The sequence below is a fragment of the Struthio camelus genome, chromosome 12, assembly GCF_040807025.1.
Source record: "Struthio camelus isolate bStrCam1 chromosome 12, bStrCam1.hap1, whole genome shotgun sequence".
Lineage (NCBI taxonomy): Eukaryota > Metazoa > Chordata > Aves > Struthioniformes > Struthionidae > Struthio > Struthio camelus.
In genome coordinates, this window is record NC_090953.1 from 26,829,929 (window position 1) to 26,897,644 (window position 67,716).

General features: G+C 57.7%; 14 non-coding genes across 14 annotated transcripts; 10 read left to right on the forward strand and 4 right to left on the reverse strand.

The window, feature by feature from the left end:
* Positions 1-9,193: 9,193 nt before the first annotated feature.
* Positions 9,194-9,265, forward strand: TRNAG-UCC (transfer RNA glycine (anticodon UCC)). The gene has a single exon. It is a non-coding gene; the product is annotated as a tRNA-Gly (tRNA).
* A 501-nt stretch (positions 9,266-9,766) lies between these two features.
* TRNAQ-CUG (transfer RNA glutamine (anticodon CUG)) lies at positions 9,767-9,838 on the forward strand. The gene has a single exon. It is a non-coding gene; the product is annotated as a tRNA-Gln (tRNA).
* A 5,740-nt stretch (positions 9,839-15,578) lies between these two features.
* Positions 15,579-15,650, forward strand: TRNAC-GCA (transfer RNA cysteine (anticodon GCA)). The gene has a single exon. It is a non-coding gene; the product is annotated as a tRNA-Cys (tRNA).
* A 666-nt stretch (positions 15,651-16,316) lies between these two features.
* Positions 16,317-16,398, reverse strand: TRNAS-AGA (transfer RNA serine (anticodon AGA)). Its single transcript has one exon. It is a non-coding gene; the product is annotated as a tRNA-Ser (tRNA).
* A 9,394-nt stretch (positions 16,399-25,792) lies between these two features.
* TRNAG-UCC (transfer RNA glycine (anticodon UCC)) lies at positions 25,793-25,864 on the forward strand. The gene has a single exon. It is a non-coding gene; the product is annotated as a tRNA-Gly (tRNA).
* A 501-nt stretch (positions 25,865-26,365) lies between these two features.
* Positions 26,366-26,437, forward strand: TRNAQ-CUG (transfer RNA glutamine (anticodon CUG)). The gene has a single exon. It is a non-coding gene; the product is annotated as a tRNA-Gln (tRNA).
* A 2,828-nt stretch (positions 26,438-29,265) lies between these two features.
* On the forward strand, positions 29,266-29,337 carry TRNAC-GCA (transfer RNA cysteine (anticodon GCA)). Its single transcript has one exon. It is a non-coding gene; the product is annotated as a tRNA-Cys (tRNA).
* A 3,023-nt stretch (positions 29,338-32,360) lies between these two features.
* On the reverse strand, positions 32,361-32,443 carry TRNAL-CAG (transfer RNA leucine (anticodon CAG)). The gene has a single exon. It is a non-coding gene; the product is annotated as a tRNA-Leu (tRNA).
* Positions 32,444-40,939: 8,496 nt separating this feature from the next.
* On the forward strand, positions 40,940-41,011 carry TRNAG-UCC (transfer RNA glycine (anticodon UCC)). Its single transcript has one exon. It is a non-coding gene; the product is annotated as a tRNA-Gly (tRNA).
* Positions 41,012-43,335: 2,324 nt separating this feature from the next.
* On the forward strand, positions 43,336-43,407 carry TRNAC-GCA (transfer RNA cysteine (anticodon GCA)). The gene has a single exon. It is a non-coding gene; the product is annotated as a tRNA-Cys (tRNA).
* Positions 43,408-46,430: 3,023 nt separating this feature from the next.
* TRNAL-CAG (transfer RNA leucine (anticodon CAG)) lies at positions 46,431-46,513 on the reverse strand. Its single transcript has one exon. It is a non-coding gene; the product is annotated as a tRNA-Leu (tRNA).
* An 8,496-nt stretch (positions 46,514-55,009) lies between these two features.
* On the forward strand, positions 55,010-55,081 carry TRNAG-UCC (transfer RNA glycine (anticodon UCC)). The gene has a single exon. It is a non-coding gene; the product is annotated as a tRNA-Gly (tRNA).
* Positions 55,082-57,405: 2,324 nt separating this feature from the next.
* Positions 57,406-57,477, forward strand: TRNAC-GCA (transfer RNA cysteine (anticodon GCA)). The gene has a single exon. It is a non-coding gene; the product is annotated as a tRNA-Cys (tRNA).
* Positions 57,478-60,500: 3,023 nt separating this feature from the next.
* Positions 60,501-60,583, reverse strand: TRNAL-CAG (transfer RNA leucine (anticodon CAG)). The gene has a single exon. It is a non-coding gene; the product is annotated as a tRNA-Leu (tRNA).
* Between the last annotated feature and the right edge of the window lie 7,133 nt (positions 60,584-67,716).

Sequence of the window (67,716 nt, forward strand, 5' to 3'; positions counted from 1 at the left end):
TGCAGCTCCCAGTGCCTGGTTGTCAGGCTGGCCTCTGGGATATGCTGATGCTGGAGGATGGTTTCACTCTCCCTCCGGCATCCCCATGGCGGGAGGGGAGAAAAGGAAGGGAGCAGTGTGAGGCATCCAGTGATGGTGGAGAGGAAATGTGTCAGGTGTATAAGAAGGAAGAGAAAGCAGAGAGCCCAGGAGTAGGAGTGGAAGGGGAAAGACTGCAAGGAAGCCATGGCCCAGCTGCGGCCTCCCCCCCCACCCCAGGTGTGAGGGTTTTGAGGTGATGAGGAAGAGCCTGGAGAGACTGTGAGAGGAGGAAATGTGTGTGCAGGGGGGCTGGAAGGAGGAGGCAGAGCCAGTTCATGAGCTGTGGGGAGCAGGAGGCACGCCTGGGTCCGCATGTGCTGGTGGTGCAATGGTGAGCGTAGCTGCCTTCCAAGCAGTGCAGGACAGGTTTTGTTCCCAGACAACACGGACAAAACGTTCTTCTTCCAGGTGCCTGCAGAGGCCCTTCCACCTCCTTCAGGGAAGTTCCTGCTGGAACACAGCTCAGCTTTCTCCAGCAAGCTCTCATCCCCTGAGGGGAGCCACTCCCCTTGTTGCAGCCTCCCTGCATGCACAGCCACGGTGGGGCACCCCACAGAGCCCAGGAGAGACAGGCCCCCTCCTCCTTCAGCAATGCCTGCCTTGGCAAAAGCACATGGAAGGCACTGAAGTGGCAGAGCTGCTGAGGGTGGAGGTTATCATGGCCAGGAGTCAAGCGCAGACCAGCTGCTTGGCAGGCAGCTGTGCTCATCTCAGGCACAGAAGTGCCCGCTGCCCCACAGCCTTCCTGCTGGCCCCAGTTCTGCCCCTGCTCTCCTCTTCCTGCCCGCCTCCAAAGCCAGCCTGGCTGGGGGCTGGGGAAGGGCAAGCTGGGCAGAACCTGGTGGGTCAGGAAGCACCACCTCCCCAGCTCCGCTGCCAGCAGGACGGCGTCCTGCGGTGGGCTCAGACCACCAGCCTTGGGGTGCCCTCTCTGCTGGTGCCACAGAGCTGCCCATGCGGGGCCTCTCAGGGCCACCTTTTCCTGCCTCAGAAATGTCCCAGCCCCCTGGATGCTCTGGGTGGGCGGGGGCAGTGTGTTAGGGCTGGGAGTGTAGATTAGGCACCATGGACAGCCCCCCCGCCTGGCTCTGGGTTTTCCTGTGTGGCCATCCCCTCCCCACACAGCTTGGGGTGCAAATGGAGCCTGTGGGCACATCTCCCTTCTTGCACTGTAAAGGAACACTGCCAAGGCCCCCTCCCCACCTCCTGCCCCCGCCCACCCATGCGCGCGCGCACACACACACGCACACGCTTGCAGAGACTGTACAGGCAAGCTTGGCTCAACGAGAGCGATTATCACTAGCGACTCCTGAAACGGTGAGCCCTGCTATTACGGGATAAGGCCATGCTACGGCTGTGCCAGTCCCACAAGTAGCTGCTGCTGAAAGGGATGGCCACATGCCCCTCTGTCCCAATCCCACCTTGTCCCTCACGCTGGCTCTGACACTCTCCTGACAGGGAGCTGGTGTAGAGGGTGATGCTGGTTGGGAACCATTGATTTACGTGGGGAGTTACTTTCTCCCGGTGCAGCTCCGTGAAGCTGCACTCATCATGGGCCCACATAAGCACCGGAGAAAGCACGAGGGAAGCAGAGAGAGGACATGGCCAGAAACAGAGCGGCTTTCGCCTCTGCAGGGCGCTTTCCTGTCCAGCTGGCTTTTCTGCAGGGCCAAACACCGTGCGCTGGGTGAGCAAGCGAGTGAGCCACGCTTTCAGACAAGCCCTGACTTGCGCATGCACAAAATATGCTCTGCTAGCCTCAAACATCTCCGCAAGCCGACAGGAAACTGCGGGCTTACTGACCTCCTGCTGCCTCAGGATGTGGGTCTGGGTGCCCCCCTGGTTATGCAAGTGGGAGGCCACCGGACCCCTTGACACAGGCACCATGGTGGCAGGTCAGGGGCCAGCTCCGTTAGGCTCTCTGCAGCTGAATTTACAACAGCTGGAGCACTGCAGGCCACTCTGCAGAACCAAGAAATGGAGGGGAACAGCTTCCAAGAAGTGGCTTTTTGTGCGGTATCTGTCACTGTTTTCCTGTACTGTAGACAAAACCAAGGTGGAAAGAGAGGGGCACCTTCAGAGCTTCTTTAAAAGCTTTTCACCATTCAGACCCCGTGCTGCTCCAGCCTCTTAGAGGAGGAGCCTGAGTGTCCGGGAGCAGCAAGCGCCGGCTGATCCCTAAGGGATGGGGAGCCGGGTGCGATAACACGACTGGCTGGGCAAGGACCTTGCCTGCCAGGGTCCCTTCCCACCGCCACCAAGCCAGGCAAACAGGGCAGGCCTGGAGATGCTAGCGAGGCTCAGCAAAGAGTACAGATCACCAGGGAAGTTCACCTGGTGATGAGGCAGGTCCGAGGTCAAGCTGGGAAGTAAATCTGCAGCTCAGGGTCAGGGTCAGAATCGGGTCTGGCAAGGGTGGTGAGGGTCAGACGCAGTCCAGTGATCACCAGGCAGGTCCATGGTGAAAAGGCAGGTCTGAGGTCAGGCTGGGACGTCAGACCGCGGGTCAGTGTCCAGATCAATGGGGTCCATGGCTAGGCAGGGACATGGCCGTGACAGAGCCAGAGACTAGTACTCCCACAACATAGCGCAGCCAGAGGAAAGGCCTAGGGCTGAGCTTAAATGGGGCTCCTGGGCCCACAGGAAGAGGGTGCATGGTGGTGGGGGGGGGAGGTCCGAGCTGAGGCTGGTCAGGGCACTGAAGCCTATCAGTGCCCTCAGGGCTGTGACAGAGGGGGTCCCTCTCTCTGCTCAGCAGTGCCAGGAGCAGGCAGAAAGAGGGCCCAGCATAGCCCCGTGGTCTCATTGAACAGTCTCCCAAGGCCACCCTCCCACTGCTCTCCAAGAACCCAGAAACTCAGCGCAGTGACTCAGAAAAATCCAGCTCTGCCCTTGGAGAATATAGGTGTCTTTCTCTCCCTGGGAATGGAGAGAAAAGTGTGACTTGGAGCTGTGATTTGATTTCAGCACACCTGAGCTCTGTATTCTTGCTCTGGACAAGCCAACATGCTGTCACGGTGCTCCTGAGTCATGGCAAGAGTACGCATGTCTTTCCCACCGGCAGGCGCCACACAGGCAAGTGTGGGACTCCGGATGGTGTAGCCCATAGAAGAGGGGTTTGCTCTGGGGTGCTCCCCAGGAGTTAGCGAACCCCAGGTGCACCATGGCTGTGGGGTTGCTGCACCCTGGGGGCACACCCTCTAACCACCCCATGATTGACAAGACCACATGAAGGAGAAGTGACACCGCAGACCCACACCACAAACATCTAGGGGCTGTGGAGCCATCCCCCACAGAACGACCTGTTACTGGGCGTACCGTTACCAACAATTGCTACCCATGCTGGGTACGAGGGCTGGGCTGGGCACGAGGTTACCTGTTGGTATGCACTCTGCTATTGACTAGAGCCATACAGCTTTTGTATACCTGTGGGCTGGCGTTGTTTCGACTGGGTGTAAAAGAGAGGAAGCCCCATGGGTTTGTTGCGGACTTGGACCCATGGTCCGCTGGCCTGCAGACCCGAGGACCCACCCGTCAGTGGGGATGCCCCTAATGTCAACAGCGTGGTGAGGAGAATCCGGGGAAAACTGTACCGGAGGGGTGGCCCGTGAGGGGCGAGAGCGGTCACCGTACCACCGTGCACCCGTGATTTAACCGTACAGCTCTGATAAGTATATGTACTTTCAGTTCTGTTATATTTCTCGCTATACTACACTGCACTTTTAGCTTTGTTATAACCTCCCATCTCTAATAAATTCTCACCCTTGACAAATGACAATCTCCCCGGTTCAGCGCAGCTAACTCGGGAATCCGAAAGAATCCCAGACACCCCTCTAGTGGCGCGTCACACCCACGCGCTTTGAAGGCTGATGAACTGAGAAGCCAAAGACTTTGCCCGCAATGCCGCCCCATGGCCAGTTCCTGGGGAAGCAAGAGGGCTTCCTTCTGCCTTGGTTGGGGACTGGAGGGCTGCGTAGGGAGGGCTCTACCACAGTAACCCCCGGAGGGAGGCTGTGGCAGTCTGAAGGAGTGTGTGTGGGGGGGGAAGGGGCTGGGGAGTCAAAGAGAAAGGACAGGACATGAGCCAAGCGCTGAGCAACGACTGAGCTCCAGTTCCTGTGGGGAAGAGGCTCACTTGCTGCCGTGGTGCAGAGGAGGGAGGAGAGTGCAGCGCTCTCTGGGAGCTGGGAATTCGTGGAACGAGACAGACTGGAAGGGATCTCCGGAGGCCTCTAATTCAACTGCCCGCTCAAAGCAGGACTAGTGCCAAAGCTGGAGCCGGTCGCTCAGTGCCTGGCCCTGACACATTTTGAATTTGCTCTCCACGGAAGGAGAGTCCAAACTTCTCTGGGCACCTGCTCCACACGGCTTCAATGCTCACTGAGTTAACGCTGCAGTTAACAACTGGCTGCACCGCTGGTGTTGGCAGCAGGGTTTTGGTTTCTATGACCGTGGGACCCTGTTTGAAGATCTGATGGAGAGAGCTGATGGAGAGAGCTGATGGAGAGAGCTGGGATCCACCTCACCAAGTGGGGCATGCGTGTCTTTGCCAACAGGTTGACCAGCCTGGCAAGGAGGGCTTTAAACTAGGCAAGATGGGGGAAGGGGAGTGTTATAGAGACAGGATAGTCAGTAAAACACTGCTCAAGTCAGGATGCCTCCAGCGGGTGCATGCAGCCAGGGGCACAGCGCGGGACATGGCTATGGAGCATCCTCTTGCACCTCTCCTGAGAAGCCTGCATGCCCCATTTGGCTCTCTGAAATGCCTGTACACCAATGCACGCGGCATGGGGAATCAGCAGGAAGAATTAGAGATCTGTGTGCGGTTGCAGGGCCAGGATCTCGTTGCAGTTACAGAGACGTGGTGCGATAGCTCACGTGACTGGAATGCTGTCATGGATGGCTATGCACTTTTTAGGAAAGATGGCTATGCACTTTTTAGGAAAGACAGGCTAGGAAGGCGAGGTGCTGTGGAGTTACTCTTTATGTGAGGGAGCAACTAGAATGTCTGGAGCTCTGCCTCGGGGTGGATGAAGAGCAAGCTGAGAGCTTATGGGTAAGGATTAAAGGGCAGGCTAACATGGGTGACACTGTTGTGGGGGTTTACTACAGGCCACCTGATCAGGAAGAAGTAGTCAATGGGGCCTTCTACAGACAGCTGGAAGTAACCTCACGATCAGAGGCCCTGGTTCTCCCGGGAGACTTCAACCACCCTGACATCTGCTGGGAAGAGAGCACAGCTAGGCACAAACAGTCGAGGAGGGTCCTGCAGAGCACTGATGATAACTTCTTGACACAGGTGGTGGAGACGCCAACAAGGAGAGGTGTGCTGCTTGACCTTGTGCTAACAAACAAAGGAGGCCTGGTTGGATCTGTGAAGGCTGGGGGCAGCCTTGGCTGTAGTGGAGTTCAGGCTCCTACGAGGAGGAAGCAGGGCAATAAGTAATATAAGTCAGATCACAACCCTGGACTTCAGGAGAGCTAACTTTGGCCTCTTCAGGGACCTCCTCAGGGGAATCTCATGGGGTAGGGCCCTAGCAGGAAGAGGGGTCCAGGAGAGCCGGTTAATATTCAAGCATCGTTTCCTCCAGGCTCAAGACGGGTGCATCCCTCTTGAGTAGGAAGTCCAGCAAAGTGGGCAGGAGACCTGCATGGATGAGCAAGGAGCTCCTGGCAGAACTCCAACAGAAGAAGGAAGTCTACAGAATGTGGAAAAGGGGACAGGCCACTTGGGAGGAATACAGGGACGTTGTCAGAGTGTGCAGGGATGCGACGAGGAAGGCTAAGGCCCAGTTGGAATGAAATCTGGCAAGGGATGCCAAGGACAACCAGAAGGGCTTCTTCAACTACATCCTGGAGGTCCTCACTGAGCATGTGGAGGACAAGGAGGTGATCAGGAGTAGTCAGCACGGGTTCACCAAAGGGAAATCATGCTTGACCTTCTCTGATGGCCTGACTGGCTGGGTAGATGAGGGCAGAGCAGTGGATGCTGTCTCCCTGCACTTCAGCAAGGCTTCTGACACTGTCTCCCATCACTTTCTCATAGGTAAACTCAGCAAGTGTGGATTGGATGAGTGGACAGTGAGGTGGCCTGAGGACCGGCTGGATGGCCGAGCTCAGAGGGTTGTGGTCAGTGGCACAGAGGCCTGTAGCTCGCACTGTCCCGCAGGGGTCAGTCCTGGGTCCAGTCCTGTTCAACGTATTCATCGATGACCTGGACGAAGGCACAGAGTGCACCCGCAGCAAGTTTGCTGAGGATACTAAACTGTGGGGGAGTGGCTGACACACCAGAAGGCAGTGCTGCCGTTCCGAGGGACCAGGACAGGCTGGAGAGCTGGGCGGAGAGGAACCTCCTGAAGTTCAACAAAGGCAAGGGCAGGGTCCTGCCATCAGGAAGCTGTGGATTTAGCTCCCTGAAGGGAAGGGAGAAACAGCTTTGTGCCCAGGACACCCACACTCTTGTGGGGGGACCTCTCTGTGGTCCACTGCCTGTGAACCACAGCAGTCTCTGCCCCTCGGGGGCACTTTTGGAGGCCTGGATGCTAAGAAAGCAAAGGAGAAGGTGGGAGAAGATGCTGAGAAAGCAAAGGAGAACGCAGGAGGAGCACAGACAAGGGGCTGAGGAGTGGCACAGCCACCAACCAGCCCTGGCCAGAGACCTGGAGCGCAGCACTGCGGGGAGTGCTGGTGCACGTGCCCAAAGTGAGAGGCCCCACCTCTCAGGGGGGCGGGGTGGGGCAAAAGGGCCATAGCAGAGGATGGTTTCGATCCATCGACCTCTGGGTTATGGGCCCAGCACACTTCCGCTGCGCCACTCTGCTCCCCCCAGCAGCTTTGTGGGGAGATGGCAGGGCCCTCCCTGCCACTCCCAGGCACTGACCGTGCCAGCTCTTGGGCTCGGGGGGTTGCCGTTCCTCCTGCCTGGGCCTGGTCCCACGGAGGAAAAAAGTCTCCCCCGGGAAGCCCCAAGGCCGTGGGCCCGGGCTGAAGCCGCCTTGGTTTGCCCTTATGACGCCATCTCCTGCCTGGCACAGACCCAGGGGAAAGCGGGGAGTTTGTGTTTGCCCAACTGAGCTGCCTCTGCAGGGGAGGACAGAAACCCCAGAGCCAGGGGGCAGCCTGCCTGCCTGCATTGTGCTGGGAGCGCTTGCTTCCCAACGAGTGGATGAGTGTCTGATGCTCTCCTAGCCAGGAAAAGGCTCCCCTCCACCTGGAGTCACGTGCCTCTCCTGCACACAGTGCTTTCCTTGTGCAGGCTTGGTGAGCCCTGGGAGCCCCCGGTGGCTTTCTGCCCTGGAGAGGCAGGTTCCACCTCTGCTGGTGACCTGCTGCTGACACACTTCCTCAGAGCCGCTGCCCAGGCCAAGCCTGAAGAGCTGCGCTAGAGTGACCCCTGAGCCCAATGGATGCTCTCTTGCTGCCATCCCAAGGACGTTTTGGGCACCTCCATTTCAGTCCGCAGCAAGGGAAGGAGGAAGCCCCAAACCAAGTCAACCCTGCTGGCCCCTTGCTGCCCCACATGACTGAGTTGTGGCAGGGCACCCTGCCAAGGGGGAAAGCCCCATCACCTGGAAGGACTCAGGGACTGGCTCTGTCTCTTGCAAACTGCCCTGTGCTCACCAAAGACAGCAGCTGCGGTGCTTTAGTGCAAACCAGTGCTGGAGGAAGTAGGAGCAGGGAGGGCAGAGGAAGGCAGGAGTTAAGTGATGTTAGGAAGGAACTGGTGCAGGCTAGAGCAACGATTCCCAGGTGCTTTCCTGGCAGTGCCCTCTTTCCCAGGGCCCTGGACTTCTCTGCCTTGACAAAGCTCTGCTTCAGATGTGCCTTCCAGGCCCACCTGCCGTGCAGGCGTGTCAGGGCTCCTTGGCCTTGCTGGTGAGCTGACTGGCAGCTGTGTCCAACGCGGTGTCCCCACAGCTGTGTTCAACACGGTGTCCAGGCTCTCTGGCCTGGGGCCCAGAGGTGCGCCCCCTCCCCACGGAGCCCATAGTCTTCCTGGGTGGGAAGGAAACCCAGGCCTCCTGCATGTGCAGGAACCAGAGGAGCGCAGAGCTGGGCACTGCTTCCTCTCAGGCTGACGCAAGGGGAAGGAAAAATATCACTGTGGATGCCTGTTCCTGCATAGCAGCAGGGAAATAAGACTGTAAGGAGTATAATTACCCCAGAATGTCTTTGTCCAGGATTTCCCCAGCTCTGCTTCCTCCCCAGGGCTGGGCATCTGGTGGCACCTTCTGTCCAGTCCGCCTCACTCCACAGCAGGCACTGGGAGGTAAGTGAGACACTTCCCCTGGAGTCCCAGGTGTGGTGCCTCTGTTGGGGTGTATTGCAGCCCTCATGTTCCTGCCTGCTGTCCACGTCTGAATGCGCTCGTCTGTGGGTCTGTGCGTGCCCAGCTGTGGTGTGTCCAAAGAGTGCAAAGGAGAACTCCCCCCCCCCCCATCCCCCTAGTGCAGCCTGGCCCTGGAACTCGCAGCAGGCCGGACGAGTTGCACAGGGCACGTGATCACTGCTGCTGAGAGGTTTGGGGCAGGAAGCTGTGGCCGAGTGGGGAAGGCGATGGACGTGAAACGCATGGGGGTTTCCCTGCGCAGGTTCGAATCCTGCCAACTATGGGGCACCTGTCCCCTTTTGGGCTGCCTGGAGCGACCAGGCTCCAGCCCTGGACAAAGCCTCACAGCCACAGTCCCTCCAGCTGAACAGCGTGCCCGGTGAACCCTCCATCCCTCTAGTCACCCTCAGCTTCCCCCCAGAGTCGCCAGGGCGCGTGCAAACCCCCTCTCTCCTTTCCCAGCCACACAGGCTCACACCTTTCCTGACAGAGACATGCTCTCCTCTGGGGACGGATGGATTTTCTTCTCAGGGGCATGTTTTTCCCACGGGGCCAGAGCTGAGATGCACGTGCTTCTGTGATGGGAAGGGAGGCATCCTTTGTGGAAACTTCTGCAAGTTTTTGCAGCATCAGGAGAAGAGGCAGGGGCAGGGCAATGCTGCTTCCTATTCTTTTTCCTTCTGCTGCATCTTTCTCCCCTCTCAGACTCCCGGGATAGTCTTGAAAGCTCAGCGAGGGTCAGAGAGTGCCTGGGACGAGCAGGAGGCAGGCATAGGTCTGCGTGCGTTGGTGGTATAGTGGTGAGCATAGCTGCCTTCCAAGCAGTTGACCCGGGTTCGATTCCTGGCCAACGCACATGCACTTTTCTTCTCCCAGGCGCCTGCAGAGGCCCTTCCACCTCCTGCCAGAAAAAAGCCCAGGTTTCCCCAACAGGTTCATGTTCCCTCGGGGAGCCACTCCCCTTGCTGCATGCACAGGCAGGGTGAGGCACCCCACAGAGCCCAGGAGAGACAGGGGCCCCCTCCTCCTTCAGCAATGCCTGCCTTGGCCAAAGCAGCAGGTCTGTCGCCGAGCACAGCTTCCAGGCTGCTTGCCCTGCCCCCCGAGGCATAGCCCTGCAGAAGGAAGCGCCCCAGAATGAAGGTGCTACCTCCTTTGCTAGAAGCATGACAGGCTTCTGCAAAGGGCTCTGCTGCTCTCCTGAAGGGCCCGCTTCTGACTGCATGGTGCCTCAAGGGCCTGCAGAAAGGCTGTGCATGGGCGTTGCTGGGGAGATGCAGAAAGCCCCTGGCTCAGCCAGGACCATGTGGCTCAGCCCTGCTATAGCGACAGAGCGGCAAGAAGAGGTGTCCAGGCGGTCCCATGGTGTAATGGTGAGCACTCTGGACTCTGAATCCAGCGATCTGAGTTCAAGTCTCAGTGGGACCTCAGGCTTCTGCTTCACTGAGGGCCTGCCTCAGCTGACTGCATTTTACACCCTTGCGTTGCTCTTGGGTAGACTGCTTTACGCACTCCGGTCTTCCTTCCCTCTTCTCGTGCCCCTGGCACTGGGTTTGGGCAGAGGGTCACAGGATCACTGAACAGCTGAGGTGGGAAGGAACTTCTGCAGACTATCTAGTCCAACCCCTCCTCAAAGCAGGGTCAAGAAAAGGAGTCTGTTCAGGGCCCTGTGATGTCAAGTTTTGAAAAATCTCCATGGATGGAGACTCCACAGCTTCTCTGGGCAAGCTGTTCCCATGTTTGACAGCCCCGCACAGTAAAACAGGGGGGGGTTCTGTGTGTTTAAGTGGAATGTCATGTACTTCATGGCTTGTGCCCACTGCCTCTTGCCCTGTCCCTGGGCACCGCCAAGAAGCGGCTGGCTCTCTCTTCTCTACTCCCTCTTCCCCCTCTTCGTCCACCACCTCAGGTACTTATACACATTGATAAGATTCCCCCCCACCCCCACCCCAACCTTAGCCTTCTCTTCCCCAGGCTAGACAATCCCAGCTCTGTTAGCCTCTCCTGGTATGACAGATGGCGCAAGCCCTTGACCTTCTCTGTGGCCTTTTGCTGTGCTCACTCCAGTGTGGCCTTGTCTCTCTCGTACCGGGAAGCCCAGAAATGGACACAGCACTCCAGATGTGCTCTCACCAGTGCTGAGCAGAGGGGAAGGATCACACCTCCCTCAGCCTGCTGGCAACGCTCTTCCTAACGCAGCCCAGGATGCTGCCAGCCGCCTTTGCTGCAAGGGCACGTTGCTGCCTCAAGTGCTGAAGGCCTTCCGGGACACAACAGCTCTGCTCTGAAATAAGTGCCCGTGAGATACCAAGCTCCTGGGGAGCTGACAGAGCCCCTAACTGCTGGAACCAGAAACATGACGGCACCAGTGGAGTCCCTGCAAGGGCAGCTGGCATGCAGATGCCCAGGGGCTCCTGCAGAGGGAGGAAGGACACTTTGAAGAGCCCTGTTCACTTGCTGCCAGGTGCGGACTGGCCCGAGAGGGAAGGCAGAGGCAACAGCCCTGAGTCCGCAGAAGAGCTCCACCTACTGCAAAGATGGTGTAACTCGAGCAGCAGTCCCTGCTGGGAGATGTGGGTGGTACAGCTTTGGGAAGAGTAATGCATGAACTGGGGGACTGAACAGTGACACGGGATGTGGCTTGGTGTTTGGCTGCATGCTTGTAAGTACGAGGCCTTGGTTTGCTCCTGAGCAGCCCCGGTGCTTCTTGCCTCCAGTGCCTCCTGTAAGTAACCACCTGTCTTAGCAAAAAGAGACAAGGCCCGGACTGTCGGCTCGGCAGGCTGGAGAAACGGGCAGACAGGAGCCGCAGGAAGTTCAGCAAGGCAAAGTGCAACGCCCTGCACCCGGCGAGGAATAACCCCAGGCACCCGGGGAGGAATAACCCCAGGCGCCAGTACATGGTGGGGGCCGACCTGCTGGAAAGCAGCTTTGCAGAAAAGACCTGGGGGTCCTGGCACCCTACAAGCTGACCACAAGCCAGCAACGTGCCTTTGTGGCAAAGGCGGCCCACGGTAGGCTGGGCTGCGTGAGGAAGAGTGTTGCCACCAGGTCAAGGGAAGTGGTGCTTTCCCCTCTACTCAGCGCTCCAGAGGCCACATCTGGAGCGCGGTCTCCAGTTCTGGGCTCCGCAGTGGAAGAAAGAGAGGGCCCTACCGGCACGAGTCCAGCAAAGAGGCACAAGGATGATTAGGGGCCTGGAGAACCTCTCATATGAGGAGAGGCTGAGAGAGTCGGGACTGTTGAGCCCGGAGAAGAGAAGGCTCACGGGGCATCTTACCAGTGCGTATAACTATCCAACGGGAGGGTCGAACGAAGACAGACCAAGGGAGTGGTGCCCCTCTTCTCGGTGGTGCCCACTGACAGGGCAAGAGTCATCGCACACAAACTGAACACGGGAAATTCAGCTTGAACGTGAGAAAATGCTTCTTTAGCGTGAGGCTGGCTGAACATTGGAACAGGTGGCCCAGAGAGGTTGTGGATTCTCCATCCTTGGTTTTCCCTCCTCAGGTTCTGGCAGAGAGAGGTAAGCTCAGGACAGGGGGGAATGCTTTCCTGTGCAGAGCGGGTGGCTAACGGAGGCTGGCGGAGAAAGAAACACCACCACGAGTCTCCAGCTATGCTGCACAACATCTTTAATGAGCAGGAAGGAAAAAAGGAAAAAAAGCAGCACAGAGACCAAGACACATGTTTCCTGGGTTGAGTGAGGCACAGAGAATTGCCCGTTTCCCCAGGACAAGCGGCATGCAAAGCGTTTGCCTTTTCCCATTCCAGCTCTACCTTGTGGCAATCACATCCTACCTACAGCAATTCCTAACCCCCAAACCGTCCTGCCGTCAGCAGGAGACTCAGCAGAGCGGACGAGCACGAGCTCTTTCTCGAGGAGCTCAGAGTGCAGCAGAGCCAGAGGCAGCATGGCGAGGCCTGGCTCTGTGAGGTGGAGCTGGGAACTCAGTGCGCTCAGGCCTCCAGCCCTTTCAAGACCCCCACCAGATCAGCCTTTCTTTTCTTTCCTCATCTTTCTCTGTGCCCTCCAAAATCCAGTTCTAGCTGCGTGTCCCCGAGGGGCCTGCGGCTGGTTTTCTTAAAATGCACAACAAGCGTTACATCTCACCTTAAGGCTGGATTTGAGGGCCTGGCAGCAAAGATTTGCCTAACCCACTGCTTATTGCCCCAGGTCCGGGTGCAGTTCTGGGTGAAGCAGCAAGGATGGAAACTGATCAGATTGTCACAGCAGAAAAAGATTGGGCTGAACAGAAGTCACAGCAATCACCTCTTAACAACACACTGCGCGCATACAAGCTCCCACGCCCTCCGAGTAACACAGCACAGGGACGCTGACCCACTTTTGGAATACGACCCATTACGGTGGGTTTCAAGCACCGGTGGACAGGCTGGTCGTACCAGATTGCCAAAACAAACAGTTCAAGCTGCGTTCAAGGTGGCAGAGGATGCACTTGGCTATTTGGTTAGGGACGATCCGCTGGAGGCGCAGATTCTTGTGTGCAGGCATCCCTGCAGCTGAACACAGATCTCCCCCTTCTGCCTGAAAGAACCCTCGCCTTCCCAACTGCGCACAACTACCCCCTTGAAACGGGAAAGAGGTAAAGTCCCTAAACATTTCCATTCACCTGCCAAGCTGAGGCAGCCCGCGTATCAAAGTTGTGTCACCACCATGACAGCAATCCAGCCCACAGGAAGAGGAGAAGTGGGGTGTGGCTGACCTCGTTCCCCAGGGAAACTTGGGGAACATTCCCAGTATTCAGAGTTGAGGACATTGCTGGCGCTAGTCAGGCCACACCAGAGCCAGATTCCACTGCCTAGGGCCCAGGGAACGATAGCAGGTTCTGGACGAGGAAGAGGAGGGCAGAGAGCAAGGCAGGTCCCTGCAAGGGAGGAAGGGCAGACAGTCACTCCTGGGGATCTCCATGGGTATGTCCTTAGAGAACTTGACGGGGGCTTCATGCTTTGCCAGCCCGGGGCTCTGACTGGGGAGTGCAGAACCGAGGCGTGGGACAGTGACCAAAGAGGTTCCTGTGCCCTTCCCTGAAAGGGACTCCACACCCAAATTGACCCGTTTTCCTTAGCAAGTTCATCCCAGGGCCAAAAGCCTGGATGGCCTGCTTTTTTAGGAGTGGGTCAGAGCAGTGAGGCAAAAGCTCACAGATGTTTTTCCTGGGCCGTGGATGGAGTGGCCCACTCAAGGCATTTTAATTCCAAATAGGCTTTGACTCAGCCTCCCGGAACACATGGGAGCCCTCGTAACGTGGAAGAGCGGGGAAAACCCCCAAACTCCAGGGAAACGTGCGTCGGTGTGCTGCTGACTTGGGTGGAGACGGTGTCCTGGCTTCAGGCGTGCCAGCGATACCAGGGTTTTTGGCCTCGCTCCTCCACAACTGCCTCCTTCCTGAGGGACGTTTCCTGAAACAACTGGTGCCACTATGCAATCTCCTGCTCCTGCCTTTAAAGCTGTTGCCTTTCTGCTGCTGGTCCAGGGCCTGCGTGACTCAGTGCAGCCCAAACTGTTTCAGGTTGCAAGGGATCTCTGGCGGCCCTCTGGGCCAACGCCCCGTTCCAATCAGGCCAAACTTCCCAGCGACATCAGGAGGCTCAGGGCCTTGCCCGGCCAGCTTCTGAACGCTGCAATGAAGGGAGACGCCACTCTCCCATGGGCAGCCTCTTCCAGGGCTGTGCCGTGCTCCCTGTGACTTGTTCTTCCAAAGAGACAGTTGACATCTCCCTGGTTGCACCTGGAACTGTGCCCCTTGCTGTTTTGCTGTGCACCTCTGAGGAGAGCTTGGCTCTGCCTTTTCCATAACCCGCTGTAGCTGGTGGGAGATGGCAGTGTGATCCCCTCCTCCCCTCCTTGCCTTCTCCCCTCCAGGCGCCACAAAAACAATGCCTTCAACCTTCCTCATATGGCCTGTGCTGCAGGCCTGACCCTCAGCCTCTTCCTCTGCCACTAGCTCTCTCCAGGTTGTTGCCATTGCACTTGTCCTGAGGGAACAGAACCCAGTCTGGCCTGCTGTACAAACCTGCTGAAAGGCCCCTCTGTCCCACTGTCCAGGTCGCCCATAAAAAGCCTAAAGCTTTTTGGCATCTGGACTGATCCCTGAGGGAGGCCACTAGGAAGCAGTCGCCAGATGGCCCTTTTTCCCACTGAGTAAAGGCCTTTGAGCCCAACGGTCCACCCCATTTTCCCCTCACATTAGCGTCGTCAGGCTCCAGGCTGTAACTCACCGGTCTGGCTCGAAGGATGCTGTGAGAGACAAGGCCTTGACAAAGGCCTTGCTAGGCTCAAGGTGAACAGCGGTAGCAACAGCATTTGCAGCGGTAAAAGCTCTTCTTTATGTCCTTGATGTGCCCTGCCAGTTCCAACGCAGGCCAAGCTTTGCCTTTCCTACCACCATTGCGGTATGCCTGGACAGTGAGGCTCTATTTGTGCTTTCTCGCCTGTCCCTGTTTTCACCTCCTGTGCTAAGCAGTCATCCCTGACTCCCTCCACAAGCCCCCAGGGGTTACCTGAGTCCCAGCATGTTGCCCTCGTGGCAGAGGCTGGGGAGCTGGACGTCCCCATGAGGAAAGGGAGTCTGTGACCTGGAAACCTCCTTGGGCTGCTACAGAAGATTTTGTCCACTTCTCATCATGAGCGGGTTGTCTCTACCACAGCGTCACTTCCCGCTGCACTGAGGAGGAGGGGGACAAGGGCTCACAGGGCAGACATGCAGGAGGGTCAGAGGCCTTGAGCCAGCGATGGCTGGGAGAACAGGGCCCAGCCTGCATTTGCTACAGGGGCTCGCAGGGCCGGCCAGGAATATGGCAAAGCTACAGCAAAGCCAGGAACTGTGGAGCCTGTTTGGAGACTGTGGGACGGGGCCTGGTTGCCAAGGGCCCTGCCCTTGCCTGGGCTGTGCTTGCTCGCAGCTCCCAGCAGGGAAGCCGTGGCTTGCGTGCAGGCTGAGGTGGTAGAGCCTGTTGGTGAGGGCGAAGGAAGAGGTAGCTGGTGTGTGGGCCAGCTGTTTGTGGCTGTGGCTGCTGGCTGCCTGTCCCATGCACACGCCAGAGCGGGGAGCAGCCAGGAAGAGGAGGCAAAAAGCAAAAGCAAGAGGGACAAGGCTGGGCGTGCAGACGTGAGCATGGGGAGTCCAGCAGTGGTGTGCATGATGCAGGGGGTGTAGCTCAGTGGGAGAGCATTTGACTGCAGATCAAGAGGTCCCTGGTTCAACTCCAGGTGCCCCCTCCACTGCTGCTTTTCTTCCTGGAGCTTCTCCTGTGCCTTGGCGGCCTGCTTCCCCATCCCTCAGTGGGAAGGCTGTGGGGGACAAACAGCCCAGCATGGACCTGGCTCGGCTTCTCGTTCTCTGGGCTCTCGCCTCATGACACCCTTGGGGTTTCCCCTTTCCTTAAGGTGCTGCACCTCCCAGGGAGGGCAAGAGCAGCCCCTCTTCCTTCCCAGGGGCTGTGCTGCCACTGCTCTGTCGGGAGCTGGAGGGCATGAGCTGAGAGAAACCCACCGGGAAACCTCCTGCCCTTGTCTAGCACACAGGTCAGGGTCTGTGACACAAGAGGGAAGGTCTCCCAACGTCACCAGTTAACGCTGAGTCTGGCTTCCACCGGCTTTTTTCCCATAAAGTGGAGCTTAAAGGCTAAACAGGCTAAACGCACCCTTTGTCATCTCATCCTTTCGCACCTGGGAAAGGTGTGTTGTGCCTGCCAGGACTGCAGGAAGTTGGGGGGGGGGGAGGAGCGAGCAGAGCCGTAGAGGGAGGGTGGGTGTTTTGCTGTGTGACCGGGCTTGACATGCTGCTGTGCTGCTGTGCAGCTGCGCAGCTGGAGGGACCCTCCGTACCCGCAGGGCTGGTCTGGAGCGTGGCCTTTCCAGGCAGCCCAAAAGGAGATGGCACCCCGTAGTTGGCAGGATTCGAACCTGCGCGGGGAAACCCCAATGGATTTCTAGTCCATCGCCTTCACCACTCGGCCACAACTACCTGCCCCAAACTGCTCTGCAGCAGTGAGCGGGTGCCCTGTGCTGAGGCACCTGGCTCCCGGGGAGTTTGAGGGCCAGGCTGTGCTGGGGCATGTCCTTTCCACTCTGTGGACACCACGCAGTCAGGCACCAGAGGCCCCTGCAGCCAGTGCTGGAGAGGCCTTGAGAGACATGGTGCCAGGGCGATGGCTGCAGCTCCCAGTGCCTGGTTGTCAGGCTGGCCTCTGGGATATGCTGATGCTGGAGGATGGTTTCACTCTCCCTCCGGCATCCCCATGGCGGGAGGGGAGAAAAGGAAGGGAGCAGTGTGAGGCATCCAGTGATGGTGGAGAGGAAATGTGTCAGGTGTATAAGAAGGAAGAGAAAGCAGAGAGCCCAGGAGTAGGAGTGGAAGGGGAAAGACTGCAAGGAAGCCATGGCCCAGCTGCGGCCTCCCCCCCCACCCCAGGTGTGAGGGTTTTGAGGTGATGAGGAAGAGCCTGGAGAGACTGTGAGAGGAGGAAATGTGTGTGCAGGGGGGCTGGAAGGAGGAGGCAGAGCCAGTTCATGAGCTGTGGGGAGCAGGAGGCACGCCTGGGTCCGCATGTGCTGGTGGTGCAATGGTGAGCGTAGCTGCCTTCCAAGCAGTGCAGGACAGGTTTTGTTCCCAGACAACACGGACAAAACGTTCTTCTTCCAGGTGCCTGCAGAGGCCCTTCCACCTCCTTCAGGGAAGTTCCTGCTGGAACACAGCTCAGCTTTCTCCAGCAAGCTCTCATCCCCTGAGGGGAGCCACTCCCCTTGTTGCAGCCTCCCTGCATGCACAGCCACGGTGGGGCACCCCACAGAGCCCAGGAGAGACAGGCCCCCTCCTCCTTCAGCAATGCCTGCCTTGGCAAAAGCACATGGAAGGCACTGAAGTGGCAGAGCTGCTGAGGGTGGAGGTTATCATGGCCAGGAGTCAAGCGCAGACCAGCTGCTTGGCAGGCAGCTGTGCTCATCTCAGGCACAGAAGTGCCCGCTGCCCCACAGCCTTCCTGCTGGCCCCAGTTCTGCCCCTGCTCTCCTCTTCCTGCCCGCCTCCAAAGCCAGCCTGGCTGGGGGCTGGGGAAGGGCAAGCTGGGCAGAACCTGGTGGGTCAGGAAGCACCACCTCCCCAGCTCCGCTGCCAGCAGGACGGCGTCCTGCGGTGGGCTCAGACCACCAGCCTTGGGGTGCCCTCTCTGCTGGTGCCACAGAGCTGCCCATGCGGGGCCTCTCAGGGCCACCTTTTCCTGCCTCAGAAATGTCCCAGCCCCCTGGATGCTCTGGGTGGGCGGGGGCAGTGTGTTAGGGCTGGGAGTGTAGATTAGGCACCATGGACAGCCCCCCCGCCTGGCTCTGGGTTTTCCTGTGTGGCCATCCCCTCCCCACACAGCTTGGGGTGCAAATGGAGCCTGTGGGCACATCTCCCTTCTTGCACTGTAAAGGAACACTGCCAAGGCCCCCTCCCCACCTCCTGCCCCCGCCCACCCATGCGCGCGCGCACACACACACGCACACGCTTGCAGAGACTGTACAGGCAAGCTTGGCTCAACGAGAGCGATTATCACTAGCGACTCCTGAAACGGTGAGCCCTGCTATTACGGGATAAGGCCATGCTACGGCTGTGCCAGTCCCACAAGTAGCTGCTGCTGAAAGGGATGGCCACATGCCCCTCTGTCCCAATCCCACCTTGTCCCTCACGCTGGCTCTGACACTCTCCTGACAGGGAGCTGGTGTAGAGGGTGATGCTGGTTGGGAACCATTGATTTACGTGGGGAGTTACTTTCTCCCGGTGCAGCTCCGTGAAGCTGCACTCATCATGGGCCCACATAAGCACCGGAGAAAGCACGAGGGAAGCAGAGAGAGGACATGGCCAGAAACAGAGCGGCTTTCACCTCTGCAGGGCGCTTTCCTGTCCAGCTGGCTTTTCTGCAGGGCCAAACACCGTGCGCTGGGTGAGCAAGCGAGTGAGCCACGCTTTCAGACAAGCCCTGACTTGCGCATGCACAAAATATGCTCTGCTAGCCTCAAACATCTCCGCAAGCCGACAGGAAACTGCGGGCTTACTGACCTCCTGCTGCCTCAGGATGTGGGTCTGGGTGCCCCCCTGGTTATGCAAGTGGGAGGCCACCGGACCCCTTGACACAGGCACCATGGTGGCAGGTCAGGGGCCAGCTCCGTTAGGCTCTCTGCAGCTGAATTTACAACAGCTGGAGCACTGCAGGCCACTCTGCAGAACCAAGAAATGGAGGGGAACAGCTTCCAAGAAGTGGCTTTTTGTGCGGTATCTGTCACTGTTTTCCTGTACTGTAGACAAAACCAAGGTGGAAAGAGAGGGGCACCTTCAGAGCTTCTTTAAAAGCTTTTCACCATTCAGACCCCGTGCTGCTCCAGCCTCTTAGAGGAGGAGCCTGAGTGTCCGGGAGCAGCAAGCGCCGGCTGATCCCTAAGGGATGGGGAGCCGGGTGCGATAACACGACTGGCTGGGCAAGGACCTTGCCTGCCAGGGTCCCTTCCCACCGCCACCAAGCCAGGCAAACAGGGCAGGCCTGGAGATGCTAGCGAGGCTCAGCAAAGAGTACAGATCACCAGGGAAGTTCACCTGGTGATGAGGCAGGTCCGAGGTCAAGCTGGGAAGTAAATCTGCAGCTCAGGGTCAGGGTCAGAATCGGGTCTGGCAAGGGTGGTGAGGGTCAGACGCAGTCCAGTGATCACCAGGCAGGTCCATGGTGAAAAGGCAGGTCTGAGGTCAGGCTGGGACGTCAGACCGCGGGTCAGTGTCCAGATCAATGGGGTCCATGGCTAGGCAGGGACATGGCCGTGACAGAGCCAGAGACTAGTACTCCCACAACATAGCGCAGCCAGAGGAAAGGCCTAGGGCTGAGCTTAAATGGGGCTCCTGGGCCCACAGGAAGAGGGTGCATGGTGGTGGGGGGGGGAGGTCCGAGCTGAGGCTGGTCAGGGCACTGAAGCCTATCAGTGCCCTCAGGGCTGTGACAGAGGGGGTCCCTCTCTCTGCTCAGCAGTGCCAGGAGCAGGCAGAAAGAGGGCCCAGCATAGCCCCGTGGTCTCATTGAACAGTCTCCCAAGGCCACCCTCCCACTGCTCTCCAAGAACCCAGAAACTCAGCGCAGTGACTCAGAAAAATCCAGCTCTGCCCTTGGAGAATATAGGTGTCTTTCTCTCCCTGGGAATGGAGAGAAAAGTGTGACTTGGAGCTGTGATTTGATTTCAGCACACCTGAGCTCTGTATTCTTGCTCTGGACAAGCCAACATGCTGTCACGGTGCTCCTGAGTCATGGCAAGAGTACGCATGTCTTTCCCACCGGTAGGCGCCACACAGGCAAGTGTGGGACTCCGGATGGTGTAGCCCATAGAAGAGGGGTTTGCTCTGGGGTGCTCCCCAGGAGTTAGCGAACCCCAGGTGCACCATGGCTGTGGGGTTGCTGCACCCTGGGGGCACACCCTCTAACCACCCCATGATTGACAAGACCACATGAAGGAGAAGTGACACCGCAGACCCACACCACAAACATCTAGGGGCTGTGGAGCCATCCCCCACAGAACGACCTGTTACTGGGCGTACCGTTACCAACAATTGCTACCCATGCTGGGTACGAGGGCTGGGCTGGGCACGAGGTTACCTGTTGGTATGCACTCTGCTATTGACTAGAGCCATACAGCTTTTGTATACCTGTGGGCTGGCGTTGTTTCGACTGGGTGTAAAAGAGAGGAAGCCCCATGGGTTTGTTGCGGACTTGGACCCATGGTCCGCTGGCCTGCAGACCCGAGGACCCACCCGTCAGTGGGGATGCCCCTAATGTCAACAGCGTGGTGAGGAGAATCCGGGGAAAACTGTACCGGAGGGGTGGCCCGTGAGGGGCGAGAGCGGTCACCGTACCACCGTGCACCCGTGATTTAACCGTACAGCTCTGATAAGTATATGTACTTTCAGTTCTGTTATATTTCTCGCTATACTACACTGCACTTTTAGCTTTGTTATAACCTCCCATCTCTAATAAATTCTCACCCTTGACAAATGACAATCTCCCCGGTTCAGCGCAGCTAACTCGGGAATCCGAAAGAATCCCAGACACCCCTCTAGTGGCGCGTCACACCCACGCGCTTTGAAGGCTGATGAACTGAGAAGCCAAAGACTTTGCCCGCAATGCCGCCCCATGGCCAGTTCCTGGGGAAGCAAGAGGGCTTCCTTCTGCCTTGGTTGGGGACTGGAGGGCTGCGTAGGGAGGGCTCTACCACAGTAACCCCCGGAGGGAGGCTGTGGCAGTCTGAAGGAGTGTGTGGGGGGGGGGGGGGGGGAAGGGGCTGGGGAGTCAAAGAGAAAGGACAGGACATGAGCCAAGCGCTGAGCAACGACTGAGCTCCAGTTCCTGTGGGGAAGAGGCTCACTTGCTGCCGTGGTGCAGAGGAGGGAGGAGAGTGCAGCGCTCTCTGGGAGCTGGGAATTCGTGGAACGAGACAGACTGGAAGGGATCTCCGGAGGCCTCTAATTCAACTGCCCGCTCAAAGCAGGACTAGTGCCAAAGCTGGAGCCGGTCGCTCAGTGCCTGGCCCTGACACATTTTGAATTTGCTCTCCACGGAAGGAGAGTCCAAACTTCTCTGGGCACCTGCTCCACACGGCTTCAATGCTCACTGAGTTAACGCTGCAGTTAACAACTGGCTGCACCGCTGGTGTTGGCAGCAGGGTTTTGGTTTCTATGACCGTGGGACCCTGTTTGAAGATCTGATGGAGAGAGCTGATGGAGAGAGCTGATGGAGAGAGCTGGGATCCACCTCACCAAGTGGGGCATGCGTGTCTTTGCCAACAGGTTGACCAGCCTGGCAAGGAGGGCTTTAAACTAGGCAAGATGGGGGAAGGGGAGTGTTATAGAGACAGGATAGTCAGTAAAACACTGCTCAAGTCAGGATGCCTCCAGCGGGTGCATGCAGCCAGGGGCACAGCGCGGGACATGGCTATGGAGCATCCTCTTGCACCTCTCCTGAGAAGCCTGCATGCCCCATTTGGCTCTCTGAAATGCCTGTACACCAATGCACGCGGCATGGGGAATCAGCAGGAAGAATTAGAGATCTGTGTGCGGTTGCAGGGCCAGGATCTCGTTGCAGTTACAGAGACGTGGTGCGATAGCTCACGTGACTGGAATGCTGTCATGGATGGCTATGCACTTTTTAGGAAAGATGGCTATGCACTTTTTAGGAAAGACAGGCTAGGAAGGCGAGGTGCTGTGGAGTTACTCTTTATGTGAGGGAGCAACTAGAATGTCTGGAGCTCTGCCTCGGGGTGGATGAAGAGCAAGCTGAGAGCTTATGGGTAAGGATTAAAGGGCAGGCTAACATGGGTGACACTGTTGTGGGGGTTTACTACAGGCCACCTGATCAGGAAGAAGTAGTCAATGGGGCCTTCTACAGACAGCTGGAAGTAGCCTCACGATCAGAGGCCCTGGTTCTCCCGGGAGACTTCAACCACCCTGACATCTGCTGGGAAGAGAGCACAGCTAGGCACAAACAGTCGAGGAGGGTCCTGCAGAGCACTGATGATAACTTCTTGACACAGGTGGTGGAGACGCCAACAAGGAGAGGTGTGCTGCTTGACCTTGTGCTAACAAACAAAGGAGGCCTGGTTGGATCTGTGAAGGCTGGGGGCAGCCTTGGCTGTAGTGGAGTTCAGGCTCCTACGAGGAGGAAGCAGGGCAATAAGTAATATAAGTCAGATCACAACCCTGGACTTCAGGAGAGCTAACTTTGGCCTCTTCAGGGACCTCCTCAGGGGAATCTCATGGGGTAGGGCCCTAGCAGGAAGAGGGGTCCAGGAGAGCCGGTTAATATTCAAGCATCGTTTCCTCCAGGCTCAAGACGGGTGCATCCCTCTTGAGTAGGAAGTCCAGCAAAGTGGGCAGGAGACCTGCATGGATGAGCAAGGAGCTCCTGGCAGAACTCCAACAGAAGAAGGAAGTCTACAGAATGTGGAAAAGGGGACAGGCCACTTGGGAGGAATACAGGGACGTTGTCAGAGTGTGCAGGGATGCGACGAGGAAGGCTAAGGCCCAGTTGGAATGAAATCTGGCAAGGGATGCCAAGGACAACCAGAAGGGCTTCTTCAACTACATCCTGGAGGTCCTCACTGAGCATGTGGAGGACAAGGAGGTGATCAGGAGTAGTCAGCACGGGTTCACCAAAGGGAAATCATGCTTGACCTTCTCTGATGGCCTGACTGGCTGGGTAGATGAGGGCAGAGCATCCCCATGGATGCTGTCTCCCTGCACTTCAGCAAGGCTTCTGACACTGTCTCCCATCACTTTCTCATAGGTAAACTCAGCAAGTGTGGATTGGATGAGTGGACAGTGAGGTGGCCTGAGGACCGGCTGGATGGCCGAGCTCAGAGGGTTGTGGTCAGTGGCACAGAGGCCTGTAGCTCGCACTGTCCCGCAGGGGTCAGTCCTGGGTCCAGTCCTGTTCAACGTATTCATCGATGACCTGGACGAAGGCACAGAGTGCACCCGCAGCAAGTTTGCTGAGGATACTAAACTGTGGGGGAGTGGCTGACACACCAGAAGGCAGTGCTGCCGTTCCGAGGGACCAGGACAGGCTGGAGAGCTGGGCGGAGAGGAACCTCCTGAAGTTCAACAAAGGCAAGGGCAGGGTCCTGCCATCAGGAAGCTGTGGATTTAGCTCCCTGAAGGGAAGGGAGAAACAGCTTTGTGCCCAGGACACCCACACTCTTGTGGGGGGACCTCTCTGTGGTCCACTGCCTGTGAACCACAGCAGTCTCTGCCCCTCGGGGGCACTTTTGGAGGCCTGGATGCTAAGAAAGCAAAGGAGAAGGTGGGAGAAGATGCTGAGAAAGCAAAGGAGAACGCAGGAGGAGCACAGACAAGGGGCTGAGGAGTGGCACAGCCACCAACCAGCCCTGGCCAGAGACCTGGAGCGCAGCACTGCGGGGAGTGCTGGTGCACGTGCCCAAAGTGAGAGGCCCCACCTCTCAGGGGGGCGGGGTGGGGCAAAAGGGCCATAGCAGAGGATGGTTTCGATCCATCGACCTCTGGGTTATGGGCCCAGCACACTTCCGCTGCGCCACTCTGCTCCCCCCAGCAGCTTTGTGGGGAGATGGCAGGGCCCTCCCTGCCACTCCCAGGCACTGACCGTGCCAGCTCTTGGGCTCGGGGGGTTGCCGTTCCTCCTGCCTGGGCCTGGTCCCACGGAGGAAAAAAGTCTCCCCCGGGAAGCCCCAAGGCCGTGGGCCCGGGCTGAAGCCGCCTTGGTTTGCCCTTATGACGCCATCTCCTGCCTGGCACAGACCCAGGGGAAAGCGGGGAGTTTGTGTTTGCCCAACTGAGCTGCCTCTGCAGGGGAGGACAGAAACCCCAGAGCCAGGGGGCAGCCTGCCTGCCTGCATTGTGCTGGGAGCGCTTGCTTCCCAACGAGTGGATGAGTGTCTGATGCTCTCCTAGCCAGGAAAAGGCTCCCCTCCACCTGGAGTCACGTGCCTCTCCTGCACACAGTGCTTTCCTTGTGCAGGCTTGGTGAGCCCTGGGAGCCCCCGGTGGCTTTCTGCCCTGGAGAGGCAGGTTCCACCTCTGCTGGTGACCTGCTGCTGACACACTTCCTCAGAGCCGCTGCCCAGGCCAAGCCTGAAGAGCTGCGCTAGAGTGACCCCTGAGCCCAATGGATGCTCTCTTGCTGCCATCCCAAGGACGTTTTGGGCACCTCCATTTCAGTCCGCAGCAAGGGAAGGAGGAAGCCCCAAACCAAGTCAACCCTGCTGGCCCCTTGCTGCCCCACATGACTGTGTTGTGGCAGGGCACCCTGCCAAGGGGGAAAGCCCCATCACCTGGAAGGACTCAGGGACTGGCTCTGTCTCTTGCAAACTGCCCTGTGCTCACCAAAGACAGCAGCTGCGGTGCTTTAGTGCAAACCAGTGCTGGAGGAAGTAGGAGCAGGGAGGGCAGAGGAAGGCAGGAGTTAAGTGATGTTAGGAAGGAACTGGTGCAGGCTAGAGCAACGATTCCCAGGTGCTTTCCTGGCAGTGCCCTCTTTCCCAGGGCCCTGGACTTCTCTGCCTTGACAAAGCTCTGCTTCAGATGTGCCTTCCAGGCCCACCTGCCGTGCAGGCGTGTCAGGGCTCCTTGGCCTTGCTGGTGAGCTGACTGGCAGCTGTGTCCAACGCGGTGTCCCCACAGCTGTGTTCAACACGGTGTCCAGGCTCTCTGGCCTGGGGCCCAGAGGTGCGCCCCCTCCCCACGGAGCCCATAGTCTTCCTGGGTGGGAAGGAAACCCAGGCCTCCTGCATGTGCAGGAACCAGAGGAGCGCAGAGCTGGGCACTGCTTCCTCTCAGGCTGACGCAAGGGGAAGGAAAAATATCACTGTGGATGCCTGTTCCTGCATAGCAGCAGGGAAATAAGACTGTAAGGAGTATAATTACCCCAGAATGTCTTTGTCCAGGATTTCCCCAGCTCTGCTTCCTCCCCAGGGCTGGGCATCTGGTGGCACCTTCTGTCCAGTCCGCCTCACTCCACAGCAGGCACTGGGAGGTAAGTGAGACACTTCCCCTGGAGTCCCAGGTGTGGTGCCTCTGTTGGGGTGTATTGCAGCCCTCATGTTCCTGCCTGCTGTCCACGTCTGAATGCGCTCGTCTGTGGGTCTGTGCGTGCCCAGCTGTGGTGTGTCCAAAGAGTGCAAAGGAGAACTCCCCCCCCCCCCATCCCCCTAGTGCAGCCTGGCCCTGGAACTCGCAGCAGGCCGGACGAGTTGCACAGGGCACGTGATCACTGCTGCTGAGAGGTTTGGGGCAGGAAGCTGTGGCCGAGTGGGGAAGGCGATGGACGTGAAACGCATGGGGGTTTCCCTGCGCAGGTTCGAATCCTGCCAACTATGGGGCACCTGTCCCCTTTTGGGCTGCCTGGAGCGACCAGGCTCCAGCCCTGGACAAAGCCTCACAGCCACAGTCCCTCCAGCTGAACAGCGTGCCCGGTGAACCCTCCATCCCTCTAGTCACCCTCAGCTTCCCCCCAGAGTCGCCAGGGCGCGTGCAAACCCCCTCTCTCCTTTCCCAGCCACACAGGCTCACACCTTTCCTGACAGAGACATGCTCTCCTCTGGGGACGGATGGATTTTCTTCTCAGGGGCATGTTTTTCCCACGGGGCCAGAGCTGAGATGCACGTGCTTCTGTGATGGGAAGGGAGGCATCCTTTGTGGAAACTTCTGCAAGTTTTTGCAGCATCAGGAGAAGAGGCAGGGGCAGGGCAATGCTGCTTCCTATTCTTTTTCCTTCTGCTGCATCTTTCTCCCCTCTCAGACTCCCGGGATAGTCTTGAAAGCTCAGCGAGGGTCAGAGAGTGCCTGGGACGAGCAGGAGGCAGGCATAGGTCTGCGTGCGTTGGTGGTATAGTGGTGAGCATAGCTGCCTTCCAAGCAGTTGACCCGGGTTCGATTCCTGGCCAACGCACATGCACTTTTCTTCTCCCAGGCGCCTGCAGAGGCCCTTCCACCTCCTGCCAGAAAAAAGCCCAGGTTTCCCCAACAGGTTCATGTTCCCTCGGGGAGCCACTCCCCTTGCTGCATGCACAGGCAGGGTGAGGCACCCCACAGAGCCCAGGAGAGACAGGGGCCCCCTCCTCCTTCAGCAATGCCTGCCTTGGCCAAAGCAGCAGGTCTGTCGCCGAGCACAGCTTCCAGGCTGCTTGCCCTGCCCCCCGAGGCATAGCCCTGCAGAAGGAAGCGCCCCAGAATGAAGGTGCTACCTCCTTTGCTAGAAGCATGACAGGCTTCTGCAAAGGGCTCTGCTGCTCTCCTGAAGGGCCCGCTTCTGACTGCATGGTGCCTCAAGGGCCTGCAGAAAGGCTGTGCATGGGCGTTGCTGGGGAGATGCAGAAAGCCCCTGGCTCAGCCAGGACCATGTGGCTCAGCCCTGCTATAGCGACAGAGCGGCAAGAAGAGGTGTCCAGGCGGTCCCATGGTGTAATGGTGAGCACTCTGGACTCTGAATCCAGCGATCTGAGTTCAAGTCTCAGTGGGACCTCAGGCTTCTGCTTCACTGAGGGCCTGCCTCAGCTGACTGCATTTTACACCCTTGCGTTGCTCTTGGGTAGACTGCTTTACGCACTCCGGTCTTCCTTCCCTCTTCTCGTGCCCCTGGCACTGGGTTTGGGCAGAGGGTCACAGGATCACTGAACAGCTGAGGTGGGAAGGAACTTCTGCAGACTATCTAGTCCAACCCCTCCTCAAAGCAGGGTCAAGAAAAGGAGTCTGTTCAGGGCCCTGTGATGTCAAGTTTTGAAAAATCTCCATGGATGGAGACTCCACAGCTTCTCTGGGCAAGCTGTTCCCATGTTTGACAGCCCCGCACAGTAAAACAGGGGGGGGGTTCTGTGTGTTTAAGTGGAATGTCATGTACTTCATGGCTTGTGCCCACTGCCTCTTGCCCTGTCCCTGGGCACCGCCAAGAAGCGGCTGGCTCTCTCTTCTCTACTCCCTCTTCCCCCTCTTCGTCCACCACCTCAGGTACTTATACACATTGATAAGATTCCCCCCCACCCCCACCCCAACCTTAGCCTTCTCTTCCCCAGGCTAGACAATCCCAGCTCTGTTAGCCTCTCCTGGTATGACAGATGGCGCAAGCCCTTGACCTTCTCTGTGGCCTTTTGCTGTGCTCACTCCAGTGTGGCCTTGTCTCTCTCGTACCGGGAAGCCCAGAAATGGACACAGCACTCCAGATGTGCTCTCACCAGTGCTGAGCAGAGGGGAAGGATCACACCTCCCTCAGCCTGCTGGCAACGCTCTTCCTAACGCAGCCCAGGATGCTGCCAGCCGCCTTTGCTGCAAGGGCACGTTGCTGCCTCAAGTGCTGAAGGCCTTCCGGGACACAACAGCTCTGCTCTGAAATAAGTGCCCGTGAGATACCAAGCTCCTGGGGAGCTGACAGAGCCCCTAACTGCTGGAACCAGAAACATGACGGCACCAGTGGAGTCCCTGCAAGGGCAGCTGGCATGCAGATGCCCAGGGGCTCCTGCAGAGGGAGGAAGGACACTTTGAAGAGCCCTGTTCACTTGCTGCCAGGTGCGGACTGGCCCGAGAGGGAAGGCAGAGGCAACAGCCCTGAGTCCGCAGAAGAGCTCCACCTACTGCAAAGATGGTGTAACTCGAGCAGCAGTCCCTGCTGGGAGATGTGGGTGGTACAGCTTTGGGAAGAGTAATGCATGAACTGGGGGACTGAACAGTGACACGGGATGTGGCTTGGTGTTTGGCTGCATGCTTGTAAGTACGAGGCCTTGGTTTGCTCCTGAGCAGCCCCGGTGCTTCTTGCCTCCAGTGCCTCCTGTAAGTAACCACCTGTCTTAGCAAAAAGAGACAAGGCCCGGACTGTCGGCTCGGCAGGCTGGAGAAACGGGCAGACAGGAGCCGCAGGAAGTTCAGCAAGGCAAAGTGCAACGCCCTGCACCCGGCGAGGAATAACCCCAGGCACCCGGGGAGGAATAACCCCAGGCGCCAGTACATGGTGGGGGCCGACCTGCTGGAAAGCAGCTTTGCAGAAAAGACCTGGGGGTCCTGGCACCCTACAAGCTGACCACAAGCCAGCAACGTGCCTTTGTGGCAAAGGCGGCCCACGGTAGGCTGGGCTGCGTGAGGAAGAGTGTTGCCACCAGGTCAAGGGAAGTGGTGCTTTCCCCTCTACTCAGCGCTCCAGAGGCCACATCTGGAGCGCGGTCTCCAGTTCTGGGCTCCGCAGTGGAAGAAAGAGAGGGCCCTACCGGCACGAGTCCAGCAAAGAGGCACAAGGATGATTAGGGGCCTGGAGAACCTCTCATATGAGGAGAGGCTGAGAGAGTCGGGACTGTTGAGCCCGGAGAAGAGAAGGCTCACGGGGCATCTTACCAGTGCGTATAACTATCCAACGGGAGGGTCGAACGAAGACAGACCAAGGGAGTGGTGCCCCTCTTCTCGGTGGTGCCCACTGACAGGGCAAGAGTCATCGCACACAAACTGAACACGGGAAATTCAGCTTGAACGTGAGAAAATGCTTCTTTAGCGTGAGGCTGGCTGAACATTGGAACAGGTGGCCCAGAGAGGTTGTGGATTCTCCATCCTTGGTTTTCCCTCCTCAGGTTCTGGCAGAGAGAGGTAAGCTCAGGACAGGGGGGAATGCTTTCCTGTGCAGAGCGGGTGGCTAACGGAGGCTGGCGGAGAAAGAAACACCACCACGAGTCTCCAGCTATGCTGCACAACATCTTTAATGAGCAGGAAGGAAAAAAGGAAAAAAAGCAGCACAGAGACCAAGACACATGTTTCCTGGGTTGAGTGAGGCACAGAGAATTGCCCGTTTCCCCAGGACAAGCGGCATGCAAAGCGTTTGCCTTTTCCCATTCCAGCTCTACCTTGTGGCAATCACATCCTACCTACAGCAATTCCTAACCCCCAAACCGTCCTGCCGTCAGCAGGAGACTCAGCAGAGCGGACGAGCACGAGCTCTTTCTCGAGGAGCTCAGAGTGCAGCAGAGCCAGAGGCAGCATGGCGAGGCCTGGCTCTGTGAGGTGGAGCTGGGAACTCAGTGCGCTCAGGCCTCCAGCCCTTTCAAGACCCCCACCAGATCAGCCTTTCTTTTCTTTCCTCATCTTTCTCTGTGCCCTCCAAATCCAGTTCTAGCTGCATGTCCCCGAGGGGCCTGCGGCTGGTTTTCTTAAAATGCACAACAAGCGTTACATCTCACCTTAAGGCTGGATTTGAGGGCCTGGCAGCAAAGATTTGCCTAACCCACTGCTTATTGCCCCAGGTCCGGGCACTAAGGACAAGGACAAGGCTGGGCGTGCAGACGTGAGCATGGGGAGTCCAGCAGTGGTGTGCATGATGCAGGGGGTGTAGCTCAGTGGGAGAGCATTTGACTGCAGATCAAGAGGTCCCTGGTTCAACTCCAGGTGCCCCCTCCACTGCTGCTTTTCTTCCTGGAGATTCTCCTGTGCCTTGGCGGCCTGCTTCCCCATCCCTCAGTGGGAAGGCTGTGGGGGACAGACACCTGTTCAAAGAGAAAGCCAGGAGCAAAGGCATTTCTCCAAAGGCCCTTTCCTGCACTCAGTCCTTTCCCCAGGGCAGGCAGTGAGGTGGCATTGTTGCGCGAACAGGAAACTTTCGCACAGCAGCTCCATCTCCTGTGAATAACCACACACACATATACACGCACCCACCCCGCTGCCATCCCTCCCACCATCCCCCGCGAGGACAGCATTATATCTCAAACCTTGACTATGACTTGTACAGTAAATACATGAAATACAGGGTGTCCACTTAAGAGAGCAACAGCACAAAGAATGAGGTAGTCATAGTTAAATTTAGCTTGGAAGGCAGCTTACAGGTCTGTAGTCCAACCTCCAGTTCCGGGCAGGGCTGACTGCAGAGTTACTTGAGGCTGCCTGTGGCCTTGTCCAGTTGAGGTCTGAAAACCCCAGTGAGGGAGAATCACAGAATCACAGAATGGTTTAGGTTGGAAGGGACCTCTGGAGATCATCTAGTCCAACCTCCCTGCTCAAGCAGGGTCCTCTAGAGCATATTGCCCAGGATCACATCCGGACGGGTTTTGAATATCTCCAGCGAAGGAGACTCCACTGCCTCGCTGGGCAACCTCTTCCAGTGCTCTGTCACCCTCCCAGTGAAGAAGTTTTTTTCTCAGATTCAGATGGAACTTCCTGTGGTTCAGTTTCTGCCCGTTGCCTCTTGTCCTGCTGCTGGGCACCACGGAGAAGAGGCTGGCCTCATCCTCTTGACACCCCCCTTCAGATACTTATACACGTTGATCAGATCACCTCTCAGTCTTCTCTTCTCCAGACTGAACAGGCCCAGCTCTCGCAGTCTTTCTTCCTAGGAGAGGTGCTCCAGTCCCCTCACCATCTTTGTAGCCCTCCGCTGGACTCTCTCCAGTAGCGCCATGTCTCTCTTGTACTGGGGAGCCCAGAATTGGGCACAGTACTCCAGGTGAGGCCTCCCCAGGGCTGAGGAGAGGGGCAGGATCACCTCCCTCCACCTGCTGGCAACACTCTGCCTCATGCACCCCAGGATACCATTGGCCTTCTTGGCCACAAGCCCACGTTGCTGGCTCATGCTTAACTTGTTTAACCTGAGGACTGGAAGAACCACTCCCAGGTCCTTCTCGGCAGAGCTACTTTCCAGCAGGTCAACCCCCAGCCTGTACTGCTGCATGGGATTATTTCTCCCGAGGTGCAGGACCTTGCACTTGCCTTTGCTGAACTTCAGGAGGTTCCTCTCCGCCCAGCTCTCCAGCCTGCCCTGGTCCCTCGGAATGGCAGCACTGCCTTCTGGTGTGTCAGCCACTCCCCCCAGTTTAGTATCCTCAGCAAACTTGCTGCGGGTGCACTCTGTCCCTTCCTCCAGGTCATTGAGGAATATATTGAACAAGACTGGACCCAGGACTGACCCCCTAGCCAGTGGGGCACCACTAGCTACACGCCTCCAACTTGACTCTGCGCCATTCACCACAACCCTCCGAGCTCGGCCATCCAGCCAGTTCTCAATCCACCTCACCGTCCACTCCTCTAGCCCACACTTGCTGAGTTTACCTACGAGGATGTGATGGGAGACAGTGTCAAAAGCCTTGCTGAAGTCCAGGTAGACAGCATCCACTGCTCTCCCCTCATCTACCCAGCCGGTCATCCCATCCTAGAAGGCTATCAGATTGGTCAAGCATGATTTCCCTTTGGTGAATCCATGCTGACTACTCCTGATCACCTTCTTGTCCTCCAGATGCTTAGTGAGGACCTCCAGGAGGAGCTGTTCCATCACCTTTCCTGGGATGGAGGGGAGGCTGACAGGCCTGTAGTTCCCTGGCTCCTCCTTCTTGCCCTTTTGGAAGGCTGGGGTGACATTGGCTTTCTTCCAGTCCTCAGGCACCTCTCCTGATCTCCAGGACCTCTCCAAGATGATGGAGAGTGGCCTAGCCATAACATCCGCCAGCTCTCTCAGCACTCGCGGATGCATCCCGTCAGGACCCACGGATTTATGGAGGTCAAGTTTGGACAAAAGATCTCTAACCTGATCCTCCTCCTCCACCAAGGGGGAGTCTTCCTTTCTCCAGCCTTCCTCTCTTGTCCCCAGGGTCTGGAATTCCTGAGGGCTGGCCTTAGCAGTGAAGACTGAAGCAAAGGCAGCATTCAGTAACTCTGCCTTCTCTATTTCCTTTGTTACCAGGGCACCCGCCCCATTCAGCAGCGGGCCCACCTTGGCCCTAGTCTTCCTCTTGCTAGTGATGTATTTGAAGAAGCCCTTCTTGTTGTCCTTGGCATCCCTTGCCAGATTTCATTCCAACTGGGCCTTAGCCTTCCTCGTCGCATCCCTGCACACTCTGACAGCGTCCCTGTATTCCTCCCAAGTGGCCTGTCCCCTTTTCCACATTCTGTAGACTTCCTTCTTCTGTTGGAGTTCTGCCAGGAGCTCCTTGCTCATCCATGCAGGTCTCCTGCCCGCTTTGCTCGACTCGAATCTGCCTGTTCCAGGAGGAAACCACACCCACCATGCTTTTTTTCCCCTCTTCTGATATCAAATCAGAATTTCCCTTGTTGCAGCTTGTTCCCATTGTCTCCTGTCCTTTCCTTGTGCACCTGTAAGAAGGAGGCGGCCTCTGTCTTCCCGAGGGTTCAGCCAGTAGATCTGGCCCGAGGAACTCCCCTTGCTCTTTCACCACACCTGCAGTGAGCCCAGAGGCCCTGTTGCTCTTTGGGGACTGCAGGGGCACAAATCCCACCAAGCCCCGAGCCAGTTTAGGGAGCTGATCTGACCTGACCCTAGGGGCTCTCCTTGCCTCCTTCACCACAAGCCATGGGCTTCTCTGAGGGGCACAGACTGGAGAGCACAGCATGCAGAGAAGGATGTCCAGGAGGAAAGTCCTGGCCCGAGGCTCTCCACTGCCAGCCGGGGAAAGGAAAAGAGGCAGCGACAAGCTTGTCAGGAGTGGGATTCGAACCCACGCCTCCCACGGAGACTGCGACCTGAACGCAGCGCCTTAGACCGCTCGGCCACCCTGACCCCTCTGCCAACCTTGGCTCAGCTCCTGCCCTGAAGGCTGTCCCCTCTGCAGCGTGTCTCTGGCTGTCTCTCCCCAGGAAACAGGGGGTTTGGTTCCTGATGTTTCCCGCCCCGCAGCCTTCCTGCTGGCCCCAGTTCTGCCCCTGCTCTCCTCTTCCTGCCCGCCTCCAAAGCCAGCCTGGCTGGGGGCTGGGGAAGGGCAAGCTGGGCAGAACCTGGTGGGTCAGGAAGCACCACCTCCCCAGCTCCGCTGCCAGCAGGACGGCGTCCTGCGGTGGGCTCAGACCACCAGCCTTGGGGTGCCCTCTCTGCTGGTGCCACAGAGCTGCCCATGCGGGGCCTCTCAGGGCCACCTTTTCCTGCCTCAGAAATGTCCCAGCCCCCTGGATGCTCTGGGTGGGCGGGGGCAGTGTGTTAGGGCTGGGAGTGTAGATTAGGCACCATGGACAGCCCCCCCGCCTGGCTCTGGGTTTTCCTGTGTGGCCATCCCCTCCCCACACAGCTTGGGGTGCAAATGGAGCCTGTGGGCACATCTCCCTTCTTGCACTGTAAAGGAACACTGCCAAGGCCCCCTCCCCACCTCCTGCCCCCGCCCACCCATGCGCGCGCGCACACACACACGCACACGCTTGCAGAGACTGTACAGGCAAGCTTGGCTCAACGAGAGCGATTATCACTAGCGACTCCTGAAACGGTGAGCCCTGCTATTACGGGATAAGGCCATGCTACGGCTGTGCCAGTCCCACAAGTAGCTGCTGCTGAAAGGGATGGCCACATGCCCCTCTGTCCCAATCCCACCTTGTCCCTCACGCTGGCTCTGACACTCTCCTGACAGGGAGCTGGTGTAGAGGGTGATGCTGGTTGGGAACCATTGATTTACGTGGGGAGTTACTTTCTCCCGGTGCAGCTCCGTGAAGCTGCACTCATCATGGGCCCACATAAGCACCGGAGAAAGCACGAGGGAAGCAGAGAGAGGACATGGCCAGAAACAGAGCGGCTTTCGCCTCTGCAGGGCGCTTTCCTGTCCAGCTGGCTTTTCTGCAGGGCCAAACACCGTGCGCTGGGTGAGCAAGCGAGTGAGCCACGCTTTCAGACAAGCCCTGACTTGCGCATGCACAAAATATGCTCTGCTAGCCTCAAACATCTCCGCAAGCCGACAGGAAACTGCGGGCTTACTGACCTCCTGCTGCCTCAGGATGTGGGTCTGGGTGCCCCCCTGGTTATGCAAGTGGGAGGCCACCGGACCCCTTGACACAGGCACCATGGTGGCAGGTCAGGGGCCAGCTCCGTTAGGCTCTCTGCAGCTGAATTTACAACAGCTGGAGCACTGCAGGCCACTCTGCAGAACCAAGAAATGGAGGGGAACAGCTTCCAAGAAGTGGCTTTTTGTGCGGTATCTGTCACTGTTTTCCTGTACTGTAGACAAAACCAAGGTGGAAAGAGAGGGGCACCTTCAGAGCTTCTTTAAAAGCTTTTCACCATTCAGACCCCGTGCTGCTCCAGCCTCTTAGAGGAGGAGCCTGAGTGTCCGGGAGCAGCAAGCGCCGGCTGATCCCTAAGGGATGGGGAGCCGGGTGCGATAACACGACTGGCTGGGCAAGGACCTTGCCTGCCAGGGTCCCTTCCCACCGCCACCAAGCCAGGCAAACAGGGCAGGCCTGGAGATGCTAGCGAGGCTCAGCAAAGAGTACAGATCACCAGGGAAGTTCACCTGGTGATGAGGCAGGTCCGAGGTCAAGCTGGGAAGTAAATCTGCAGCTCAGGGTCAGGGTCAGAATCGGGTCTGGCAAGGGTGGTGAGGGTCAGACGCAGTCCAGTGATCACCAGGCAGGTCCATGGTGAAAAGGCAGGTCTGAGGTCAGGCTGGGACGTCAGACCGCGGGTCAGTGTCCAGATCAATGGGGTCCATGGCTAGGCAGGGACATGGCCGTGACAGAGCCAGAGACTAGTACTCCCACAACATAGCGCAGCCAGAGGAAAGGCCTAGGGCTGAGCTTAAATGGGGCTCCTGGGCCCACAGGAAGAGGGTGCATGGTGGTGGGGGGGGGAGGTCCGAGCTGAGGCTGGTCAGGGCACTGAAGCCTATCAGTGCCCTCAGGGCTGTGACAGAGGGGGTCCCTCTCTCTGCTCAGCAGTGCCAGGAGCAGGCAGAAAGAGGGCCCAGCATAGCCCCGTGGTCTCATTGAACAGTCTCCCAAGGCCACCCTCCCACTGCTCTCCAAGAACCCAGAAACTCAGCGCAGTGACTCAGAAAAATCCAGCTCTGCCCTTGGAGAATATAGGTGTCTTTCTCTCCCTGGGAATGGAGAGAAAAGTGTGACTTGGAGCTGTGATTTGATTTCAGCACACCTGAGCTCTGTATTCTTGCTCTGGACAAGCCAACATGCTGTCACGGTGCTCCTGAGTCATGGCAAGAGTACGCATGTCTTTCCCACTGGCAGGCGCCACACAGGCAAGTGTGGGACTCCGGATGGTGTAGCCCATAGAAGAGGGGTTTGCTCTGGGGTGCTCCCCAGGAGTTAGCGAACCCCAGGTGCACCATGGCTGTGGGGTTGCTGCACCCTGGGGGCACACCCTCTAACCACCCCATGATTGACAAGACCACATAAAGGAGAAGTGACACCGCAGACCCACACCACAAACATCTAGGGGCTGTGGAGCCATCCCCCACAGAACGACCTGTTACTGGGCGTACCGTTACCAACAATTGCTACCCATGCTGGGTACGAGGGCTGGGCTGGGCACGAGGTTACCTGTTGGTATGCACTCTGCTATTGACTAGAGCCATACAGCTTTTGTATACCTGTGGGCTGGCGTTGTTTCGACTGGGTGTAAAAGAGAGGAAGCCCCATGGGTTTGTTGCGGACTTGGACCCATGGTCCGCTGGCCTGCAGACCCGAGGACCCACCCGTCAGTGGGGATGCCCCTAATGTCAACAGCGTGGTGAGGAGAATCCGGGGAAAACTGTACCGGAGGGGTGGCCCGTGAGGGGCGAGAGCGGTCACCGTACCACCGTGCACCCGTGATTTAACCGTACAGCTCTGATAAGTATATGTACTTTCAGTTCTGTTATATTTCTCGCTATACTACACTGCACTTTTAGCTTTGTTATAACCTCCCATCTCTAATAAATTCTCACCCTTGACAAATGACAATCTCCCCGGTTCAGCGCAGCTAACTCGGGAATCCGAAAGAATCCCAGACACCCCTCTAGTGGTGCGTCACACCCACGCGCTTTGAAGGCTGATGAACTGAGAAGCCAAAGACTTTGCCCGCAATGCCGCCCCATGGCCAGTTCCTGGGGAAGCAAGAGGGCTTCCTTCTGCCTTGGTTGGGGACTGGAGGGCTGCGTAGGGAGGGCTCTACCACAGTAACCCCCGGAGGGAGGCTGTGGCAGTCTGAAGGAGTGTGTGGGGGGGGGGGGGGGGGAAGGGGCTGGGGAGTCAAAGAGAAAGGACAGGACATGAGCCAAGCGCTGAGCAACGACTGAGCTCCAGTTCCTGTGGGGAAGAGGCTCACTTGCTGCCGTGGTGCAGAGGAGGGAGGAGAGTGCAGCGCTCTCTGGGAGCTGGGAATTCGTGGAACGAGACAGACTGGAAGGGATCTCCGGAGGCCTCTAATTCAACTGCCCGCTCAAAGCAGGACTAGTGCCAAAGCTGGAGCCGGTCGCTCAGTGCCTGGCCCTGACACATTTTGAATTTGCTCTCCACGGAAGGAGAGTCCAAACTTCTCTGGGCACCTGCTCCACACAGCTTCAATGCTCACTGAGTTAACGCTGCAGTTAACAACTGGCTGCACCGCTGGTGTTGGCAGCAGGGTTTTGGTTTCTATGACCGTGGGACCCTGTTTGAAGATCTGATGGAGAGAGCTGATGGAGAGAGCTGATGGAGAGAGCTGGGATCCACCTCACCAAGTGGGGCATGCGTGTCTTTGCCAACAGGTTGACCAGCCTGGCAAGGAGGGCTTTAAACTAGGCAAGATGGGGGAAGGGGAGTGTTATAGAGACAGGATAGTCAGTAAAACACTGCTCAAGTCAGGATGCCTCCAGCGGGTGCATGCAGCCAGGGGCACAGCGCGGGACATGGCTATGGAGCATCCTCTTGCACCTCTCCTGAGAAGCCTGCATGCCCCATTTGGCTCTCTGAAATGCCTGTACACCAATGCACGCGGCATGGGGAATCAGCAGGAAGAATTAGAGATCTGTGTGCGGTTGCAGGGCCAGGATCTCGTTGCAGTTACAGAGACGTGGTGCGATAGCACACGTGACTGGAATGCTGTCATGGATGGCTATGCACTTTTTAGGAAAGATGGCTATGCACTTTTTAGGAAAGACAGGCTAGGAAGGCGAGGTGCTGTGGAGTTACTCTTTATGTGAGGGAGCAACTAGAATGTCTGGAGCTCTGCCTCGGGGTGGATGAAGAGCAAGCTGAGAGCTTATGGGTAAGGATTAAAGGGCAGGCTAACATGGGTGACACTGTTGTGGGGGTTTACTACAGGCCACCTGATCAGGAAGAAGTAGTCAATGGGGCCTTCTACAGACAGCTGGAAGTAGCCTCACGATCAGAGGCCCTGGTTCTCCCGGGAGACTTCAACCACCCTGACATCTGCTGGGAAGAGAGCACAGCTAGGCACAAACAGTCGAGGAGGGTCCTGCAGAGCACTGATGATAACTTCTTGACACAGGTGGTGGAGACGCCAACAAGGAGAGGTGTGCTGCTTGACCTTGTGCTAACAAACAAAGGAGGCCTGGTTGGATCTGTGAAGGCTGGGGGCAGCCTTGGCTGTAGTGGAGTTCAGGCTCCTACGAGGAGGAAGCAGGGCAATAAGTAATATAAGTCAGATCACAACCCTGGACTTCAGGAGAGCTAACTTTGGCCTCTTCAGGGACCTCCTCAGGGGAATCTCATGGGGTAGGGCCCTAGCAGGAAGAGGGGTCCAGGAGAGCCGGTTAATATTCAAGCATCGTTTCCTCCAGGCTCAAGACGGGTGCATCCCTCTTGAGTAGGAAGTCCAGCAAAGTGGGCAGGAGACCTGCATGGATGAGCAAGGAGCTCCTGGCAGAACTCCAACAGAAGAAGGAAGTCTACAGAATGTGGAAAAGGGGACAGGCCACTTGGGAGGAATACAGGGACGTTGTCAGAGTGTGCAGGGATGCGACGAGGAAGGCTAAGGCCCAGTTGGAATGAAATCTGGCAAGGGATGCCAAGGACAACCAGAAGGGCTTCTTCAACTACATCCTGGAGGTCCTCACTGAGCATGTGGAGGACAAGGAGGTGATCAGGAGTAGTCAGCACGGGTTCACCAAAGGGAAATCATGCTTGACCTTCTCTGATGGCCTGACTGGCTGGGTAGATGAGGGCAGAGCAGTGGATGCTGTCTCCCTGCACTTCAGCAAGGCTTCTGACACTGTCTCCCATCACTTTCTCATAGGTAAACTCAGCAAGTGTGGATTGAATGAGTGGACAGTGAGGTGGCCTGAGGACCGGCTGGATGGCCGAGCTCAGAGGGTTGTGGTCAGTGGCACAGAGGCCTGTAGCTCGCACTGTCCCGCAGGGGTCAGTCCTGGGTCCAGTCCTGTTCAACGTATTCATCGATGACCTGGACGAAGGCACAGAGTGCACCCGCAGCAAGTTTGCTGAGGATACTAAACTGTGGGGGAGTGGCTGACACACCAGAAGGCAGTGCTGCCGTTCCGAGGGACCAGGACAGGCTGGAGAGCTGGGCGGAGAGGAACCTCCTGAAGTTCAACAAAGGCAAGGGCAGGGTCCTGCCATCAGGAAGCTGTGGATTTAGCTCCCTGAAGGGAAGGGAGAAACAGCTTTGTGCCCAGGACACCCACACTCTTGTGGGGGGACCTCTCTGTGGTCCACTGCCTGTGAACCACAGCAGTCTCTGCCCCTCGGGGGCACTTTTGGAGGCCTGGATGCTAAGAAAGCAAAGGAGAAGGTGGGAGAAGATGCTGAGAAAGCAAAGGAGAACGCAGGAGGAGCACAGACAAGGGGCTGAGGAGTGGCACAGCCACCAACCAGCCCTGGCCAGAGACCTGGAGCGCAGCACTGCGGGGAGTGCTGGTGCACGTGCCCAAAGTGAGAGGCCCCACCTCTCAGGGGGGCGGGGTGGGGCAAAAGGGCCATAGCAGAGGATGGTTTCGATCCATCGACCTCTGGGTTATGGGCCCAGCACACTTCCGCTGCGCCACTCTGCTCCCCCCAGCAGCTTTGTGGGGAGATGGCAGGGCCCTCCCTGCCACTCCCAGGCACTGACCGTGCCAGCTCTTGGGCTCGGGGGGTTGCCGTTCCTCCTGCCTGGGCCTGGTCCCACGGAGGAAAAAAGTCTCCCCCGGGAAGCCCCAAGGCCGTGGGCCCGGGCTGAAGCCGCCTTGGTTTGCCCTTATGACGCCATCTCCTGCCTGGCACAGACCCAGGGGAAAGCGGGGAGTTTGTGTTTGCCCAACTGAGCTGCCTCTGCAGGGGAGGACAGAAACCCCAGAGCCAGGGGGCAGCCTGCCTGCCTGCATTGTGCTGGGAGCGCTTGCTTCCCAACGAGTGGATGAGTGTCTGATGCTCTCCTAGCCAGGAAAAGGCTCCCCTCCACCTGGAGTCACGTGCCTCTCCTGCACACAGTGCTTTCCTTGTGCAGGCTTGGTGAGCCCTGGGAGCCCCCGGTGGCTTTCTGCCCTGGAGAGGCAGGTTCCACCTCTGCTGGTGACCTGCTGCTGACACACTTCCTCAGAGCCGCTGCCCAGGCCAAGCCTGAAGAGCTGCGCTAGAGTGACCCCTGAGCCCAATGGATGCTCTCTTGCTGCCATCCCAAGGACGTTTTGGGCACCTCCATTTCAGTCCGCAGCAAGGGAAGGAGGAAGCCCCAAACCAAGTCAACCCTGCTGGCCCCTTGCTGCCCCACATGACTGAGTTGTGGCAGGGCACCCTGCCAAGGGGGAAAGCCCCATCACCTGGAAGGACTCAGGGACTGGCTCTGTCTCTTGCAAACTGCCCTGTGCTCACCAAAGACAGCAGCTGCGGTGCTTTAGTGCAAACCAGTGCTGGAGGAAGTAGGAGCAGGGAGGGCAGAGGAAGGCAGGAGTTAAGTGATGTTAGGAAGGAACTGGTGCAGGCTAGAGCAACGATTCCCAGGCGCTTTCCTGGCAGTGCCCTCTTTCCCAGGGCCCTGGACTTCTCTGCCTTGACAAAGCTCTGCTTCAGATGTGCCTTCCAGGCCCACCTGCCGTGCAGGCGTGTCAGGGCTCCTTGGCCTTGCTGGTGAGCTGACTGGCAGCTGTGTCCAACGCGGTGTCCCCACAGCTGTGTTCAACACGGTGTCCAGGCTCTCTGGCCTGGGGCCCAGAGGTGCGCCCCCTCCCCACGGAGCCCATAGTCTTCCTGGGTGGGAAGGAAACCCAGGCCTCCTGCATGTGCAGGAACCAGAGGAGCGCAGAGCTGGGCACTGCTTCCTCTCAGGCTGACGCAAGGGGAAGGAAAAATATCACTGTGGATGCCTGTTCCTGCATAGCAGCAGGGAAATAAGACTGTAAGGAGTATAATTACCCCAGAATGTCTTTGTCCAGGATTTCCCCAGCTCTGCTTCCTCCCCAGGGCTGGGCATCTGGTGGCACCTTCTGTCCAGTCCGCCTCACTCCACAGCAGGCACTGGGAGGTAAGTGAGACACTTCCCCTGGAGTCCCAGGTGTGGTGCCTCTGTTGGGGTGTATTGCAGCCCTCATGTTCCTGCCTGCTGTCCACGTCTGAATGCGCTCGTCTGTGGGTCTGTGCGTGCCCAGCTGTGGTGTGTCCAAAGAGTGCAAAGGAGAACTCCCCCCTCCCCCATCCCCCTAGTGCAGCCTGGCCCTGGAACTCGCAGCAGGCCGGACGAGTTGCACAGGGCACGTGATCACTGCTGCTGAGAGGTTTGGGGCAGGAAGCTGTGGCCGAGTGGGGAAGGCGATGGACGTGAAACGCATGGGGGTTTCCCTGCGCAGGTTCGAATCCTGCCAACTATGGGGCACCTGTCCCCTTTTGGGCTGCCTGGAGCGACCAGGCTCCAGCCCTGGACAAAGCCTCACAGCCACAGTCCCTCCAGCTGAACAGCGTGCCCGGTGAACCCTCCATCCCTCTAGTCACCCTCAGCTTCCCCCCAGAGTCGCCAGGGCGCGTGCAAACCCCCTCTCTCCTTTCCCAGCCACACAGGCTCACACCTTTCCTGACAGAGACATGCTCTCCTCTGGGGACGGATGGATTTTCTTCTCAGGGGCATGTTTTTCCCACGGGGCCAGAGCTGAGATGCACGTGCTTCTGTGATGGGAAGGGAGGCGTCCTTTGTGGAAACTTCTGCAAGTTTTTGCAGCATCAGGAGAAGAGGCAGGGGCAGGGCAATGCTGCTTCCTATTCTTTTTCCTTCTGCTGCATCTTTCTCCCCTCTCAGACTCCCGGGATAGTCTTGAAAGCTCAGCGAGGGTCAGAGAGTGCCTGGGACGAGCAGGAGGCAGGCATAGGTCTGCATGCGTTGGTGGTATAGTGGTGAGCATAGCTGCCTTCCAAGCAGTTGACCCGGGTTCGATTCCCGGACAACGCACATGCACTTTTCTTCTCCCAGGCGCCTGCAGAGGCCCTTCCACCTCCTGCCAGAAAAGAGCCCAGGCAGGGCTGCATGCACAGGCAGGGTGAGGCACCTTGACCTTCTCTGTGGCCTTTTGCTGTGCTCACTCCAGTGTGGCCTTGTCTCTCTCGTACCGGGAAGCCCAGAAATGGACACAGCACTCCAGATGTGCTCTCACCAGTGCTGAGCAGAGGGGAAGGATCACACCTCCCTCAGCCTGCTGGCAACGCTCTTCCTAACGCAGCCCAGGATGCTGCCAGCCGCCTTTGCTGCAAGGGCACGTTGCTGCCTCAAGTGCTGAAGGCCTTCCGGGACACAACAGCTCTGCTCTGAAATAAGTGCCCGTGAGATACCAAGCTCCTGGGGAGCTGACAGAGCCCCTAACTGCTGGAACCAGAAACATGACGGCACCAGTGGAGTCCCTGCAAGGGCACCTGGCATGCAGATGCCCAGGGGCTCCTGCAGAGGGAGGAAGGACACTTTGAAGAGCCCTGTTCACTTGCTGCCAGGTGCGGACTGGCCCGAGAGGGAAGGCAGAGGCAACAGCCCTGAGTCCGCAGAAGAGCTCCACCTACTGCAAAGATGGTGTAACTCGAGCAGCAGTCCCTGCTGGGAGATGTGGGTGGTACAGCTTTGGGAAGAGTAATGCATGAACTGGGGGACTGAACAGTGACACGGGATGTGGCTTGGTGTTTGGCTGCATGCTTGTAAGTACGAGGCCTTGGTTTGCTCCTGAGCAGCCCCGGTGCTTCTTGCCTCCAGTGCCTCCTGTAAGTAACCACCTGTCTTAGCAAAAAGAGACAAGGCCCGGACTGTCGGCTCGGCAGGCTGGAGAAACGGGCAGACAGGAGCCGCAGGAAGTTCAGCAAGGCAAAGTGCAACGCCCTGCACCCGGCGAGGAATAACCCCAGGCACCCGGGGAGGAATAACCCCAGGCGCCAGTACATGGTGGGGGCCGACCTGCTGGAAAGCAGCTTTGCAGAAAAGACCTGGGGGTCCTGGCACCCTACAAGCTGACCACAAGCCAGCAACGTGCCTTTGTGGCAAAGGCGGCCCACGGTAGGCTGGGCTGCGTGAGGAAGAGTGTTGCCACCAGGTCAAGGGAAGTGGTGCTTTCCCCTCTACTCAGCGCTCCAGAGGCCACATCTGGAGCGCGGTCTCCAGTTCTGGGCTCCGCAGTGGAAGAAAGAGAGGGCCCTACCGGCACGAGTCCAGCAAAGAGGCACAAGGATGATTAGGGGCCTGGAGAACCTCTCATATGAGGAGAGGCTGAGAGAGTCGGGACTGTTGAGCCCGGAGAAGAGAAGGCTCACGGGGCATCTTACCAGTGCGTATAACTATCCAACGGGAGGGTCGAACGAAGACAGACCAAGGGAGTGGTGCCCCTCTTCTCGGTGGTGCCCACTGACAGGGCAAGAGTCATCGCACACAAACTGAACACGGGAAATTCAGCTTGAACGTGAGAAAATGCTTCTTTAGCGTGAGGCTGGCTGAACATTGGAACAGGTGGCCCAGAGAGGTTGTGGATTCTCCATCCTTGGTTTTCCCTCCTCAGGTTCTGGCAGAGAGAGGTAAGCTCAGGACAGGGGGGAATGCTTTCCTGTGCAGAGCGGGTGGCTAACGGAGGCTGGCGGAGAAAGAAACACCACCACGAGTCTCCAGCTATGCTGCACAACATCTTTAATGAGCAGGAAGGAAAAAAGGAAAAAAAGCAGCACAGAGACCAAGACACATGTTTCCTGGGTTGAGTGAGGCACAGAGAATTGCCCGTTTCCCCAGGACAAGCGGCATGCAAAGCGTTTGCCTTTTCCCATTCCAGCTCTACCTTGTGGCAATCACATCCTACCTACAGCAATTCCTAACCCCCAAACCGTCCTGCCGTCAGCAGGAGACTCAGCAGAGCGGACGAGCACGAGCTCTTTCTCGAGGAGCTCAGAGTGCAGCAGAGCCAGAGGCAGCATGGCGAGGCCTGGCTCTGTGAGGTGGAGCTGGGAACTCAGTGCGCTCAGGCCTCCAGCCCTTTCAAGACCCCCACCAGATCAGCCTTTCTTTTCTTTCCTCATCTTTCTCTGTGCCCTCCAAATCCAGTTCTAGCTGCATGTCCCCGAGGGGCCTGCGGCTGGTTTTCTTAAAATGCACAACAAGCGTTACATCTCACCTTAAGGCTGGATTTGAGGGCCTGGCAGCAAAGATTTGCCTAACCCACTGCTTATTGCCCCAGGTCCGGGCACTAAGGACAAGGACAAGGCTGGGCGTGCAGACGTGAGCATGGGGAGTCCAGCAGTGGTGTGCATGATGCAGGGGGTGTAGCTCAGTGGGAGAGCATTTGACTGCAGATCAAGAGGTCCCTGGTTCAACTCCAGGTGCCCCCTCCACTGCTGCTTTTCTTCCTGGAGCTTCTCCTGTGCCTTGGCGGCCTGCTTCCCCATCCCTCAGTGGGAAGGCTGTGGGGGACAGACACCTGTTCAAAGAGAAAGCCAGGAGCAAAGGCATTTCTCCAAAGGCCCTTTCCTGCACTCAGTCCTTTCCCCAGGGCAGGCAGTGAGGTGGCATTGTTGCGCGAACAGGAAACTTTCGCACAGCAGCTCCATCTCCTGTGAATAACCACACACACATATACACGCACCCACCCCGCTGCCATCCCTCCCACCATCCCCCGCGAGGACAGCATTATATCTCAAACCTTGACTATGACTTGTACAGTAAATACATGAAATACAGGGTGTCCACTTAAGAGAGCAACAGCACAAAGAATGAGGTAGTCATAGTTAAATTTAGCTTGGAAGGCAGCTTACAGGTCTGTAGTCCAACCTCCAGTTCCGGGCAGGGCTGACTGCAGAGTTACTTGAGGCTGCCTGTGGCCTTGTCCAGTTGAGGTCTGAAAACCCCAGTGAGGGAGAATCACAGAATCACAGAATGGTTTAGGTTGGAAGGGACCTCTGGAGATCATCTAGTCCAACCTCCCTGCTCAAGCAGGGTCCTCTAGAGCATATTGCCCAGGATCACATCCGGACGGGTTTTGAATATCTCCAGCGAAGGAGACTCCACTGCCTCGCTGGGCAACCTCTTCCAGTGCTCTGTCACCCTCCCAGTGAAGAAGTTTTTTTCTCAGATTCAGATGGAACTTCCTGTGGTTCAGTTTCTGCCCGTTGCCTCTTGTCCTGCTGCTGGGCACCACGGAGAAGAGGCTGGCCTCATCCTCTTGACACCCCCCTTCAGATACTTATACACGTTGATCAGATCACCTCTCAGTCTTCTCTTCTCCAGACTGAACAGGCCCAGCTCTCGCAGTCTTTCTTCCTAGGAGAGGTGCTCCAGTCCCCTCACCATCTTTGTAGCCCTCCGCTGGACTCTCTCCAGTAGCGCCATGTCTCTCTTGTACTGGGGAGCCCAGAATTGGGCACAGTACTCCAGGTGAGGCCTCCCCAGGGCTGAGGAGAGGGGCAGGATCACCTCCCTCCACCTGCTGGCAACACTCTGCCTCATGCACCCCAGGATACCATTGGCCTTCTTGGCCACAAGCCCACGTTGCTGGCTCATGCTTAACTTGTTTAACCTGAGGACTGGAAGAACCACTCCCAGGTCCTTCTCGGCAGAGCTACTTTCCAGCAGGTCAACCCCCAGCCTGTACTGCTGCATGGGATTATTTCTCCCGAGGTGCAGGACCTTGCACTTGCCTTTGCTGAACTTCAGGAGGTTCCTCTCCGCCCAGCTCTCCAGCCTGCCCTGGTCCCTCGGAATGGCAGCACTGCCTTCTGGTGTGTCAGCCACTCCCCCCAGTTTAGTATCCTCAGCAAACTTGCTGCGGGTGCACTCTGTCCCTTCCTCCAGGTCATTGAGGAATATATTGAACAAGACTGGACCCAGGACTGACCCCCTAGCCAGTGGGGCACCACTAGCTACACGCCTCCAACTTGACTCTGCGCCATTCACCACAACCCTCCGAGCTCGGCCATCCAGCCAGTTCTCAATCCACCTCACCGTCCACTCCTCTAGCCCACACTTGCTGAGTTTACCTACGAGGATGTGATGGGAGACAGTGTCAAAAGCCTTGCTGAAGTCCAGGTAGACAGCATCCACTGCTCTCCCCTCATCTACCCAGCCGGTCATCCCATCCTAGAAGGCTATCAGATTGGTCAAGCATGATTTCCCTTTGGTGAATCCATGCTGACTACTCCTGATCACCTTCTTGTCCTCCAGATGCTTAGTGAGGACCTCCAGGAGGAGCTGTTCCATCACCTTTCCTGGGATGGAGGGGAGGCTGACAGGCCTGTAGTTCCCTGGCTCCTCCTTCTTGCCCTTTTGGAAGGCTGGGGTGACATTGGCTTTCTTCCAGTCCTCAGGCACCTCTCCTGATCTCCAGGACCTCTCCAAGATGATGGAGAGTGGCCTAGCCATAACATCCGCCAGCTCTCTCAGCACTCGCGGATGCATCCCGTCAGGACCCACGGATTTATGGAGGTCAAGTTTGGACAAAAGATCTCTAACCTGATCCTCCTCCTCCACCAAGGGGGAGTCTTCCTTTCTCCAGCCTTCCTCTCTTGTCCCCAGGGTCTGGAATTCCTGAGGGCTGGCCTTAGCAGTGAAGACTGAAGCAAAGGCAGCATTCAGTAACTCTGCCTTCTCTATTTCCTTTGTTACCAGGGCACCCGCCCCATTCAGCAGCGGGCCCACCTTGGCCCTAGTCTTCCTCTTGCTAGTGATGTATTTGAAGAAGCCCTTCTTGTTGTCCTTGGCATCCCTTGCCAGATTTCATTCCAACTGGGCCTTAGCCTTCCTCGTCGCATCCCTGCACACTCTGACAGCGTCCCTGTATTCCTCCCAAGTGGCCTGTCCCCTTTTCCACATTCTGTAGACTTCCTTCTTCTGTTGGAGTTCTGCCAGGAGCTCCTTGCTCATCCATGCAGGTCTCCTGCCCGCTTTGCTCGACTCGAATCTGCCTGTTCCAGGAGGAAACCACACCCACCATGCTTTTTTTCCCCTCTTCTGATATCAAATCAGAATTTCCCTTGTTGCAGCTTGTTCCCATTGTCTCCTGTCCTTTCCTTGTGCACCTGTAAGAAGGAGGCGGCCTCTGTCTTCCCGAGGGTTCAGCCAGTAGATCTGGCCCGAGGAACTCCCCTTGCTCTTTCACCACACCTGCAGTGAGCCCAGAGGCCCTGTTGCTCTTTGGGGACTGCAGGGGCACAAATCCCACCAAGCCCCGAGCCAGTTTAGGGAGCTGATCTGACCTGACCCTAGGGGCTCTCCTTGCCTCCTTCACCACAAGCCATGGGCTTCTCTGAGGGGCACAGACTGGAGAGCACAGCATGCAGAGAAGGATGTCCAGGAGGAAAGTCCTGGCCCGAGGCTCTCCACTGCCAGCCGGGGAAAGGAAAAGAGGCAGCGACAAGCTTGTCAGGAGTGGGATTCGAACCCACGCCTCCCACGGAGACTGCGACCTGAACGCAGCGCCTTAGACCGCTCGGCCACCCTGACCCCTCTGCCAACCTTGGCTCAGCTCCTGCCCTGAAGGCTGTCCCCTCTGCAGCGTGTCTCTGGCTGTCTCTCCCCAGGAAACAGGGGGTTTGGTTCCTGATGTTTCCCGCCCCGCAGCCTTCCTGCTGGCCCCAGTTCTGCCCCTGCTCTCCTCTTCCTGCCCGCCTCCAAAGCCAGCCTGGCTGGGGGCTGGGGAAGGGCAAGCTGGGCAGAACCTGGTGGGTCAGGAAGCACCACCTCCCCAGCTCCGCTGCCAGCAGGACGGCGTCCTGCGGTGGGCTCAGACCACCAGCCTTGGGGTGCCCTCTCTGCTGGTGCCACAGAGCTGCCCATGCGGGGCCTCTCAGGGCCACCTTTTCCTGCCTCAGAAATGTCCCAGCCCCCTGGATGCTCTGGGTGGGCGGGGGCAGTGTGTTAGGGCTGGGAGTGTAGATTAGGCACCATGGACAGCCCCCCCGCCTGGCTCTGGGTTTTCCTGTGTGGCCATCCCCTCCCCACACAGCTTGGGGTGCAAATGGAGCCTGTGGGCACATCTCCCTTCTTGCACTGTAAAGGAACACTGCCAAGGCCCCCTCCCCACCTCCTGCCCCCGCCCACCCATGCGCGCGCGCACACACACACGCACACGCTTGCAGAGACTGTACAGGCAAGCTTGGCTCAACGAGAGCGATTATCACTAGCGACTCCTGAAACGGTGAGCCCTGCTATTACGGGATAAGGCCATGCTACGGCTGTGCCAGTCCCACAAGTAGCTGCTGCTGAAAGGGATGGCCACATGCCCCTCTGTCCCAATCCCACCTTGTCCCTCACGCTGGCTCTGACACTCTCCTGACAGGGAGCTGGTGTAGAGGGTGATGCTGGTTGGGAACCATTGATTTACGTGGGGAGTTACTTTCTCCCGGTGCAGCTCCGTGAAGCTGCACTCATCATGGGCCCACATAAGCACCGGAGAAAGCACGAGGGAAGCAGAGAGAGGACATGGCCAGAAACAGAGCGGCTTTCGCCTCTGCAGGGCGCTTTCCTGTCCAGCTGGCTTTTCTGCAGGGCCAAACACCGTGCGCTGGGTGAGCAAGCGAGTGAGCCACGCTTTCAGACAAGCCCTGACTTGCGCATGCACAAAATATGCTCTGCTAGCCTCAAACATCTCCGCAAGCCGACAGGAAACTGCGGGCTTACTGACCTCCTGCTGCCTCAGGATGTGGGTCTGGGTGCCCCCCTGGTTATGCAAGTGGGAGGCCACCGGACCCCTTGACACAGGCACCATGGTGGCAGGTCAGGGGCCAGCTCCGTTAGGCTCTCTGCAGCTGAATTTACAACAGCTGGAGCACTGCAGGCCACTCTGCAGAACCAAGAAATGGAGGGGAACAGCTTCCAAGAAGTGGCTTTTTGTGCGGTATCTGTCACTGTTTTCCTGTACTGTAGACAAAACCAAGGTGGAAAGAGAGGGGCACCTTCAGAGCTTCTTTAAAAGCTTTTCACCATTCAGACCCCGTGCTGCTCCAGCCTCTTAGAGGAGGAGCCTGAGTGTCCGGGAGCAGCAAGCGCCGGCTGATCCCTAAGGGATGGGGAGCCGGGTGCGATAACACGACTGGCTGGGCAAGGACCTTGCCTGCCAGGGTCCCTTCCCACCGCCACCAAGCCAGGCAAACAGGGCAGGCCTGGAGATGCTAGCGAGGCTCAGCAAAGAGTACAGATCACCAGGGAAGTTCACCTGGTGATGAGGCAGGTCCGAGGTCAAGCTGGGAAGTAAATCTGCAGCTCAGGGTCAGGGTCAGAATCGGGTCTGGCAAGGGTGGTGAGGGTCAGACGCAGTCCAGTGATCACCAGGCAGGTCCATGGTGAAAAGGCAGGTCTGAGGTCAGGCTGGGACGTCAGACCGCGGGTCAGTGTCCAGATCAATGGGGTCCATGGCTAGGCAGGGACATGGCCGTGACAGAGCCAGAGACTAGTACTCCCACAACATAGCGCAGCCAGAGGAAAGGCCTAGGGCTGAGCTTAAATGGGGCTCCTGGGCCCACAGGAAGAGGGTGCATGGTGGTGGGGGGGGGAGGTCCGAGCTGAGGCTGGTCAGGGCACTGAAGCCTATCAGTGCCCTCAGGGCTGTGACAGAGGGGGTCCCTCTCTCTGCTCAGCAGTGCCAGGAGCAGGCAGAAAGAGGGCCCAGCATAGCCCCGTGGTCTCATTGAACAGTCTCCCAAGGCCACCCTCCCACTGCTCTCCAAGAACCCAGAAACTCAGCGCAGTGACTCAGAAAAATCCAGCTCTGCCCTTGGAGAATATAGGTGTCTTTCTCTCCCTGGGAATGGAGAGAAAAGTGTGACTTGGAGCTGTGATTTGATTTCAGCACACCTGAGCTCTGTATTCTTGCTCTGGACAAGCCAACATGCTGTCACGGTGCTCCTGAGTCATGGCAAGAGTACGCATGTCTTTCCCACTGGCAGGCGCCACACAGGCAAGTGTGGGACTCCGGATGGTGTAGCCCATAGAAGAGGGGTTTGCTCTGGGGTGCTCCCCAGGAGTTAGCGAACCCCAGGTGCACCATGGCTGTGGGGTTGCTGCACCCTGGGGGCACACCCTCTAACCACCCCATGATTGACAAGACCACATAAAGGAGAAGTGACACCGCAGACCCACACCACAAACATCTAGGGGCTGTGGAGCCATCCCCCACAGAACGACCTGTTACTGGGCGTACCGTTACCAACAATTGCTACCCATGCTGGGTACGAGGGCTGGGCTGGGCACGAGGTTACCTGTTGGTATGCACTCTGCTATTGACTAGAGCCATACAGCTTTTGTATACCTGTGGGCTGGCGTTGTTTCGACTGGGTGTAAAAGAGAGGAAGCCCCATGGGTTTGTTGCGGACTTGGACCCATGGTCCGCTGGCCTGCAGACCCGAGGACCCACCCGTCAGTGGGGATGCCCCTAATGTCAACAGCGTGGTGAGGAGAATCCGGGGAAAACTGTACCGGAGGGGTGGCCCGTGAGGGGCGAGAGCGGTCACCGTACCACCGTGCACCCGTGATTTAACCGTACAGCTCTGATAAGTATATGTACTTTCAGTTCTGTTATATTTCTCGCTATACTACACTGCACTTTTAGCTTTGTTATAACCTCCCATCTCTAATAAATTCTCACCCTTGACAAATGACAATCTCCCCGGTTCAGCGCAGCTAACTCGGGAATCCGAAAGAATCCCAGACACCCCTCTAGTGGTGCGTCACACCCACGCGCTTTGAAGGCTGATGAACTGAGAAGCCAAAGACTTTGCCCGCAATGCCGCCCCATGGCCAGTTCCTGGGGAAGCAAGAGGGCTTCCTTCTGCCTTGGTTGGGGACTGGAGGGCTGCGTAGGGAGGGCTCTACCACAGTAACCCCCGGAGGGAGGCTGTGGCAGTCTGAAGGAGTGTGTGGGGGGGGGGGGGGGGGAAGGGGCTGGGGAGTCAAAGAGAAAGGACAGGACATGAGCCAAGCGCTGAGCAACGACTGAGCTCCAGTTCCTGTGGGGAAGAGGCTCACTTGCTGCCGTGGTGCAGAGGAGGGAGGAGAGTGCAGCGCTCTCTGGGAGCTGGGAATTCGTGGAACGAGACAGACTGGAAGGGATCTCCGGAGGCCTCTAATTCAACTGCCCGCTCAAAGCAGGACTAGTGCCAAAGCTGGAGCCGGTCGCTCAGTGCCTGGCCCTGACACATTTTGAATTTGCTCTCCACGGAAGGAGAGTCCAAACTTCTCTGGGCACCTGCTCCACACAGCTTCAATGCTCACTGAGTTAACGCTGCAGTTAACAACTGGCTGCACCGCTGGTGTTGGCAGCAGGGTTTTGGTTTCTATGACCGTGGGACCCTGTTTGAAGATCTGATGGAGAGAGCTGATGGAGAGAGCTGATGGAGAGAGCTGGGATCCACCTCACCAAGTGGGGCATGCGTGTCTTTGCCAACAGGTTGACCAGCCTGGCAAGGAGGGCTTTAAACTAGGCAAGATGGGGGAAGGGGAGTGTTATAGAGACAGGATAGTCAGTAAAACACTGCTCAAGTCAGGATGCCTCCAGCGGGTGCATGCAGCCAGGGGCACAGCGCGGGACATGGCTATGGAGCATCCTCTTGCACCTCTCCTGAGAAGCCTGCATGCCCCATTTGGCTCTCTGAAATGCCTGTACACCAATGCACGCGGCATGGGGAATCAGCAGGAAGAATTAGAGATCTGTGTGCGGTTGCAGGGCCAGGATCTCGTTGCAGTTACAGAGACGTGGTGCGATAGCACACGTGACTGGAATGCTGTCATGGATGGCTATGCACTTTTTAGGAAAGATGGCTATGCACTTTTTAGGAAAGACAGGCTAGGAAGGCGAGGTGCTGTGGAGTTACTCTTTATGTGAGGGAGCAACTAGAATGTCTGGAGCTCTGCCTCGGGGTGGATGAAGAGCAAGCTGAGAGCTTATGGGTAAGGATTAAAGGGCAGGCTAACATGGGTGACACTGTTGTGGGGGTTTACTACAGGCCACCTGATCAGGAAGAAGTAGTCAATGGGGCCTTCTACAGACAGCTGGAAGTAGCCTCACGATCAGAGGCCCTGGTTCTCCCGGGAGACTTCAACCACCCTGACATCTGCTGGGAAGAGAGCACAGCTAGGCACAAACAGTCGAGGAGGGTCCTGCAGAGCACTGATGATAACTTCTTGACACAGGTGGTGGAGACGCCAACAAGGAGAGGTGTGCTGCTTGACCTTGTGCTAACAAACAAAGGAGGCCTGGTTGGATCTGTGAAGGCTGGGGGCAGCCTTGGCTGTAGTGGAGTTCAGGCTCCTACGAGGAGGAAGCAGGGCAATAAGTAATATAAGTCAGATCACAACCCTGGACTTCAGGAGAGCTAACTTTGGCCTCTTCAGGGACCTCCTCAGGGGAATCTCATGGGGTAGGGCCCTAGCAGGAAGAGGGGTCCAGGAGAGCCGGTTAATATTCAAGCATCGTTTCCTCCAGGCTCAAGACGGGTGCATCCCTCTTGAGTAGGAAGTCCAGCAAAGTGGGCAGGAGACCTGCATGGATGAGCAAGGAGCTCCTGGCAGAACTCCAACAGAAGAAGGAAGTCTACAGAATGTGGAAAAGGGGACAGGCCACTTGGGAGGAATACAGGGACGTTGTCAGAGTGTGCAGGGATGCGACGAGGAAGGCTAAGGCCCAGTTGGAATGAAATCTGGCAAGGGATGCCAAGGACAACCAGAAGGGCTTCTTCAACTACATCCTGGAGGTCCTCACTGAGCATGTGGAGGACAAGGAGGTGATCAGGAGTAGTCAGCACGGGTTCACCAAAGGGAAATCATGCTTGACCTTCTCTGATGGCCTGACTGGCTGGGTAGATGAGGGCAGAGCAGTGGATGCTGTCTCCCTGCACTTCAGCAAGGCTTCTGACACTGTCTCCCATCACTTTCTCATAGGTAAACTCAGCAAGTGTGGATTGAATGAGTGGACAGTGAGGTGGCCTGAGGACCGGCTGGATGGCCGAGCTCAGAGGGTTGTGGTCAGTGGCACAGAGGCCTGTAGCTCGCACTGTCCCGCAGGGGTCAGTCCTGGGTCCAGTCCTGTTCAACGTATTCATCGATGACCTGGACGAAGGCACAGAGTGCACCCGCAGCAAGTTTGCTGAGGATACTAAACTGTGGGGGAGTGGCTGACACACCAGAAGGCAGTGCTGCCGTTCCGAGGGACCAGGACAGGCTGGAGAGCTGGGCGGAGAGGAACCTCCTGAAGTTCAACAAAGGCAAGGGCAGGGTCCTGCCATCAGGAAGCTGTGGATTTAGCTCCCTGAAGGGAAGGGAGAAACAGCTTTGTGCCCAGGACACCCACACTCTTGTGGGGGGACCTCTCTGTGGTCCACTGCCTGTGAACCACAGCAGTCTCTGCCCCTCGGGGGCACTTTTGGAGGCCTGGATGCTAAGAAAGCAAAGGAGAAGGTGGGAGAAGATGCTGAGAAAGCAAAGGAGAACGCAGGAGGAGCACAGACAAGGGGCTGAGGAGTGGCACAGCCACCAACCAGCCCTGGCCAGAGACCTGGAGCGCAGCACTGCGGGGAGTGCTGGTGCACGTGCCCAAAGTGAGAGGCCCCACCTCTCAGGGGGGCGGGGTGGGGCAAAAGGGCCATAGCAGAGGATGGTTTCGATCCATCGACCTCTGGGTTATGGGCCCAGCACACTTCCGCTGCGCCACTCTGCTCCCCCCAGCAGCTTTGTGGGGAGATGGCAGGGCCCTCCCTGCCACTCCCAGGCACTGACCGTGCCAGCTCTTGGGCTCGGGGGGTTGCCGTTCCTCCTGCCTGGGCCTGGTCCCACGGAGGAAAAAAGTCTCCCCCGGGAAGCCCCAAGGCCGTGGGCCCGGGCTGAAGCCGCCTTGGTTTGCCCTTATGACGCCATCTCCTGCCTGGCACAGACCCAGGGGAAAGCGGGGAGTTTGTGTTTGCCCAACTGAGCTGCCTCTGCAGGGGAGGACAGAAACCCCAGAGCCAGGGGGCAGCCTGCCTGCCTGCATTGTGCTGGGAGCGCTTGCTTCCCAACGAGTGGATGAGTGTCTGATGCTCTCCTAGCCAGGAAAAGGCTCCCCTCCACCTGGAGTCACGTGCCTCTCCTGCACACAGTGCTTTCCTTGTGCAGGCTTGGTGAGCCCTGGGAGCCCCCGGTGGCTTTCTGCCCTGGAGAGGCAGGTTCCACCTCTGCTGGTGACCTGCTGCTGACACACTTCCTCAGAGCCGCTGCCCAGGCCAAGCCTGAAGAGCTGCGCTAGAGTGACCCCTGAGCCCAATGGATGCTCTCTTGCTGCCATCCCAAGGACGTTTTGGGCACCTCCATTTCAGTCCGCAGCAAGGGAAGGAGGAAGCCCCAAACCAAGTCAACCCTGCTGGCCCCTTGCTGCCCCACATGACTGAGTTGTGGCAGGGCACCCTGCCAAGGGGGAAAGCCCCATCACCTGGAAGGACTCAGGGACTGGCTCTGTCTCTTGCAAACTGCCCTGTGCTCACCAAAGACAGCAGCTGCGGTGCTTTAGTGCAAACCAGTGCTGGAGGAAGTAGGAGCAGGGAGGGCAGAGGAAGGCAGGAGTTAAGTGATGTTAGGAAGGAACTGGTGCAGGCTAGAGCAACGATTCCCAGGCGCTTTCCTGGCAGTGCCCTCTTTCCCAGGGCCCTGGACTTCTCTGCCTTGACAAAGCTCTGCTTCAGATGTGCCTTCCAGGCCCACCTGCCGTGCAGGCGTGTCAGGGCTCCTTGGCCTTGCTGGTGAGCTGACTGGCAGCTGTGTCCAACGCGGTGTCCCCACAGCTGTGTTCAACACGGTGTCCAGGCTCTCTGGCCTGGGGCCCAGAGGTGCGCCCCCTCCCCACGGAGCCCATAGTCTTCCTGGGTGGGAAGGAAACCCAGGCCTCCTGCATGTGCAGGAACCAGAGGAGCGCAGAGCTGGGCACTGCTTCCTCTCAGGCTGACGCAAGGGGAAGGAAAAATATCACTGTGGATGCCTGTTCCTGCATAGCAGCAGGGAAATAAGACTGTAAGGAGTATAATTACCCCAGAATGTCTTTGTCCAGGATTTCCCCAGCTCTGCTTCCTCCCCAGGGCTGGGCATCTGGTGGCACCTTCTGTCCAGTCCGCCTCACTCCACAGCAGGCACTGGGAGGTAAGTGAGACACTTCCCCTGGAGTCCCAGGTGTGGTGCCTCTGTTGGGGTGTATTGCAGCCCTCATGTTCCTGCCTGCTGTCCACGTCTGAATGCGCTCGTCTGTGGGTCTGTGCGTGCCCAGCTGTGGTGTGTCCAAAGAGTGCAAAGGAGAACTCCCCCCTCCCCCATCCCCCTAGTGCAGCCTGGCCCTGGAACTCGCAGCAGGCCGGACGAGTTGCACAGGGCACGTGATCACTGCTGCTGAGAGGTTTGGGGCAGGAAGCTGTGGCCGAGTGGGGAAGGCGATGGACGTGAAACGCATGGGGGTTTCCCTGCGCAGGTTCGAATCCTGCCAACTATGGGGCACCTGTCCCCTTTTGGGCTGCCTGGAGCGACCAGGCTCCAGCCCTGGACAAAGCCTCACAGCCACAGTCCCTCCAGCTGAACAGCGTGCCCGGTGAACCCTCCATCCCTCTAGTCACCCTCAGCTTCCCCCCAGAGTCGCCAGGGCGCGTGCAAACCCCCTCTCTCCTTTCCCAGCCACACAGGCTCACACCTTTCCTGACAGAGACATGCTCTCCTCTGGGGACGGATGGATTTTCTTCTCAGGGGCATGTTTTTCCCACGGGGCCAGAGCTGAGATGCACGTGCTTCTGTGATGGGAAGGGAGGCGTCCTTTGTGGAAACTTCTGCAAGTTTTTGCAGCATCAGGAGAAGAGGCAGGGGCAGGGCAATGCTGCTTCCTATTCTTTTTCCTTCTGCTGCATCTTTCTCCCCTCTCAGACTCCCGGGATAGTCTTGAAAGCTCAGCGAGGGTCAGAGAGTGCCTGGGACGAGCAGGAGGCAGGCATAGGTCTGCATGCGTTGGTGGTATAGTGGTGAGCATAGCTGCCTTCCAAGCAGTTGACCCGGGTTCGATTCCCGGACAACGCACATGCACTTTTCTTCTCCCAGGCGCCTGCAGAGGCCCTTCCACCTCCTGCCAGAAAAGAGCCCAGGCAGGGCTGCATGCACAGGCAGGGTGAGGCACCTTGACCTTCTCTGTGGCCTTTTGCTGTGCTCACTCCAGTGTGGCCTTGTCTCTCTCGTACCGGGAAGCCCAGAAATGGACACAGCACTCCAGATGTGCTCTCACCAGTGCTGAGCAGAGGGGAAGGATCACACCTCCCTCAGCCTGCTGGCAACGCTCTTCCTAACGCAGCCCAGGATGCTGCCAGCCGCCTTTGCTGCAAGGGCACGTTGCTGCCTCAAGTGCTGAAGGCCTTCCGGGACACAACAGCTCTGCTCTGAAATAAGTGCCCGTGAGATACCAAGCTCCTGGGGAGCTGACAGAGCCCCTAACTGCTGGAACCAGAAACATGACGGCACCAGTGGAGTCCCTGCAAGGGCACCTGGCATGCAGATGCCCAGGGGCTCCTGCAGAGGGAGGAAGGACACTTTGAAGAGCCCTGTTCACTTGCTGCCAGGTGCGGACTGGCCCGAGAGGGAAGGCAGAGGCAACAGCCCTGAGTCCGCAGAAGAGCTCCACCTACTGCAAAGATGGTGTAACTCGAGCAGCAGTCCCTGCTGGGAGATGTGGGTGGTACAGCTTTGGGAAGAGTAATGCATGAACTGGGGGACTGAACAGTGACACGGGATGTGGCTTGGTGTTTGGCTGCATGCTTGTAAGTACGAGGCCTTGGTTTGCTCCTGAGCAGCCCCGGTGCTTCTTGCCTCCAGTGCCTCCTGTAAGTAACCACCTGTCTTAGCAAAAAGAGACAAGGCCCGGACTGTCGGCTCGGCAGGCTGGAGAAACGGGCAGACAGGAGCCGCAGGAAGTTCAGCAAGGCAAAGTGCAACGCCCTGCACCCGGCGAGGAATAACCCCAGGCACCCGGGGAGGAATAACCCCAGGCGCCAGTACATGGTGGGGGCCGACCTGCTGGAAAGCAGCTTTGCAGAAAAGACCTGGGGGTCCTGGCACCCTACAAGCTGACCACAAGCCAGCAACGTGCCTTTGTGGCAAAGGCGGCCCACGGTAGGCTGGGCTGCGTGAGGAAGAGTGTTGCCACCAGGTCAAGGGAAGTGGTGCTTTCCCCTCTACTCAGCGCTCCAGAGGCCACATCTGGAGCGCGGTCTCCAGTTCTGGGCTCCGCAGTGGAAGAAAGAGAGGGCCCTACCGGCACGAGTCCAGCAAAGAGGCACAAGGATGATTAGGGGCCTGGAGAACCTCTCATATGAGGAGAGGCTGAGAGAGTCGGGACTGTTGAGCCCGGAGAAGAGAAGGCTCACGGGGCATCTTACCAGTGCGTATAACTATCCAACGGGAGGGTCGAACGAAGACAGACCAAGGGAGTGGTGCCCCTCTTCTCGGTGGTGCCCACTGACAGGGCAAGAGTCATCGCACACAAACTGAACACGGGAAATTCAGCTTGAACGTGAGAAAATGCTTCTTTAGCGTGAGGCTGGCTGAACATTGGAACAGGTGGCCCAGAGAGGTTGTGGATTCTCCATCCTTGGTTTTCCCTCCTCAGGTTCTGGCAGAGAGAGGTAAGCTCAGGACAGGGGGGAATGCTTTCCTGTGCAGAGCGGGTGGCTAACGGAGGCTGGCGGAGAAAGAAACACCACCACGAGTCTCCAGCTATGCTGCACAACATCTTTAATGAGCAGGAAGGAAAAAAGGAAAAAAAGCAGCACAGAGACCAAGACACATGTTTCCTGGGTTGAGTGAGGCACAGAGAATTGCCCGTTTCCCCAGGACAAGCGGCATGCAAAGCGTTTGCCTTTTCCCATTCCAGCTCTACCTTGTGGCAATCACATCCTACCTACAGCAATTCCTAACCCCCAAACCGTCCTGCCGTCAGCAGGAGACTCAGCAGAGCGGACGAGCACGAGCTCTTTCTCGAGGAGCTCAGAGTGCAGCAGAGCCAGAGGCAGCATGGCGAGGCCTGGCTCTGTGAGGTGGAGCTGGGAACTCAGTGCGCTCAGGCCTCCAGCCCTTTCAAGACCCCCACCAGATCAGCCTTTCTTTTCTTTCCTCATCTTTCTCTGTGCCCTCCAAATCCAGTTCTAGCTGCATGTCCCCGAGGGGCCTGCGGCTGGTTTTCTTAAAATGCACAACAAGCGTTACATCTCACCTTAAGGCTGGATTTGAGGGCCTGGCAGCAAAGATTTGCCTAACCCACTGCTTATTGCCCCAGGTCCGGGCACTAAGGACAAGGACAAGGCTGGGCGTGCAGACGTGAGCATGGGGAGTCCAGCAGTGGTGTGCATGATGCAGGGGGTGTAGCTCAGTGGGAGAGCATTTGACTGCAGATCAAGAGGTCCCTGGTTCAACTCCAGGTGCCCCCTCCACTGCTGCTTTTCTTCCTGGAGCTTCTCCTGTGCCTTGGCGGCCTGCTTCCCCATCCCTCAGTGGGAAGGCTGTGGGGGACAGACACCTGTTCAAAGAGAAAGCCAGGAGCAAAGGCATTTCTCCAAAGGCCCTTTCCTGCACTCAGTCCTTTCCCCAGGGCAGGCAGTGAGGTGGCATTGTTGCGCGAACAGGAAACTTTCGCACAGCAGCTCCATCTCCTGTGAATAACCACACACACATATACACGCACCCACCCCGCTGCCATCCCTCCCACCATCCCCCGCGAGGACAGCATTATATCTCAAACCTTGACTATGACTTGTACAGTAAATACATGAAATACAGGGTGTCCACTTAAGAGAGCAACAGCACAAAGAATGAGGTAGTCATAGTTAAATTTAGCTTGGAAGGCAGCTTACAGGTCTGTAGTCCAACCTCCAGTTCCGGGCAGGGCTGACTGCAGAGTTACTTGAGGCTGCCTGTGGCCTTGTCCAGTTGAGGTCTGAAAACCCCAGTGAGGGAGAATCACAGAATCACAGAATGGTTTAGGTTGGAAGGGACCTCTGGAGATCATCTAGTCCAACCTCCCTGCTCAAGCAGGGTCCTCTAGAGCATATTGCCCAGGATCACATCCGGACGGGTTTTGAATATCTCCAGCGAAGGAGACTCCACTGCCTCGCTGGGCAACCTCTTCCAGTGCTCTGTCACCCTCCCAGTGAAGAAGTTTTTTTCTCAGATTCAGATGGAACTTCCTGTGGTTCAGTTTCTGCCCGTTGCCTCTTGTCCTGCTGCTGGGCACCACGGAGAAGAGGCTGGCCTCATCCTCTTGACACCCCCCTTCAGATACTTATACACGTTGATCAGATCACCTCTCAGTCTTCTCTTCTCCAGACTGAACAGGCCCAGCTCTCGCAGTCTTTCTTCCTAGGAGAGGTGCTCCAGTCCCCTCACCATCTTTGTAGCCCTCCGCTGGACTCTCTCCAGTAGCGCCATGTCTCTCTTGTACTGGGGAGCCCAGAATTGGGCACAGTACTCCAGGTGAGGCCTCCCCAGGGCTGAGGAGAGGGGCAGGATCACCTCCCTCCACCTGCTGGCAACACTCTGCCTCATGCACCCCAGGATACCATTGGCCTTCTTGGCCACAAGCCCACGTTGCTGGCTCATGCTTAACTTGTTTAACCTGAGGACTGGAAGAACCACTCCCAGGTCCTTCTCGGCAGAGCTACTTTCCAGCAGGTCAACCCCCAGCCTGTACTGCTGCATGGGATTATTTCTCCCGAGGTGCAGGACCTTGCACTTGCCTTTGCTGAACTTCAGGAGGTTCCTCTCCGCCCAGCTCTCCAGCCTGCCCTGGTCCCTCGGAATGGCAGCACTGCCTTCTGGTGTGTCAGCCACTCCCCCCAGTTTAGTATCCTCAGCAAACTTGCTGCGGGTGCACTCTGTCCCTTCCTCCAGGTCATTGAGGAATATATTGAACAAGACTGGACCCAGGACTGACCCCCTAGCCAGTGGGGCACCACTAGCTACACGCCTCCAACTTGACTCTGCGCCATTCACCACAACCCTCCGAGCTCGGCCATCCAGCCAGTTCTCAATCCACCTCACCGTCCACTCCTCTAGCCCACACTTGCTGAGTTTACCTACGAGGATGTGATGGGAGACAGTGTCAAAAGCCTTGCTGAAGTCCAGGTAGACAGCATCCACTGCTCTCCCCTCATCTACCCAGCCGGTCATCCCATCCTAGAAGGCTATCAGATTGGTCAAGCATGATTTCCCTTTGGTGAATCCATGCTGACTACTCCTGATCACCTTCTTGTCCTCCAGATGCTTAGTGAGGACCTCCAGGAGGAGCTGTTCCATCACCTTTCCTGGGATGGAGGGGAGGCTGACAGGCCTGTAGTTCCCTGGCTCCTCCTTCTTGCCCTTTTGGAAGGCTGGGGTGACATTGGCTTTCTTCCAGTCCTCAGGCACCTCTCCTGATCTCCAGGACCTCTCCAAGATGATGGAGAGTGGCCTAGCCATAACATCCGCCAGCTCTCTCAGCACTCGCGGATGCATCCCGTCAGGACCCACGGATTTATGGAGGTCAAGTTTGGACAAAAGATCTCTAACCTGATCCTCCTCCTCCACCAAGGGGGAGTCTTCCTTTCTCCAGCCTTCCTCTCTTGTCCCCAGGGTCTGGAATTCCTGAGGGCTGGCCTTAGCAGTGAAGACTGAAGCAAAGGCAGCATTCAGTAACTCTGCCTTCTCTATTTCCTTTGTTACCAGGGCACCCGCCCCATTCAGCAGCGGGCCCACCTTGGCCCTAGTCTTCCTCTTGCTAGTGATGTATTTGAAGAAGCCCTTCTTGTTGTCCTTGGCATCCCTTGCCAGATTTCATTCCAACTGGGCCTTAGCCTTCCTCGTCGCATCCCTGCACACTCTGACAGCGTCCCTGTATTCCTCCCAAGTGGCCTGTCCCCTTTTCCACATTCTGTAGACTTCCTTCTTCTGTTGGAGTTCTGCCAGGAGCTCCTTGCTCATCCATGCAGGTCTCCTGCCCGCTTTGCTCGACTCGAATCTGCCTGTTCCAGGAGGAAACCACACCCACCATGCTTTTTTTCCCCTCTTCTGATATCAAATCAGAATTTCCCTTGTTGCAGCTTGTTCCCATTGTCTCCTGTCCTTTCCTTGTGCACCTGTAAGAAGGAGGCGGCCTCTGTCTTCCCGAGGGTTCAGCCAGTAGATCTGGCCCGAGGAACTCCCCTTGCTCTTTCACCACACCTGCAGTGAGCCCAGAGGCCCTGTTGCTCTTTGGGGACTGCAGGGGCACAAATCCCACCAAGCCCCGAGCCAGTTTAGGGAGCTGATCTGACCTGACCCTAGGGGCTCTCCTTGCCTCCTTCACCACAAGCCATGGGCTTCTCTGAGGGGCACAGACTGGAGAGCACAGCATGCAGAGAAGGATGTCCAGGAGGAAAGTCCTGGCCCGAGGCTCTCCACTGCCAGCCGGGGAAAGGAAAAGAGGCAGCGACAAGCTTGTCAGGAGTGGGATTCGAACCCACGCCTCCCACGGAGACTGCGACCTGAACGCAGCGCCTTAGACCGCTCGGCCACCCTGACCCCTCTGCCAACCTTGGCTCAGCTCCTGCCCTGAAGGCTGTCCCCTCTGCAGCGTGTCTCTGGCTGTCTCTCCCCAGGAAACAGGGGGTTTGGTTCCTGATGTTTCCCGCCCCGCAGCCTTCCTGCTGGCCCCAGTTCTGCCCCTGCTCTCCTCTTCCTGCCCGCCTCCAAAGCCAGCCTGGCTGGGGGCTGGGGAAGGGCAAGCTGGGCAGAACCTGGTGGGTCAGGAAGCACCACCTCCCCAGCTCCGCTGCCAGCAGGACGGCGTCCTGCGGTGGGCTCAGACCACCAGCCTTGGGGTGCCCTCTCTGCTGGTGCCACAGAGCTGCCCATGCGGGGCCTCTCAGGGCCACCTTTTCCTGCCTCAGAAATGTCCCAGCCCCCTGGATGCTCTGGGTGGGCGGGGGCAGTGTGTTAGGGCTGGGAGTGTAGATTAGGCACCATGGACAGCCCCCCCGCCTGGCTCTGGGTTTTCCTGTGTGGCCATCCCCTCCCCACACAGCTTGGGGTGCAAATGGAGCCTGTGGGCACATCTCCCTTCTTGCACTGTAAAGGAACACTGCCAAGGCCCCCTCCCCACCTCCTGCCCCCGCCCACCCATGCGCGCGCGCACACACACACGCACACGCTTGCAGAGACTGTACAGGCAAGCTTGGCTCAACGAGAGCGATTATCACTAGCGACTCCTGAAACGGTGAGCCCTGCTATTACGGGATAAGGCCATGCTACGGCTGTGCCAGTCCCACAAGTAGCTGCTGCTGAAAGGGATGGCCACATGCCCCTCTGTCCCAATCCCACCTTGTCCCTCACGCTGGCTCTGACACTCTCCTGACAGGGAGCTGGTGTAGAGGGTGATGCTGGTTGGGAACCATTGATTTACGTGGGGAGTTACTTTCTCCCGGTGCAGCTCCGTGAAGCTGCACTCATCATGGGCCCACATAAGCACCGGAGAAAGCACGAGGGAAGCAGAGAGAGGACATGGCCAGAAACAGAGCGGCTTTCGCCTCTGCAGGGCGCTTTCCTGTCCAGCTGGCTTTTCTGCAGGGCCAAACACCGTGCGCTGGGTGAGCAAGCGAGTGAGCCACGCTTTCAGACAAGCCCTGACTTGCGCATGCACAAAATATGCTCTGCTAGCCTCAAACATCTCCGCAAGCCGACAGGAAACTGCGGGCTTACTGACCTCCTGCTGCCTCAGGATGTGGGTCTGGGTGCCCCCCTGGTTATGCAAGTGGGAGGCCACCGGACCCCTTGACACAGGCACCATGGTGGCAGGTCAGGGGCCAGCTCCGTTAGGCTCTCTGCAGCTGAATTTACAACAGCTGGAGCACTGCAGGCCACTCTGCAGAACCAAGAAATGGAGGGGAACAGCTTCCAAGAAGTGGCTTTTTGTGCGGTATCTGTCACTGTTTTCCTGTACTGTAGACAAAACCAAGGTGGAAAGAGAGGGGCACCTTCAGAGCTTCTTTAAAAGCTTTTCACCATTCAGACCCCGTGCTGCTCCAGCCTCTTAGAGGAGGAGCCTGAGTGTCCGGGAGCAGCAAGCGCCGGCTGATCCCTAAGGGATGGGGAGCCGGGTGCGATAACACGACTGGCTGGGCAAGGACCTTGCCTGCCAGGGTCCCTTCCCACCGCCACCAAGCCAGGCAAACAGGGCAGGCCTGGAGATGCTAGCGAGGCTCAGCAAAGAGTACAGATCACCAGGGAAGTTCACCTGGTGATGAGGCAGGTCCGAGGTCAAGCTGGGAAGTAAATCTGCAGCTCAGGGTCAGGGTCAGAATCGGGTCTGGCAAGGGTGGTGAGGGTCAGACGCAGTCCAGTGATCACCAGGCAGGTCCATGGTGAAAAGGCAGGTCTGAGGTCAGGCTGGGACGTCAGACCGCGGGTCAGTGTCCAGATCAATGGGGTCCATGGCTAGGCAGGGACATGGCCGTGACAGAGCCAGAGACTAGTACTCCCACAACATAGCGCAGCCAGAGGAAAGGCCTAGGGCTGAGCTTAAATGGGGCTCCTGGGCCCACAGGAAGAGGGTGCATGGTGGTGGGGGGGGGAGGTCCGAGCTGAGGCTGGTCAGGGCACTGAAGCCTATCAGTGCCCTCAGGGCTGTGACAGAGGGGGTCCCTCTCTCTGCTCAGCAGTGCCAGGAGCAGGCAGAAAGAGGGCCCAGCATAGCCCCGTGGTCTCATTGAACAGTCTCCCAAGGCCACCCTCCCACTGCTCTCCAAGAACCCAGAAACTCAGCGCAGTGACTCAGAAAAATCCAGCTCTGCCCTTGGAGAATATAGGTGTCTTTCTCTCCCTGGGAATGGAGAGAAAAGTGTGACTTGGAGCTGTGATTTGATTTCAGCACACCTGAGCTCTGTATTCTTGCTCTGGACAAGCCAACATGCTGTCACGGTGCTCCTGAGTCATGGCAAGAGTACGCATGTCTTTCCCACCGGCAGGCGCCACACAGGCAAGTGTGGGACTCCGGATGGTGTAGCCCATAGAAGAGGGGTTTGCTCTGGGGTGCTCCCCAGGAGTTAGCGAACCCCAGGTGCACCATGGCTGTGGGGTTGCTGCACCCTGGGGGCACACCCTCTAACCACCCCATGATTGACAAGACCACATAAAGGAGAAGTGACACCGCAGACCCACACCACAAACATCTAGGGGCTGTGGAGCCATCCCCCACAGAACGACCTGTTACTGGGCGTACCGTTACCAACAATTGCTACCCATGCTGGGTACGAGGGCTGGGCTGGGCACGAGGTTACCTGTTGGTATGCACTCTGCTATTGACTAGAGCCATACAGCTTTTGTATACCTGTGGGCTGGCGTTGTTTCGACTGGGTGTAAAAGAGAGGAAGCCCCATGGGTTTGTTGCGGACTTGGACCCATGGTCCGCTGGCCTGCAGACCCGAGGACCCACCCGTCAGTGGGGATGCCCCTAATGTCAACAGCGTGGTGAGGAGAATCCGGGGAAAACTGTACCGGAGGGGTGGCCCGTGAGGGGCGAGAGCGGTCACCGTACCACCGTGCACCCGTGATTTAACCGTACAGCTCTGATAAGTATATGTACTTTCAGTTCTGTTATATTTCTCGCTATACTACACTGCACTTTTAGCTTTGTTATAACCTCCCATCTCTAATAAATTCTCACCCTTGACAAATGACAATCTCCCCGGTTCAGCGCAGCTAACTCGGGAATCCGAAAGAATCCCAGACACCCCTCTAGTGGTGCGTCACACCCACGCGCTTTGAAGGCTGATGAACTGAGAAGCCAAAGACTTTGCCCGCAATGCCGCCCCATGGCCAGTTCCTGGGGAAGCAAGAGGGCTTCCTTCTGCCTTGGTTGGGGACTGGAGGGCTGCGTAGGGAGGGCTCTACCACAGTAACCCCCGGAGGGAGGCTGTGGCAGTCTGAAGGAGTGTGTGGGGGGGGGGGGGGAAGGGGCTGGGGAGTCAAAGAGAAAGGACAGGACATGAGCCAAGCGCTGAGCAACGACTGAGCTCCAGTTCCTGTGGGGAAGAGGCTCACTTGCTGCCGTGGTGCAGAGGAGGGAGGAGAGTGCAGCGCTCTCTGGGAGCTGGGAATTCGTGGAACGAGACAGACTGGAAGGGATCTCCGGAGGCCTCTAATTCAACTGCCCGCTCAAAGCAGGACTAGTGCCAAAGCTGGAGCCGGTCGCTCAGTGCCTGGCCCTGACACATTTTGAATTTGCTCTCCACGGAAGGAGAGTCCAAACTTCTCTGGGCACCTGCTCCACACAGCTTCAATGCTCACTGAGTTAACGCTGCAGTTAACAACTGGCTGCACCGCTGGTGTTGGCAGCAGGGTTTTGGTTTCTATGACCGTGGGACCCTGTTTGAAGATCTGATGGAGAGAGCTGATGGAGAGAGCTGATGGAGAGAGCTGGGATCCACCTCACCAAGTGGGGCATGCGTGTCTTTGCCAACAGGTTGACCAGCCTGGCAAGGAGGGCTTTAAACTAGGCAAGATGGGGGAAGGGGAGTGTTATAGAGACAGGATAGTCAGTAAAACACTGCTCAAGTCAGGATGCCTCCAGCGGGTGCATGCAGCCAGGGGCACAGCGCGGGACATGGCTATGGAGCATCCTCTTGCACCTCTCCTGAGAAGCCTGCATGCCCCATTTGGCTCTCTGAAATGCCTGTACACCAATGCACGCGGCATGGGGAATCAGCAGGAAGAATTAGAGATCTGTGTGCGGTTGCAGGGCCAGGATCTCGTTGCAGTTACAGAGACGTGGTGCGATAGCACACGTGACTGGAATGCTGTCATGGATGGCTATGCACTTTTTAGGAAAGATGGCTATGCACTTTTTAGGAAAGACAGGCTAGGAAGGCGAGGTGCTGTGGAGTTACTCTTTATGTGAGGGAGCAACTAGAATGTCTGGAGCTCTGCCTCGGGGTGGATGAAGAGCAAGCTGAGAGCTTATGGGTAAGGATTAAAGGGCAGGCTAACATGGGTGACACTGTTGTGGGGGTTTACTACAGGCCACCTGATCAGGAAGAAGTAGTCAATGGGGCCTTCTACAGACAGCTGGAAGTAGCCTCACGATCAGAGGCCCTGGTTCTCCCGGGAGACTTCAACCACCCTGACATCTGCTGGGAAGAGAGCACAGCTAGGCACAAACAGTCGAGGAGGGTCCTGCAGAGCACTGATGATAACTTCTTGACACAGGTGGTGGAGACGCCAACAAGGAGAGGTGTGCTGCTTGACCTTGTGCTAACAAACAAAGGAGGCCTGGTTGGATCTGTGAAGGCTGGGGGCAGCCTTGGCTGTAGTGGAGTTCAGGCTCCTACGAGGAGGAAGCAGGGCAATAAGTAATATAAGTCAGATCACAACCCTGGACTTCAGGAGAGCTAACTTTGGCCTCTTCAGGGACCTCCTCAGGGGAATCTCATGGGGTAGGGCCCTAGCAGGAAGAGGGGTCCAGGAGAGCCGGTTAATATTCAAGCATCGTTTCCTCCAGGCTCAAGACGGGTGCATCCCTCTTGAGTAGGAAGTCCAGCAAAGTGGGCAGGAGACCTGCATGGATGAGCAAGGAGCTCCTGGCAGAACTCCAACAGAAGAAGGAAGTCTACAGAATGTGGAAAAGGGGACAGGCCACTTGGGAGGAATACAGGGACGTTGTCAGAGTGTGCAGGGATGCGACGAGGAAGGCTAAGGCCCAGTTGGAATGAAATCTGGCAAGGGATGCCAAGGACAACCAGAAGGGCTTCTTCAACTACATCCTGGAGGTCCTCACTGAGCATGTGGAGGACAAGGAGGTGATCAGGAGTAGTCAGCACGGGTTCACCAAAGGGAAATCATGCTTGACCTTCTCTGATGGCCTGACTGGCTGGGTAGATGAGGGCAGAGCAGTGGATGCTGTCTCCCTGCACTTCAGCAAGGCTTCTGACACTGTCTCCCATCACTTTCTCATAGGTAAACTCAGCAAGTGTGGATTGGATGAGTGGACAGTGAGGTGGCCTGAGGACCGGCTGGATGGCCGAGCTCAGAGGGTTGTGGTCAGTGGCACAGAGGCCTGTAGCTCGCACTGTCCCGCAGGGGTCAGTCCTGGGTCCAGTCCTGTTCAACGTATTCATCGATGACCTGGACGAAGGCACAGAGTGCACCCGCAGCAAGTTTGCTGAGGATACTAAACTGTGGGGGAGTGGCTGACACACCAGAAGGCAGTGCTGCCGTTCCGAGGGACCAGGACAGGCTGGAGAGCTGGGCGGAGAGGAACCTCCTGAAGTTCAACAAAGGCAAGGGCAGGGTCCTGCCATCAGGAAGCTGTGGATTTAGCTCCCTGAAGGGAAGGGAGAAACAGCTTTGTGCCCAGGACACCCACACTCTTGTGGGGGGACCTCTCTGTGGTCCACTGCCTGTGAACCACAGCAGTCTCTGCCCCTCGGGGGCACTTTTGGAGGCCTGGATGCTAAGAAAGCAAAGGAGAAGGTGGGAGAAGATGCTGAGAAAGCAAAGGAGAACGCAGGAGGAGCACAGACAAGGGGCTGAGGAGTGGCACAGCCACCAACCAGCCCTGGCCAGAGACCTGGAGCGCAGCACTGCGGGGAGTGCTGGTGCACGTGCCCAAAGTGAGAGGCCCCACCTCTCAGGGGGGCGGGGTGGGGCAAAAGGGCCATAGCAGAGGATGGTTTCGATCCATCGACCTCTGGGTTATGGGCCCAGCACACTTCCGCTGCGCCACTCTGCTCCCCCCAGCAGCTTTGTGGGGAGATGGCAGGGCCCTCCCTGCCACTCCCAGGCACTGACCGTGCCAGCTCTTGGGCTCGGGGGGTTGCCGTTCCTCCTGCCTGGGCCTGGTCCCACGGAGGAAAAAAGTCTCCCCCGGGAAGCCCCAAGGCCGTGGGCCCGGGCTGAAGCCGCCTTGGTTTGCCCTTATGACGCCATCTCCTGCCTGGCACAGACCCAGGGGAAAGCGGGGAGTTTGTGTTTGCCCAACTGAGCTGCCTCTGCAGGGGAGGACAGAAACCCCAGAGCCAGGGGGCAGCCTGCCTGCCTGCATTGTGCTGGGAGCGCTTGCTTCCCAACGAGTGGATGAGTGTCTGATGCTCTCCTAGCCAGGAAAAGGCTCCCCTCCACCTGGAGTCACGTGCCTCTCCTGCACACAGTGCTTTCCTTGTGCAGGCTTGGTGAGCCCTGGGAGCCCCCGGTGGCTTTCTGCCCTGGAGAGGCAGGTTCCACCTCTGCTGGTGACCTGCTGCTGACACACTTCCTCAGAGCCGCTGCCCAGGCCAAGCCTGAAGAGCTGCGCTAGAGTGACCCCTGAGCCCAATGGATGCTCTCTTGCTGCCATCCCAAGGACGTTTTGGGCACCTCCATTTCAGTCCGCAGCAAGGGAAGGAGGAAGCCCCAAACCAAGTCAACCCTGCTGGCCCCTTGCTGCCCCACATGACTGAGTTGTGGCAGGGCACCCTGCCAAGGGGGAAAGCCCCATCACCTGGAAGGACTCAGGGACTGGCTCTGTCTCTTGCAAACTGCCCTGTGCTCACCAAAGACAGCAGCTGCGGTGCTTTAGTGCAAACCAGTGCTGGAGGAAGTAGGAGCAGGGAGGGCAGAGGAAGGCAGGAGTTAAGTGATGTTAGGAAGGAACTGGTGCAGGCTAGAGCAACGATTCCCAGGCG